General features: G+C 45.8%; 1 protein-coding gene and 2 non-coding genes across 3 annotated transcripts; all 3 read right to left on the reverse strand.

Moving 5' to 3' along the window:
* Positions 1–18245: 18245 nt before the first annotated feature.
* RPL3 (ribosomal protein L3) lies at positions 18246–35705 on the reverse strand. The gene is made up of 10 exons (XM_068252111.1): positions 35631–35705; positions 34603–34795; positions 32580–32748; positions 30306–30441; positions 25365–25551; positions 23776–23936; positions 21937–22038; positions 20173–20268; positions 18494–18613; positions 18246–18360 (listed from the first exon to the last, which is right to left on the reverse strand). Exons 1-10 carry the CDS (start codon positions 35631–35633, stop codon positions 18316–18318), a joined length of 1212 nt encoding a protein of 403 aa, XP_068108212.1. The 5' UTR covers positions 35634–35705; the 3' UTR covers positions 18246–18315.
* LOC137533747 (small nucleolar RNA U83B) lies at positions 20863–20955 on the reverse strand. Its single transcript, XR_011024211.1, has one exon. It is a non-coding gene; the product is annotated as a small nucleolar RNA U83B (small nucleolar RNA).
* LOC137533746 (small nucleolar RNA U83B) lies at positions 24007–24100 on the reverse strand. The gene has a single exon (XR_011024210.1). It is a non-coding gene; the product is annotated as a small nucleolar RNA U83B (small nucleolar RNA).
* Positions 35706–72089: the final 36384 nt, after the last annotated feature.

Raw genomic sequence — 72089 nt, forward strand, 5'->3', positions numbered from 1 at the left:
TGCAAATTTCATTGCGGTAATTCACTCTGCTTGCCAGTAATCGAGCACCTAAATGTTACTTTTAGGGTGTAGGGTTAGGTGCCATGGGGGGGGATCTTAGAGTTAGGCAACACCATGGACACTACAGCGAAAAACTGTACAATTTAAAATACATGTAAACACATACAAATAGGAAGTACATTTTTTCCAGAGTAAAATGAGCCATAAATGGGGGCGCATGCATGCCGCGATCCAAGATGGCTGCCTAGGCGGGGAGCTCCTCCAGATGGCTCGGATCGAATCGCCCTAATACTATTTAATTTTCCTTTTTGGCACCCTAAACACGCAGCATCAGCTGGGGGATCAAGCCCACTTCCGATTTATGGGCAAAAAGAGAGGAAGAAGAAGCAAAGGACGCAACACGCTCGATCGGTACCTGTTGAGGCCTGGTCCGCACGCCTCTCTCAAGATGGCGTCTAAAGAAGAGCAGCCGGATCTCGCTTCGGGCTATATTACCAAAGATGTCCTAGAAGGAAGCCTTGTAGATCTTTATGCAAAGGTCTCCCACATGATGAAGGACACGATAACGGCCGCGCTGCAGGAACTGAAGGCAGACGTATCTTCGGCCCTATCACGTACATCCAGCCTGGAGAAAGAGGTGACGTCGCTCCAACAACGCTGTGACTATCTAAAGGCGGAAAACTCCAGGTTAACGGACTGTTTCCACCTTTTACCGATCGATGGAGGACCAGGAGATTCGGGATAGGAGACAGAACTTGAGACTGAGGGGAGTACCTGATACGGTTCGCCCGCAAGACATCAAACAGTATGTAATAGATCTATGTGTCTCTCTGTCCCCTGAAACACCGAAGGAACTATGGAGGCTGGATAGAGCACATTGTGCACTAGGCCCGAGACCTCCGGGCGCTCCACAATTGAAAGATATAATAGTGCGCTTTCACTATTATGAAGCGAAGGAATTAATAACATTGGCAACCAGGAATATACAAACATATCTCTTTCTGGACTCAAAAATACAAATTTTGATTGACATCTCCCCTATTACTTTGGCGAAACGCCGTAAGCTTCGCCCGGTTACTACACTTCTCAAGGGAAAAAGGCATCTCATATAGGTGGGGATATCCCTTCAAGCTAATTGTCATGAAAGAAAGGGTATATCACGCAATATCTGATCCTGTGGATGCCGGCGATCTACTTAAAGGACTGGGGCTCACTCTCCCGAAAACTCCGGAAAAAGACTCCTCTCACGATTCCTAAAATCCTCCATTGCTCTCTCCTGTCTATTCTTCGCCTAAAGATTAAGAGCCTTAACTAGGGTGCCATATATTATATTATATATTTTAGTGTACCTTTTAAATGTTTTTCAAGTTCAGAAACAGAAATAATTACGGATTATGTTTTATTAAGATGGTTGACATTGTATTGGGCTGGACCGGGCCTGGGAGCAGCACGGCTCTGGGCATGACCAGGTTGGTGAGTGTTCCATGCTCCCTCATTACGGGTATGAAGCGGGTCATACCCGATGGGAAAATATAATATTTCCCATTAATAACAGATTTATGCACTATCTGTTCTGTTTAATGGTTCTTTTTGTAGGAATGTTATTGACACAGTTACAAGCAGCTGGTGCAGCCCGCCATTTTAAGGCGGTGTTCTCTGTTCATCTTTCCTTTTTCTTTTTCTTCTCTTTATTTTCTCTCTTTTTCTCTTTTCTTTCTTCTCCCTTCAGAGTGTCTGGGCTATCCATGTAGACATGGTTCAATGAAGCTATATTATAACGCTGGTTTCCTTCTGGGTCATTATCCACATTTTAGAAAATGGTTAAGATATTGACATTGAACGCAAAGGGTCTTAATTCAATTCGCAAACGTTATCTCGCGCTTAAAGACCTGGAGCGTTCCAAGGCGGATTTTGTACTTCTCCAGGAAACCAGATTTTCTACCAAAGGACCTGGTCAGCTTAAGAGCAAGAATTATCCGGTGTCGTTTTTGGCAAGTGCATCCACTAAAAAAAGCAGGTGTGGCGATCTTAATTCGACACAACTGTCCGTTCGTAGTATCTGATTCCTATAGTGACCCAGGAGGAAGATTTATTATCTTAAAAGGCTCCCTTCATGGAGTGACAATTGTCATTGCCTCAGTATATGCTCCAAACGATGGACAGATTTCCTTCATAGATAAAGCTCTAAAGAAAATAACGGCTTTTAACTGTCCTAACACTATAATAGGAGATTTTAATTTGTTTTTTTCCCCTACTAGAGATAGAAAATCATCTACTAAGCCGTTAAATTTCTCTGAAATCTGCAAAATCTCCCACAAATTCAGGGAGCTCTTAAAAGAATATGGGTTACTAGATGCCTGGAAAGTACTACATACTCTAGATAATGATTTCACATTCTATTCTCACAATCATGGAACTTTTTCCAGAATTGATTATATTTTTATATCCCCCGCCTTGCTCTCATCACTGAAAAACACCCATATTGGTCCTATATCTTGGTCGGACCATGCCCCAATGGATATTGATCTCTATTTAGCTTGGGCTGGTCAAACACCTACTGCCTGGATTTTTTAGAGGCTATTCAGGAATTCTTCACTCATAATGAGGGCTCAGTTAACTCGATAGCAATATTATGGGAAGCACATAAAGCTAACATAAGGGGAGAGATTATAGCAATGGCATCCAAACGTAAAAAAGAGGCCCAGTTACTTATAGATAAATTGTACTCTAAACTAATTTTGCTGGAAGAAAGTTTCAAGAAGAATCCTCGCCCTGAGACATATTCCCACTTACAGTCAGTGAGACAAGAACTTTTAGAAGTGGCGATGATGATGATATAGGTAAAATTGCCAGTATCTTTAAAAACCATTTCGCTTCCATCTATAATTTGCAGGATTCAGATCCCTCCCTAAATTCTTCTATTAATGAAATTCAAAATTATCTTAAGAGCTGTGGTCTCTCCAGGCTATCGGAATCCCAGGCTTCATCACTTTACAAACCCATTAGCAGGGAGGAGGTTATGGAAACTTTGAAAACATTAAAACCACACAAGTCGCCTGGTCCGGATGGATTTTCGGGGGCATATTATAAAAAATACGCAGATATTCTCATCCCAAAATTGGTCCATTTGTACAATGCGTTTTTATTAACAGAACATATTCCACCTTCTTTCCTGAACTCCCATATGGTCATCATTCCCAAGCCACAAAAGGACCCGCTAGATTATAGGAGCTATAGACCAATATCTCTTCTGAATGTGGATCTGAAGATATTCACTAAAATTCTTGCTAATCAGCTTTCACCACTTATGCCCTCGTTGGTCCATCCGGATCAGGTTGGATTTATTAGGGGGAGGTATGCTGGGGACAATGTTAGGAGAGCATTCAACATAGTTGACTTAATCATAAACAGATACCTTCGGTCATGCTTAGCCTTGATGCAGAGAAGGCTTTTGACTGTTTGAGTTGGCCTTTTCTGTATCAATGTCTTTCTCAAATGGGATTTTCTGGAATTTTTTTGAATGTGATATTCAAGCTGTACTCCTCCCCAAAAGTGGCCCTAAAAATACCCTACTCGAATCCACATGATTATTTTTCTATTTCAAATGGCACTCGTCAGGGTTGCCCCTTATCCCCTTTATTATTCGCATTATCTATTGAACCCTTGGCTGCCAGGATAAGGGGCAACCCTGATATAACGGGTATAGATCAGAATCAGAATTTATTTCGCCAAGTACAACGGTAAATTGTACCCGGAATTGGTTTTGGCGCATACAGGGTCGTTGGTGAAAAACAAGAAAATAGCACGGTTAAGCATGGTACATACGTAGACAATGTGACAAGCATACATAGGACAAAATTACAGTTTGTGCGTACATTTAAGCAGAGCGTCGTATACAGTTAAGCATGGTACATACGTATAAACAATAAAAGCAAAATCAAAAGCAAATACAGAGAGCATTACAGCATAAACGTACAGTTAACGTAATACAAACATAGCAAGACATACACTGATAGCAGGAACAGAAAAGCGTGGGACTGGAGGAGCAGCCTGAGAGCTGATATGAGCGTTGCCATTTTCGGCACTGGACGCTACACAGCGATGCGCTCCCAACTAGACAGGTGCTACCGATTGTCCTCGAAAAGTAGAGAGGAAGCTGGGGGGGATCCTGATGGAGGCGGACAGCAGGGATCACTTGAGCCAGGTTGCTCGAGGAGAAGCGCTTCTAATTTCAAAGTCTGCATGGCTGGGTGATAAGGGTGCAGATGCAGTGAGGGCCCTGTGGTGCCAGGGGGCACCTTTGCTGGGCAGCAGTGGTGGACGTGGGGCCTGGGGCCACCCGGGCTGGGCAGCAGTGGTGGAAATGAGGCCGGGGGCACCTCGCCTGGACAGCATTGGTGGACATAGGGCCGGGGGGGGGCACCCTGGCTGGGCAGCAGTGGTGGACGTGGGGCCTGGGGCCACCCGGGCTGGGCAGCAGTGGTGGAAATGAGGCCGGGGGCACCTCGCCTGGACAGCATTGGTGGACATAGGGCCGGGGGGGGGCACCCTGGCTGGGCAGCAGTGGTGGACGTGGGGCCTGGGACTACCCGGGCTGGGCAGCAGTGGTGAAAAGGCCTGGGACAGCATACCTACTCTGTGGCTGCGATGGAGCAGCAACAGGCCCTCCATTTACACGGTGGCAGCGTGGTCGTTCCCATGGTGACCGGGGGAGCCGCTGCAGTCAGGCCTCCTCTGCACGTGGAGGGTGTCCCATGTGCCTTTGCTGGTCCCTAGGCCCCTGGGAGACCCGTGGTGGAGGGGGTCCGGCAACCCCAGCAATCCTGACGTCGGGTCCCTGCCCGGTGATGTGGAGGTCTCTGGGGGAGGTCTCCGGCGGCGGCCCTGGGCTGCTGGTGATGGCGGCCTCTTCCCGGGCGGCAGCCCCAGACATTCAGGAGCGGCCGAGGGCATATTGTAGCCCAAGATGTTCTCTTTACTCAGGCAGAGCTGGGCAAAATGACCCTGTATTCCGCTCTGTGGACCGGTTGAATGGTGGGCAGCTGATCCTTAGGTGGTGGTCACGCTGGAGGACATGGGATGGCAGCTGGCAGATGAACGCGGAAGGTGGCCCGCAGAGCCGCTCATGCGGTGAGGAGCTCCTCCACGTGTAGGCCGAGCAGGAAGCGGCGGCGGGTGGGTCGGCTATAGGTGGCAATGCAGCGGGTGTTGGAGCAGCCAGCAGCGCCCGGAGGTCTCCCCGGGGCCTGATCAGCTGCAGCCAGCAGCGCCCGGAGGTCTCCCCGGGGCCTGATCAGCTGCAGCCCGCCGACGTGTGCAGCAGCAATGTGCTTCCCATCGGCGGCGGCGATGGAGTGGGCTGCGTGGTGGGAAAGCAGCAGCCCTGCGGCAAGCAGTGTGGTAGACCCGAAGAGCATCCCCGCACCCTCCATCCGTGGCGGCATCTCCCGCATCGCAGAACGCCTGGGCTCCAAACCTCAGACGCAGCTGTACCCCCTGGCTGGAGCAGGACAGAACCAGCACGCCCGCGGCAGGCAGGGCAGTGAGCGATGTTCGGCTGCCTGGCGCCATGTCCCCGCTCTCCCCAGCTTCAGTGGTGCATCCTCGCCGAAGCAGAGCACGTGGGCTGGAAAGCGCCTGCCCTCCCGATCCGCCAGCCGTTGCACGCCCGAGGCCCTCGCATCTTCCCAGGTGGGTTTAGGAGGTCGGGTGGGGGCAAGCGAGAGAGGTTTAGGCGGAAAAAGAAGAAAAAGGCCAGAGCCCTGTGGCCGAGGCGTCCGAGCACGGCGCCATCTTGATGTCTCTAGATCATGGGGACTCTACTTATAAACTATCATTGTTTGCAGACGATGTCCTCCTGACGTTGTCCAAGCCCTTACTTTCTTTACCAGTGATGCAGAAGGAATTACAGGAGTATGGTCACTACTCAAACTACAAAATCAATAACTCAAAATCAGAAATTTTACCTTTCTATTTGTCCTCTTTGGAAACCAGCTCATTAAAAGACAGATATGCTTATAGGATCCAATCAAATTCTCTCAAATATCTAGGGGTTCTTATTCCCCGAAACAATAAGGAGGCAGTACAGCTGAATATCACCCCAATAATTCAGAAAATCAGTAGGGATCTCTTGAATTGGGACTCATATCCCATTTCATGGGTAGGTCGAATGACATCATTCAAAATGAACTCTCTGCCTAAATTGGTTTACTTAATGTCTGTTATGCCCTTTTGGATCCCACGATCTTCTTTTCTACCTCTACAGAAGAAGCTTTTTCATTTTATTTGGAACCATAGACTACCGAGGATAGCTAGAGGCACTCTGAGGCCTGGTGCACACCAAAACCCGCTAGCAGATCCGCAAAATGCTAACAGATTTTGAAACGCTTTTTTTTATTTTTCTATGGCGTTTTGCGGATTGCTGCAGCGGATTTCAGTACAGTAGATTTCATATATTGTTACAGTAAAGCTGTTACTGAACAGCTTCTGTAACAAAAACGCCGGCAAAACCGCTCTGAACAGGCGTTTTTCAGAGCGGTTTGCGTTTTTCCTATACTTAACATTGAGGCAGAAACGCACCCGCAATCCAAAAAATGCCTCACCCCGGCATTTTTCATTTCTGCAAAACGCCTCCTGCTCTGGTGTGCACCAGCCCATTGAGATACATTGACCAAGCGGATCCGCAGCCGCAAGCGGCTGCAGAAACGCTGAAAGAGCCGCTCGGTGTGCACCAGCCCTTATGCTTCAAAGGCAGTTTGGAGGTCTGTCGGTTCCAAATATTTACAACTATTCTATAGCTTGTCAGCTTAGGCAGATGTTAGCTTGGGGATCTAAGGTTCCACATGCCCCTTGGGCCAAACTAGAATTTCAACAATTTCTACCCTGGCACCCTAGTTCGGCTCTATTAAATACAAACTGTAATGTACCTTCTGGCACTAAAATATTTACCTCAATTACTGTTAATTTAAAACTCTGGAGCCGTTTACATAGATCAGTAACTATTTCCTAAAGATACAAGTCTTCAACCACTGTTTGGCAAACCACAATTTTTACCCAGAATTCGAGAGTTCTCTTTCTCACATTGGAAAGCTAATCAAGTATTATGGATTGAGGACATTCTGGACCCTTTCACCAATCGCCTGGCTACATTTGAAGCTCTGAAAGAACAAATACATCTGACTGACTCAGACTTTTTGCAATATCTTCAAATCCGAAGCTTTCTTCACTCAATCTCTCCAACATTGACTTTTCCCACAAAATCGGATTTTGATCAAATTTGGGAGATGGGCCCTACTTCAAAAGGAATTATTTCACAGCTCTATACTTGGCTCAATAACCCTACTAAGGATTCTTCGGATTTTCAACTAAAATATATGAGATACTGGGACACTGTTTGCAACACAACCACCACTTTAAAACAGTGGGAAAAGATCTGGTCTAATATTGCTAAAACCTCGCTATATGTAACAACTAAAGAAAATATATATAAAATATTAATGCTATGGTACAGAACTCCTGAGCGTTTACACAAATGTTACCCTACAGTATCTCCACTATGTTGGCGTGGGTGTGGCCAAATTGGCACAATGTATCATTTATACTAGGATTGCCCAAAAATACAGGAGTACTGGTCTATGATTATTGATACTATTCATTCTCAGATTGACATTGAGATCCTTGGATATGTGCTTTGGGTAAACCACTTCCTAAAACTAGAGCACATATCCAAAGATTGATAAACCATCACTTGGCAGCCGCTAGATGTCTAATAGCTTTGCATTGGAAAAATTCCAGCTGTCCTACCAAACAGGAATTTTTGGCAAGAGTGTCCTATGTTTATAAAATGGAATATCTTTCAGCCCAACTATCGGACACCATTCATAGGTTTAATAAGATCTGGGAACGATCCCCATTATTTGTAGGTTGAGATTTAATTTTAGGCCTACTGGACCCCAGGTTTATTCGGTTTCTATAATCTCCTAAATTAGGATTCAGCCCAGACACTCGTCTCTTTCTATTCTTTTCCCTTCTCTTTTCTCTTTCCACCCTATGGGTATCTCTCAAATAATACAAAACTAGTTATCTGGTAATTTTTATACTCCAGGACTATTTATATGTGGTCTGGTTGTGTGTTTGGGAATTGGTGTATACCCACAACCATGCCTTTCTGATAATGCTATATAGATGCTGTGATATTGGATACCCTGGTATTCCCCTACATTATGTTTCATAATTGTTTTATCTGATAATGAGTATTTACATTATTTAATGGCTTTATTACTCTGCAGTACATTTTGTTACAAGCTTTTACTTCTCAATAAAAATTTGAATAAAAAAATGAGCCATAAAGACAACTTTACTTACGGTAACGTCTTTTCCAGTAGTCAGAAGGACAGCACCCCTGGATGAGACTTGTCTCCCTCCCAATCGTGGACAGGAACTGCAAAAGAAAGATTTGCATAACAAATAGGCAGCCATATATAAGCTACTAGCTTACCCTCAGTACTTCAGTTAATTCAAAAGATGACACGGACCGGTATAAATGCCTACTTACATAATTATTATTCCACCCAAAAATAGGGCGGGTTGCAGGGGTGCTGTCCTTCTGACTACTGGAAAAGACGTTACCGTAAGTAAAGTTGTCTTTCCCAGAACGTCATTGGACAGCACCCCTGGATGAGACGATGTACCAGATATGAGATCTAGGGCGGGACCACTGCCTGCAGTACTTTTCTTCCAAAAGATAAATCTGCTGCGGCTGAGATGTTTAGGCGATAATGCCTCACAAAGGTATTGTGACTTGACCAGGTAGCAGCTCTGCATATCTGTTCTATTGATGCCCCTGACCTCTCTGCCCAGGAAGTCGATATTCCTCTTGTAGAATGAGCTCTAATTGAAGACCCTAACTGCTTCCCTTGAGCTTGATATGCCAATGTAATAGCCTGTCTGATCCATCGTGCTAGAGTCGTTTTGGACGCCTTGTTGCCTCTTTGTTTCCCAGCAAATAGAATGAACATTGCGTCAGTTTTTCTCCATGGACCTGTTCTCTCCATATATTGTATAAGACATCTCCTCACATCCAGGCAATGAAGTCTCTTTTCCTTGTCATTGTTAGGATTCTCACAAAAGGAAGGAAGGAAGATTTCTTGATTCCTGTGAAATGAGGAAACAACCTTTGGTAGAAACGCTGCATCCGTGCGTAACGTAATTCTATCTTCAGAAATGACGCAGTAGGGCTCTTTAATAGACAATGCCTGTAATTCACCTATTCTTCTAGCTGAAGTAATAGCTAGCAGGAAAATGGTTTTTAGAGTAAGAAATTTATCCGAAATCTGTGATAATGGTTCAAAAGGGGCTTCACATAACCCCTGTAAGACAGTATTTAAATCCCATGAGGGTATTCTGGACCTGATTGCTGGTTTCAGTCTCTTTAAAGCTTGGAAGAATCTTAAAATTAGATTTTCTTCTGCCAGCCGTCTTTCTAGAAATACGCTTAGAGCAGATACCTGTACCTTCAGAGTGCTTATACTAAGCCCCTTCTTGTATCCACACTGAAGAAATTCTAATACGGATTTAAGTGATGTATTGTCACAAGATCTTTCCGAGCACCATTCGTTAAACACTCTCCAGGCCTTTTGGTATATTACTCGAGTCACCTTCTTCCTACTCTGTATCAAAGTTTCTGATAATTCGTCTGAAAAGCCTTTGGACTTCAGGATGCCCCATTCAGCTTCCAGGCTGAAAGGTGAAGGCTGTTTAAACTCGGATGCCACACTGGACCCTGGGACAACAAGTGAGGTATGGGAGGAAAGACTATCGGATCTGTAACCGCTAGTGTTCTTAGTGACGTGAACCATGGTCTCTTTGGCCATAGTGGAGCTATCAGGATTACTCGAGCCTTGTCCTGAATAATCTTTTTTATTACTCGTGGTAGCAATGGTATTGGAGGAAATGCATACATCAGTAACTCTCCCCAATTGATCGAGAAGGCGTCTACTTTCCAAGGTAGGTCCTCTGGAAACAGGGCACAAAATTGTTGACATTTCGCATTCGCTCTCCTTGCAAATAGGTCTACTTCTGGGCAACCCCATTGTAACGTCACTTGCTGAAAAACTTCCAGATCTAGTGACCACTCGTTCGAGTCTAACTTCCTCCTGCTGAGGTAGTCCGCCAAGTGGTTTGAGGTTCCCTTTAAATGTATCGCAGTTAATGATAAAAGATTTCTCTCCGACCAGAATAGGATCTTTGCCGTCTTTTCCCATAAGGATTGACTCCTCGTGCCCCCTTGCCTGTTCAGGAAAGCTACAACGCTCCTGTTGTCTGTTCTTATTCTGACATGAGAATTCTCTATTAGGGGGCCGAAATGTAGTAAGGCTTGCCATACTGCTTGCAACTCTCTGTTGTTCGATGACTGTGACCTTATTGTCATATTCCATGATCCTTGAGCCGGCAGAGAATTGAAGTGGGCTCCCCAACCCCACAAACTGGCATCGGTTGTGATTGTATTCTGTTGTGGATAATTCCATAGATGACCTGGAGATAGATGATCCAGACGTTGCCACCAGATAAGGGAAGTCTTTACACTTTGTGGAATGATGATCTTCTTGTCTAGAGTCACCAGAGACCTGTTCCAAGATTTCAAAATCCATATTTGTAGAAATCTCGCATGGAACTGTCCCCACTGGATCGCCGGAAAGGCAGAGGTTAGAAGTCCTAGAAGAGCCATGGCTTTTCTTAGCGATATGCTTCTTAATTTCTGAAATGAGAAAATACTATTAAAAATAGCAATGATCTTCCTATCAGGTAACAACAGTTTCTCTTCTCTGGTAGAAATATTGAAACCCAAAAATTCTAGACACTGGGAAGGAATCAGAGCAGACTTTTCCCAATTAATTAACCAACCTAACTCCTGGAGGACGCCCAGAGTTATAAAAAGCTGATCATTAACGGATTTTTCAGAAGAACCCCATAATAAAAAATCATCAAGGTAACCGACAATATTAACGTGTCTTAACCTGAGAAGAGCTAATACTTCAGACATAACCTTAGTAAATAGCCATGGGGCAGACGATAGTCCGAAAGGCAAGGCATTAAATTGAAAATGTCTTACCTCTCCTTCCATCCACACGGCAAACCTCAGGTATTGTTGGCAGGATAAATGGATTGGTAGATGTAGATACGCATCCTTCAGGTCTAGGGATGCCAAAAAATCGTCCTTCTGTAAAAGATGAACCACAGATCGAATATTGTCCATCCTGAACTTCCTGTATTTGACTTTTAGATTCAATTTCTTTAGGTTTAGAATCAATCGATAGGCTCCCTGAGGCTTTTTTACCAGGAAGATTGGGGAGTAGAATCCCTGTTCTCTTTGACATGCTGGAACCTGTCGAATTACTCCTTTCTGAAGAAGAGACTTTACTTCTGACTGGAGGGCTACTAATAAGGCTGGGTCTTTTGGACAAGGTGTTAAGACAAAGTTTTGAGGGGGGAGATGTTCGAACTCTATTCTGTAACCTTCTAATATTATGTTTAGTAACCATTGATTGGTGAATAGTTGTTGCCATATTTCGTAAAAGTTGGTGATTCTCCCCCCCACCGGAATGATGGCGTCATTGTTTGTTTGTCTTTTTAGTATTAGTAGCGGTATTGCGGGGTCCTTGTTGCCTGTAAGGAGCCCATCTTCTACCCCTGGAGGATTTACTATCCGTTTCATTTTTAGCGGGGGCCCGAAATGGCCGTTTATTCTGAAAGGGGCGCTTCTTTGGGAAATTTTTCTTATTATCTGCTGTACGATCTAGTGTATCGTCCAGCTTAGACCCAAACAGAAGATCTCCTTCACAGGGGATACCACAAAGCTTAGATCTGGATGAGTTATCCCCATTCCATGTCTTAACCCATACTCCCCTTCTAGCTGAGTTCACTAGTGCGGTGGTACGGGCTGTTAATTTAACCGTATCGTCTGCTGCATCAACCATAAAATCTGAGGCATTAGTGATTTTAGGAAAGTCATTAAGGATTTCTTCCCTAGACACCCCATTAGCTATTTTATACTGTAATTCTGCCAACCAAGACTTCAGAGATCGACTCACTGCTGTCGATGCTACTGCCGGTTTAAAAGTTAATGAAGCAGACTCCCAAGCCCTACGCAAAACATTATCCATTTTCTTGTCTATTGGGTCTTTAAGGTTTCCGAAATCCTCAAACATAAGGTCTGATTTTCTTGAAACCCTGGAAAAGGACGGATCTAGTTTTGGCGGAGGGCCCCAATAAGCCTGGTCATCAGGAGAAAAAGGATAACGCTTAGATAAAGATTTTGGCCAAAAGGCCCTTTTCTCAGGATTTTGCCACTCTTTCTTGATCAAAGTTTTAAGAGTAGAATGGACCGGGATGAACCTGGATTGGGGGTCCGCCAATCCCTCATACATTTGGTCAAGGGGTGACAAGGGTTTTTGCTCTGATTTAATACCCATTGTTTCATGCATGGATGTCAAAAGATCCTTCATTAATTCTGTAGAAAAAGCAAACTTTTGTGGTTTTTCAGTCTTATCCATCTCCTCCCCCTCAGATATTTCATCTAATGCAGAAATTTCTCCCTCAGAAAATTGAGAACCTTCTACCTCACTATCTCTGCTTCTCCTAGCCTGCACAGGAGTACGAGATAAAGGAATTGGAGATAAACCACTGACATTAAGGTTAACAGGAACCTCATTGCTAGGACCAGGCATTTCAGCAGGGCTGGGAGCTACAGTCTGAGAAGAAATGGCAGAATCTTTAATTTCCTTGATGGCTGAAGACATTTCTGACCGCATCCATCCCATCAGATCCTTAAAGATTACTGGTGATTCATCCTTAACCAGTTTGTTTGTACAATCCTGGCACAGCTTTTTTGAGGTAGAGGATGACAAGCGAGAGGAGCAAATGGCACATTTCTTCACAGATTTACTAGATCCACTAGACTGTGTGGAAGATTTGTCAGATTTGTCCTGTTTTCCAGGCTTTTCATGTTTTTCTGGCTAAAAAACATAATAACAAACCAACCATTAGTACCCTCTCTAGTATATATAAAAATACACATATATACACACTGTACAATTTGTACATAAGTACTTGCCAGAGAGGTATCTTGGGCTGGCCTGGCAGACTGCGCAGGAGCTGACCCAGAAGCGTCCTCCATGCTCACTTTAGACAACCAGAGTGAGTCAGGAAACAGATTTAAATAATCATCACATGACACAAAGAAATGCAAACAGCCACCTGAATACTCAGTTCATTAGCATGTTTCTCATTTGCATAAGCCTTTCAAAGGTTAGCCAGCCGCGGCACCTGCCGCTTAATTGCTTAAGCGTATTAGCATAATTATCCCCCTTCTGCGGCACCTGCCGCCTGTAAACCGTTACCTTAGCGGATCAGCTGATGCTGATCCGCAATGACCGCCGCGGCCGCCTGCCGCCTGATCTGAGTCACACTGGACGCTGCGCGTGACGACTTCCGGGAAGACCCGGAAGTACCTTGTCTCCCAAGCGCGCCTGCGCTATATCTCCGCTGCCTTGCACGGAGAAGCCTCCTCCACGCTGCAGGGCTCCCACTGTCACCTGAATCAGCCTAACTGGAGCCCTGAAAGACGTTGCCCCTGAACACCTGTCAAGGATAGCACTCTGGAGACCTCTCCTCTGCATTCCGTCCGGGACAGGAAACTGAACTGAAGTACTGAGGGTAAGCTAGTAGCTTATATATGGCTGCCTATTTGTTATGCAAATCTTTCTTTTGCAGTTCCTGTCCACGATTGGGAGGGAGACAAGTCTCATCCAGGGGTGCTGTCCAATGACGTTCTGGGAAATTACTTTTCTCCTATAATGCTGTCACAGTACGTAGTAATCTGACAGAAGTGACAGGTTTTGGACTAGTCCATCTCTTCATCGGGAGATTCTCAGGGTTTGTTAATTTTCAAAAGCACTTAGTGAATAGCAGTTGCTCTGTCCAACTGCCAAAAAACTGTAGGAAGCAGGGAAGCTGGCCAGCATCATTGTTTAAATCCTTTTTCAGGAATATTTTTTATAAAGAATAAGCCTTGCTGAGAATCCCCTATGAAGAGATGGACTAGTCCAAAACCTGTCGGCAATGTCAGATTTCTACTACCTACTGTAAGTGACAGCAACATAGGAGAAACGTAATTTATGGCTCATTTTACTCTGGAAAAAATGTACTTTGTAGGTTTGTATATATTTTAAATTTTAGTTTTTTTCTGTGGTGCCCCTTTAAGAATCGGTAGAGGGAGTGTTCCCGATATTTCACTATCACTAGAATATCACCAATTTTCTACTAGCGGCAATCCCTTTTTTCAAGGTGCCTTGATTTCATGCTAGTCCTCCATGGACAGAATTCAATTTTTTTCTCAAAATTCGGGATACTTTAACATGTAGGGATGGTCAGTGAGATGTTGATGCATGTGTGTATGCCAATGGCAAGCAAATGGAAGCAGCTTGTACATGGATACAATTCCACAGCAGCAGAATTTGATTGGTCTATTTTCTGCATACATTTATATATAAAAAAAAATGTGTATCTCTGATCAGTGATCTGCAAACTTGGCTCTCCAGCTGTTGAGTAACTACAAGTCCCACAATGCATTTGCCTTTATGAATCAGGACTGTGGCTGTCAGACTCCTGCAATGCATTGTGGGACTTCTAGTTGCTTAACAATTGGAGAGCCAAGTTTACAGATCACTGTCATAGAACAATGCTTTTAAAGATATTGGCTTCAATTAATCAAACATTACCGCATTCGGTAATGCTGAAAACAGAGAGGCCTAATGGGTAAGAGATACATCAGTATCCCTATACCCATTTCACCTGGGAAGGGGGTGGGCCTCCGGGGATCCACTTGTTAAAGTGGACCCCGGATGCCACCATTAACCCCTCCCTAGGGCATCAGTGGCTCCCAGCTCCTCCTATGGCATACGAGAGAACTCGCCGCCACAAGACTTGGACACAGGATACAGCCGGTATATGGCTTGTGCTGCTGCTGCACAAGGTCCTGGCGACGGTAATTACTATTCCCCCTCCAGGTCCACGTGGATGGTGGGGAATTATGTAATTCGGCTTCCAGCTATTGCTGGGGGCCGAATTACGGTGTTTTAAAAGAAACTTTAGCTCAGTCCTCTGACAGCGCCAAAGATACTCACTGTGCGCTGCTATAGCAGTAATTCCTTTTACGGTCTATGGTGGCGCCGGCTGCGCCCAAATCTCCTGCACTGGAATCGCTCCTAGGCACCAGAGGCGGAGAAGAGTCACCTTGTTCATGGATTGGACAAGGGCTCTGTGGGGGAGGCTTGCTGGTCCCTCTCCTCCATGCAGGCTGGTATAGCTCAGGGTGCAGAGCACTACGCCATCAGACAAGGGGTTAAAAACTTTCCTTTCAGCATAGCTAAAAATGTAGTAGGAATGTAAACAAAAGATAAGGCTGTCAACACTTCAGATGCGGATCACAAGTTGAAGAAGCTTTCCACTGAAGAACAAAGTGCTGTGTTTAACTGTTTGAATGCGGTTCTACTACAATTGTTTTGTGATACAGTAGTATGTTTAAAGCGGACCCAAACCACTTTTTTAAATTCAAAATATTTAGTTGCACCACCGACACATACAAAGATAAATAAACTCATTCGGGCCTATGAGCATTTCAGTGCATGCTTTTCACCCTTCTCTTCATTACTAGGGTTATCCAGAAGGCAGCCATTACTTCTGAGCCTAGTAGGTTTTAGATCATGGGTGTATCAGCTACCCCCTCACAGGGGCGTCTATGTGAAATCTCACACAAGCGGAGATCACCTCCCTGTGACATCAGTAGCAGCTTGTGTTTGTTTTTTTATCTCCTCCACCAGTCTGCCGGATTCTGTCTATTATAAGTTAGAAAATAGATTTTATTTCTGAAATCTTGTATTTTTAATTTGGGTCCACTTTAAGTACATAAGTAATTTTTTAGAGCAAAGAACAAAAAAGTTTCAGACCACTTTAAGATGTAGAGTACTACTGATATGGTACTTTAGACAGTGTTGAAATATCCTTCACAAAAGCAGTAGTGGCTGATTTATCCACTAATAGGTTTCCAAGTGATATACTTTCTATTGTACCTTGTTTTCACAACACAGCCAACTTGCTACTTTCAAGGTCAACATCCTCTTCAGTGGCATGACATTTCAGCAGAGGATCCACCACAGTTCTCTTGCTTCAATAATTGTCCTGTTGAGATTACAACTACAGGGTGGTGCACAAAAGACCGTCTGCCTGTCACCACAAGAATGCAGGCAGAGTATACGGTGCGCCTCTATTCCTGGCTGGGTGTCCTCCCCAGCTTTATTGTGGCCTGTGTCATCTGCAATATACTCATACAGCAGCAAATACAGACAAAAAGAAAGGACAGTAGGAGAGGAGCACTGTCTCATGTGCCACCCTGTACATTATCTAGAGCAGGGGTCTCAAACTCACGGCCCTTGATACAATATTTTGTGGCCCTCGCCGGCAAAAGCTTTCTTATAGTTCGCTTCAATGCTCCCAAGTAATCCGTCGCATCCCCTCCGCTAAACGAGGGCTACAGAGCCCCCAAATCGCCCGGGGGGCAATCCGCCGGCATTTCCTGGAAGGGGCAGAGCTTTCAGCTTCAGCTCTGCCCCTCCTGACGTCAATCGCCGCATGGATCGCCACCTCTCCCCGCCCCTCTCTGTGAAGGAAGAGTGAGAGGGGCGGGCAGAGGCGGCGATGCACCGCGATTGTGAAATTCCTTATGCAGCCCAGCCTCATCCTGACTTTGCCTCCTGCGGCCCCCAGGTAAATTGAGTTTGAGACCCCTGATCTAGAGTATACAGGGGCTTTAGTGGAGGATTTTTACACAGCTGTGTATTCATTGATACATCCACAATGGTTGGCCATCACCCAAGGTTCCTTCGTGCTGTTCCTGGTGGACAGTTTATGGTCTTCAATTTTTTTCTCCAAGATTTTACTTTGAAAACCACCGGGAGACATGGGGGCGCAGGATACAGCCGATATGGCTTAACCTGCTGCTGCACAAGTCCCAGCGGTGGTAAATCCTATTCCCCCTCCAGGTCCACGTGGATAGTGGGGAATAATGTAACTGCTTCCAGCTATTGCTGGCGGCCAAATTAGTGTATTAGAAGCAACTTCAGCTACGTCTTCTGATGGTGCCGAAGTTACTCCCTGAGCGCCGCTATAGCCGTGATACCTTTTACTGTCTATGGTGGAGCTGGCTGCACCCAAATCTCCTGCGCTGTAATTATAGAGCTCGATTCAGAGGGTCTAACAACCTTGCACTAGAGGAGATGGAGCGAGCACCAACTCCTACATGAGTTTCACCCCCACTGCATGTGCACCAGCATAAGTCCATAATTACATGGTTGCTGAAGGGGGTACAAAGTGTCAGTTTGTCCCAACACTGATTCACAGAGGGTGGCACCGTGCCAAACCAGATCTGGCAATGGTACCCCTAGTAACAAGGGCACCCAATGTAAAATCTGAATTATGTGGTGCAGAGGATGGGGGCGTTCCAAACGTCAGGCTTACCCCAACACTTTAAAGAGGCTTTGTCAGATTGTATCCAGCAACAGCGCCCCCTAGCTGCAGCCATTTTCCTTGGATGTTGGATGATGTCTGAGATTGAACCTATGCTGAAAATGTCTGACATCGGATTAAAAGGTTAAAACTCGTAATCAAAGATTTTTTTTTCTACAATTTAAAGCGGTATAAAACCCTGACATAATCAAAACAGGTTTTCCTACTTTTTATATGCCATACGGTTAGCATATTTGCTTTTGTGCATAAGTATTCATTTAGAATTTATACGTTTCTTAAATACACTTATTTTACTCTGAGAGCTGACTTTGCATTTTATTTATAACTGCTTTATTCATCCTCTAACTTATCAGAAAGCATTTATGCTTGTCTGACTTTGTTCAGGGGCCTCGGCAGTGCGAGAGAAGGCTTTGTTTACATTTCTCACTTGATACAATTAAACAAGATCACATTATGTAAAGTTCGGAAGCGGCCAGCTCTGAAGGCAGGGAAGCTTCTAATGCCTGTGTTAACCCTTTGAATGCTGTTCTAGTAAAAAAAAAATGGTAGTATATAATATGCTGTAAATCTATTAGAGCAAAGTTGAAATGCAGGGTTATATTCCGCTTTAAGGTTTGCAAAATGTTCCATGGTTGTGACACTAAAAACATGACAATGACATAAAAGTTGTTACATTTGTCTTTATTGAGACATGGAAAAGTGCCGGGTGGCAGATGGAACTGATCAATCTGTGACTTATGCAGTCTCCTCCTTTGCCAGACGGTCTTTCTTGAGTGGTCCCTGTTATAGATTGGAAGGGTGAACATTAGTGAGGTACATTAGATGCACAGATTCAATCTTACAATTAGAAGAACTTTACTGATATTGCACTAGAATATTGTATCTCAGTATTAAGCATCTAGGGGCTACATACCATAAAAGCCTTCTTTTCCTCCGCTGTCTGGAAACGTCCGTGGCCGAACTTTGAGGTGGTGTCGATGAATTTCAGATCGATCTTCTCCAAAGCACGCCGGCTGGTCTGCACAAGCAGGGACTGTGGGGAGAAAAGGGGTGTGAGAAACTGCAGCAAGCCCAGCACTACACGACTTCATCAAATGACCAGAGCGCTGCTTAGGACTGCATCCGGTTTATAGTTTTATTCTTTAAGGTACCTCAAACAGGACTTTCAGTAGAGAATGAAGCTTGGTATCAAAATCAGGTACTTCTCTAAAGAGGGAATCCTTAGGATCCTATTGAGGCTTCCCCCGCTACTCTGTTGACCCCCATTGCTGACTCCCTCCACATCGGGGTCATGCAGCTCCTCTTCCTGAAGCATGGCCGTGCAGTAGCCGCGCAAGCCAGCCGACACATGCACAGTAAAATGGAGCCCGCAGCTCGAGCTTACTGCCCGCACGGGTGGGCTTGGTCAGCTATTGTGCAGCCACGCTGAAGATACAGCTGCACGGCCAGATATGATTATGCCTTGCTGATAATCTTCAGTGGGCTGCACTCCGCAATAGGGGACATCAGAGAAGGAAGGGAAGACAATAGGTTCCTGAGGCTTCCCTCAGTTTAACCACTTCAGCCTTTAGTCGTTTTCACTGTATGCATCCAAGCAATGTTCACCTCCCATTCATTAGCCTATAACTATCACTACTTATCACAATGAACTGATCTATATCTTGTCTTTTCCACGACCAATTAGGCTTTCTTTGGGGGGGGGGGGGTACATTTTGCTAAGAGCCACTTTACTGTAAATGCATTTTAACAGGAAGTATAAAAAACGGAATTCATTTCTCAGTTTTCGGCCTTTACAGTTTTAAAATACATGCCTCCATAATTAAAACCCACAAATTGTATTTGCCTGTTTGTCTCGTTATTACACCGTTTAAATTCTGTCCCTATCACAATGTATGGTGACAATATTTTATTTGGAAATAAGTGCATTTTTTCCGTTTTGCATCCATCACTATTTACAAGCTTATAATAAAAAAAAATTTATATTTCATCTTTACAGATTTAAAAAATTTAGACCCTTCGGTAAATATATTTTTTTATTGTAATTTTTTTATATTAAACCTTTTATGTGGGTATTTTTGGGAGGGTTGGATGGAAATTTTTTTGTAAATATAGGTGTATTTTTATATAACATTTAGATGTAGTTTTACTTTTTGGCCACAGGATGGCAGCCATGAGTTTGTTTACAATGACGTCACTCTAAGCGTAACATGTACGCTTAGATGTAGGGGGATGAAGGAAGCAGAAAAAGTGAAGCTTCCTTAAGAAGCTGTCACTATTTCTGCAGGGGAGAGGAATCAGTGTTCGGGCACCGTAGCCTGATTCACTGATTCCCTGGCTAACGAACCGCGGGCCGGGAGCTCGCATGCACGCGATCGGCCGCGGGAGCGCACATGGCCTCCTGGACGAGGCGAAAGTAGTTAAGCATCTAATTTTGTACAGCAAAAACTGAACATTTTACAAATTGGCTCTCAACTTTTAAAACTCAACAAAATTACATTAATATGCCCCAAATTATACAGTATTTCTAAAAGTCAAAAGAAAGTGAGCACCACAACAGGAGGGTTGTCACAGGCATTCGCACATGTCACGTACCTTGCGCAGGGTGAGAACTCTCTTCTTGGTCCCAATAACACATCCTTTCAGCATGATGAAGTCATTCTTCACTTCCCCATAGTGCACAAAGCCACCCTACAGTGATAGAAGTAATGTTCAGTCTTCCTGCAAGTTTACATGCAAACAAGCAAATGCCAGTCAAACTAGGTACAGGAGGGATCAGATACAGTACTGAAGACCAGGGACACACTTGGAAAACAGGCGAGTACTTTAGTACGCCAGGCAGAAACATTACTATACAGCAGGAGGAGGTGGCAGCGCTTCCCAAGGCAGGCTGCATCTAATTGACCTACTGCATGGATGTGCAGAGCCTGAATATGGGCATACAAGGGGTGTATTTAGTCTCTAGGGGGCTCTGCACGCCTCTGTTGGTAGTCATTTCAGAAGCAGTCTTATTAGGAACGCTGCCAATTTCTCCCTGCAGGCAGAAACATTTTTCCACAGCAGTAGACAAAAAAAGAGCGCGTGCGGCGTCCAAAAACTGGCAACAAGTTTTTTTCCCCACATGCCAAAATTGAGTAGATGGGAATGAGCCCATTCAATTACATGGGCTATCAGTTCTGACGCGAATTCGCATTCAGTGCGACCCAAGCCTGAATCTTTCTATTAATCTCTTCACATCAAAAGATAATGTGAGGAGTGGCCAATGCTGGTGGAAGCTAGTAGCAGATTGTCCTCAGAAGGAAGGCAGCATGGAATAACTCCTCATGTGTTTCGGGAGCTGTGCCCAGCACTTATTCCATCTTATCATCACAGGACGCACTGCTACCTAATGCACACATTCGCCACACGCATTGGCCTTTTAAGGGATGATTTGCATATTCAGCAGTGATGCATTGTGAGATACCTCAGCTCACGCCAACCTGAATAATTACAAATGCCTTCTGTTCTAAGAAGGTAGATTTCTGTTTTGTATGCTTGTTCAGGGTCTATGGCTAAAAAGTATTAGAAGCAGAGGATCAGCACAACTGTCAGGCAACTGGTATTGTACAAAAGGAAATATGGCAGCCTCCATATCCCTCACTCTGGTTGTCCTTTTAAATAAAATAAAAAGCTGCAGCCTGGACTGCTCTGACGAAACAAAGGGAGACATTAATCAGGCCAGGCTGCGCTCTGGTTACACAAGTGAAAATAGCGCAGTCACTAGTCAAACGATTTACGACGGTTGTCCTCTGACTTTGCAACCCCTGAGCGCAATACATTGAGAACTGACTGAAAACTGATACTTGGGAACTGGACTTGCAGAGGCTTTTATTTTAGTTCAGTGCTATTCTCAGGGAAATTCATCAAGCTGCCCAGCTAAAATAATCTGCAGGGAATGCACAACAGATGCAGATTGCTTACAAAGTACTTGGATACTCTCTCCCCCCTACAAAGTACTTGGATACTCTCTCCCCCCTACAAAGTACTTGGATACTCTCTCCCCCCTACAAAGTACTTGGATACTCTCTCCCCCCTACAAAGTACTTGGATACTCTCCCCCCTACAAAGTACTTGGATACTCTCCCCCCTACAAAGTACTTGGATACTCTCTCCCCCCTACAAAGTACTTGGATACTCTCTCCCCCCTACAAAGTACTTGGATACTCTCTCCCCCCTACAAAGTACTTGGATACTCTCTCCCCCCTACAAAGTACTTGGATACTCTCTCCCCCCTACAAAGTACTTGGATACTCTCTCCCCCCTACAAAGTACTTGGATACTCTCTCCCCCCTACAAAGTACTCTGTGATACTGCACTTACCAGAGGGTTGATACTCTTGTCCGACAGATCGTAGTCTGTTGAAGCGTTATTTTTGACAAGTTTGCCGTCCTTTGAGTGATAACCTTGGCCAATTTTATAGATCTGTGGAGAGGAGCAGACGAGTAAAGCATTAGAATTGCCAAAAAACGATCTATTTTAGTTACAAACACATTCAAATATGACCCGGACCAAACGCCCAAATCAGAGGAAGACAGGTGAAAACAGGCCAACACTGTCATACACACATTTATAGGAATAACATCCAGTTTACTCCTGCATAAGTATAGAAGCCACCGTGAACCTTACATGAACTAACATTTAAAATTGCAATATTGACATTGGAATGCTATAGATTGTGAGCTGAGGGACAGTAAGACCAAACGTCCGAAACAGGCTGTCTGCATGTTGGGTTGGATGTGGCTGGTAAAATGTATAAGCTGTACACTTGCTATACAACGGTCGTGGATATAAGCTTGGAAATTGAGATTTGCATATTCAGTAGTGAAGCATTATGGGAAACCACAGTTGCTCACTTTAAGCTGAATCATCGCAAATACCTTCTGTTTTAAGAAGGCAAATTACACTGATCAGAAACCTACTACACGAGATTGTCATGTGATCTCGCATTTTTTTTACCCATCATACCCATGTCTATCTTTGCTGGCATTCTACAGCTAAGCCAGCAACAGGAATAAGGAAATAACAGCATTAGTTTGAATGTAGCCCCAATACTGAGAAAATGGGCTTAAAGGGACTCCGAGCAGTGCAGAAACTATGGAAAGATGCATATAATTTTAAAGCTCTCTTTCTCCTCTTTCCAATGATATATAAACCGCCGCCCTAAGCCTTTTAGTTGCCGCGGCTTCGATCGCGAAAATAAAGAAAACTAAAAGGCGTAGGGTGACGATTTAGGTGTCGTCAGAAAGAGAGCTTTAAAATGATACCCATCTTTCCATAGTTACATTGTATTAAACAGGGCGACTTTTTCTCAAAGTCAGCAGCTGCATTCAGCAGAAAAAGTCGCCCTGTGTAATACAGTGTAACTATGGAAAGATGGATATCATTTTAAAGCTCTTTCTCCTCTTTCTGGCGACACCTAAATCGTCACCCTACGCCTTTAGTTTTCTCTATTTTCGCGATTGAAATCGCGGCCATTTCAATTGCGAAAATAGCGAAAACTAAAAGGCGTAGGGCGGCGGTTTACATATCATTGGAAAGAGGAGAAAGAGAGCTTTAAAATGATATGCATCTTTCCATAGTTTCTGCACTGCTCGGAGTCCCTTTAAAGAGACTAACAAAATTTTCAGCCTTATTTCTTCTATCCTATAAATTCATATACCTGTTCTAATGTGGCGCGTGTTACTTCAGACTTTCCTAGTTGCACAGTGGCTGTATTATCTCAGTTATATAATCTAATCTCTCTTCTGTCTTTGTAGGACTCAGGCACTCAAGCTGGAATGTGCTGCTCTGTTTGTGATAGGATAGAAGTTATACACACACCCTCCACGCCCCCTGCAGGCTCTGTGTGAGTCAGCGTGAGCTCCTCTCAGCCTATCACAAGCTGGTAACAGCCATGTCTTGTTTGTAAACACTGCCTAAAACTGGCAATTACAAGCCAGGATTGCAGCAGGGAGTGGCAGAAACAGCACAGAGGGGCCCAGTAGAACATAATAGAGCGGTATGCTTTTTATTGTAAGAATTTTAGAGTACAGATTTTTTAACATTCTGAACTGCCAACACATCTATAGCATTGCTGAGTCTCGACACTTCATTTACATAATGTATTTAACTTCATATGTTTAGTCTCCATTGCCAAAGAGAACCGCAAGTTTGTCTTACCTTCTTGTTGATCTCAGTACGGTGGTGGTATCCTTTCTGTCCGGCACGTGCCACGGAGAATGCCACACGGGCAGGATGCCAGGCTCCAATACAAGCCACCTTACGCAGACCCCTGTGAGTCTTACGTGGCAGCTTCTTTGTGTGCCAACGGCTAGTCACACCTGGTGGGGGGACAAGACACTGCATCAGCATCAGAGTATGGAGGGACAAATGCATTGTTATTGAATAGAACATGTTCTCAGAAGGAAGGCAGCATGGAATTATTCCTCAGTTAGGATCAGGCACTGTGCCCAGTGCTTATTCCATGACCTCATCACCGAACAGGCAACGCAAGACATACAAGAGACTAGCCATACCCCCCCCCCCCCCCCCTTCTGCTTTTTATAAGTAGTGGCTTAACATTGAAGAGCGACTGTAGCAAAAATAATGCAATGAATAAAATTGGCCTTTTATAGTATTTATTTATAAATTAGAGTTCCTAAAGATTTACATTCTTTAGTGCATTCTACTATATGTCACTACAGTCCTAAAGAGGAACTGTGACCAAGGATAGAACTTCATCCCAATCATTAGCAGATATCCCCTTTCCCACAAGAAATCTTTACCTTTTCTCTAATACATCAGGGGGTCTGTATGGCTGATATTGTGGTGAAAACCCTCCCACAGTGAGTTTCCCAATTGTGAACCTCATTGCATTGTGGGAAATAACCGTTTCCATCTACCAAAGATCTTCCTCTGTTCATTTAATATACAGGTAGTCCTCGGTTAACGAACGAGATAGGGACTGTCGACTCGTTCTTAACCTGAATCTGTCCTTAAGTCTGGACAGCCCCCTTTGCCCCCGTTTTTAATGCAGAGCAAGTGCAGCGGAAGGTAGATAAGAGGACATCTCACCTGATCCTTCGGGGGTAGAAGGTCCCATCGTGCTGCCCGGAAGCTCCGCTGCCCGTCCTCTCGCTCCGCCCACTGTCCTCCCGGTGGCTTCACATGCGTCGCATAATGACGCAATCAGGAGAAGCCCCCTAGTCGCGGCGCCTGCTAATGCGTCATTATGCGACGCATTTGAAGCCGCCGGGGAACAGTGGACGGAGTGAGAGGATGGGCCGCGCAGCTTCCAGGCAGCACGATGGGATCATCTACCGCCAAGGATCATGTGAGATGTCCTCTACCTTCCGCTGCGCTTACTCTGCATTAAAAATGGCAGAGAAGAGGTAGTTCCCGGTGGCATGACGTCATCGCGGCGGGCGTTCGTAAGTCGGACGTTCGTAAACCGGGGACTACCTGTACATTAAAAAAACTCAACTTTTTATAGCCCAACGTATTGTGAGTGGTTTTATCGATAACGGCAATTCAAATATTTTGTGTATATCGATCATTTCTTGATTTTTTTTAAACTTCTCCCTTTGCAATATATTGATTTACTTTTCCCCTTACAATAATCTTTCTGTTAAGTTGTTCTTAAAGGTTGGCACTCTGACATGAGGCTCCACCCATGATTGGCCACACCGGTTTTTGAACATATGGAACATTTCTGAGGAGGAGGATGCCAGCGTTCTGAAAAAGCTATGCAATGATTGAAGTAGTCTCACCTTTGTAACCCTTTCCCTTTGTGACTCCAATGACATCAATCATCTCGTCCTGACCAAACACTCCGGTCACCTGGACCTGCTGCTCCAGCTTCTCGCGGGCCCAGTCCACCTTTTCAGCGATGGTACCTCCGTTAACTTGGATCTCCATCAGATGGGATTTCTTCTGTCTTAGAGGAAGTAGACGCATCTAGAACAGAGAACCCACAGTTGCAATTAAGTTTAAGGCAGCTCAGTCCAACATTCACAGCAAAACCGCTGGAGTGTTTTTAGGTCTTTTTTCCAGAGCAATGTCTCCCAAACCTGTTCTCCAAGCCCAACAGTGCATTTAGCATCTCAAACATTAATTCTAATTGTCAGCTGAAGAACAAAAATCAATCATAAAGCTGGCACTTCAAATATATCTTTATGCCAACAATCAAAAAAGCCATTGTTTCGGGACCACGGAAGGTGCCTTTATCAACGCAGAACTTGCTCAATAGGAACAATGTATGTCAGGTGCGGTGTGTGGAGATGCTAAGCAGAGCAGCGGTGGTGAGGATTTCCTACAAACATTGACATGCGCATTGATTTTAAATACATGTGAGTGCAATATGTGTCTTATGCTTACTAAACGGAATTACGCTATGGTAGCCTTGTCCTTTCAGTTTTTAGGCCATTTCCATAACTTCAAGTTGTAACCTTCTGGGAGTGGTGCACGCTGTGTGCCAGTTTGGTGGTGGAAAGTCATATCTGGAAGCAGGATTACGCTATGTCCTTATATGTTGAGTTGCATCTAGGAAGAAGGCGATTTGTTCACAAGGATTTTTTGCCTATTTGCTGATCTGTACTAAGTCAGCCATACGTGCTGGTAAGAGTATTTTAGATTACTACAAAACCCATGAGAAGATTGTGAAGTTGTGAGTAAGGATAAAAGCAGACTTTTTGGGACTTTTACTGTGATTTCATGTTTTTCTTTACATGATTATGTTTTATGTACATTAAGTATAGATGGATGCAGATGTGAGCGCTTTCCCAGTTTTGCATATATACAGTGGAGGAAATAATTATTTGACCCCTCACTGATTTTGTAAGTTTGTCCAATGACAAAGAAATGAAGTCTCAGAACAGTCATTTCAATGGTAGGTTTATTTTAACAGTGGCAAATAGCACATCAAAAGGAAAATCGAAAAAATAACCTTAAATAAAAGATAGCAACTGATTTGCATTTCATTGAGTGAAATAAGTTTTTGAACCCTCTAACAATAAAAGACTTAATACTTAGTGGAAAAACCCTCGTTTGCAAGCACAGAGGTCAAACGTTTCTTGTAATTGATGACCAAGTTTACACACATTTTAGGAGGAATGTTGGTCCACTCCTCTTTGCAGATCATCTCTAAATCCCTAAGGTTTCGAGGCTGTCTCTGTGCAACTCTGAGCTTGAGCTCCCTCCATAGGTTTTCTATTGGATTAAGGTCCGGAGACTGACTAGGCCACTCCATGACCTTAATGTGCTTCTTCTTGAGCCACTCCTTTGTTGCCTTTGCTGTATGTTTTCGGTCATTGTCGTGCTGGAACACCCATCCACGACCCATTTTCAGTTTCCTGGCAGAGGGAAGGAGGTTGTCGTTCAGGATGTCACGATACATGGCTCCGTCCATTTTCCCGTTAATATGATTAAGTTGTCCTGTGCCCTTAGCAGAAAAACACCCCCAAAGCAAAATGTTTCCACCCCATGCTTGATGGTGGGGACGGTGTTTTGGGGGTCATAGGCAGCATTTTTCTTCCTCCAAACACAGCGAGTTGAGTTAATGCCAAAGAGCTCTATTTTGGTCTCATCAGACCACAGCACCTTCTCCCAGTCACTCACAGAATCATTCAGGTGTTCATTGGCAAACTTCAGACGGGCCTGCACATGTGCCTTCTTGAGCAGGGGGACCTTGCGAGCCCTGCAGGATTTTAATCCATTGCGGTGTTGTGTTTCCAATGGTTTTCTTAGTGACTGTGGTCCCTGCTAATTTGAGGTCATTCACTAACTCCTCCCGTGTAGTTCTAGGATGCTTTTTCACCTTTCTCAGAACCATTGACACCCCACGAGGTGAGATCTTGCGTGGAGCCCCAGAGCGAGGTCCATTGATGGTCATTTTGTGCTCCTTCCATTTTCGAACAATCGCACCAACAGTTGTCACCTTCTCTCCCAGCTTCTTGCTAATGGTTTTGTAGCCCATTCCAGCCTTGTGCAGGTCTACAATTTTGTCTCTGACATCCTTGGACAGCTCTTTGGTCTTTCCCATATTGGAGAGTTTGGAGTCTGCTTGATTGATTGATTGATTCTGTGGACAGGTGTCTTATACAGGTGACTAGTTAAGACAGATGTCCTTAATGAGGGTGACTAATTGAGTAGAAGTGTCTAACCACTCTGTGGGAGCCAGAACTCAATGGTTGGTAGGGGTTCAAAAACTTATTTCACTCAATGAAATGCAAAACAGTTGCTATCTTTTATTTAGGGTTATTTTTTCGATTTTCCTTTTGATGTGCTATCTGCCACTGTTAAAATAAACCTACCATTGAAATGATACTGTTCTGAGACTTTATTTCTTTTGTCATTGGACAAACTTACAAAATCAGTGAGGGGTCAAATAATTATTTCCTCCACTGTATGTAATATAGGTCAGCCGCTCAAAAACATTATGGACAATTAGCTGTCCAGGTTGAGATGACCTCAATGCACTCACTAGTGTGATGTGCAGCTTGCGAGCAGCAGACATTGTTGCAATTAAGCAAGTTCTGCCTTGATAAAGGGACCGGGCGTGGTCCTGAAAGGCATTTTGGATGTTTTCTTCAAATAAAGTAATTTGAAGGAAGGGTCAGGGTTTATGACTGAGGTGGGATGCATCATCCTATATCCACTGAAGCACTCCGAGAGACCGAGGCTTAAAGACACTGAAGTGGAAAAAAAAATGATGATATGATTTGTATGTGTAGTACAGCTAAGAAATAGAACATTAAGATCAGATACATCAGTCTAATGGTTTCCAGCACAGGAAGAGTTAAGAAACTCCAGTTATCTCTATGCAAAAAAGCAATTAAGCTCTGGGAGGGCTGTTATCTGACTTTTATCTCAAGTGTTATTGAACTATTTACTTTTTCTCTGCCAGAGGAGAGGTCATTAGTTCACAGACTGCTCTGGAAGAATCATTTTGAATGCTGAGTGTTGTGTAATCTGCACATATTAGAGAATGATGCAATGTTAGAAAAAACACTATATACCTGAAAATAAAAATATGAGAATATTTTCTTTGCTGCTAAACTTCTAGTAATTATTCATAGTACACAACCAATTCATTATATCATTTTTTTTTCGCTTCAGTGTCTCTTTAAACCATTAGGGAGTGCAACATCTCACCACCGCGCCTTGAAACAAGGCTAGATAATCAACATCTAGTCTTGGCACACAGTGATGAGCAAAATATTCTGACAGGGATAAAAAGCCTATAACAGCCAGCTGCTTCTGATCAGTTGGCAGCTGGTTAATTCACTAGCATCCAGATGTTTCCCCAGGCCAGCCCGGTTCCCAGCTGGATGTCCCGGTAAACCGGCCAAGCCGCGCTTTGTCGTGCATACGCATCCCAGCCACCACCCGTCACGCTACCATGTACGGGAGCGTTCTGCACCTGCGTAGTAGTCACGCATGCACAACGAAGCGCAACTCAGCCGGAGTACTGGGCCGTCCAGCAGAGGACAGGAGCAGCCTCAAGGGGGCTGGAGGAAGCCCCAGGTAAGAATAAAACCTGAGACTGGCTCAGGTACACTTTAAAAATATTTGCGTTCACTACTGAAACATGGTATGGGAATTTAAAGTTGACCTATAATGCACAAGATCACAGAATCCCCCACTTCAATCACCCTCATTCAGTTCCATGTGAAGAAAATCAGTTGAATCCACTGTGAAGTCATCTGTCTTGTTTAAAGATAAAACACTAACACTGCAGGTTGAATGGTTACGATCAGAACTCGACACTCAGCAGAGGCAGCCATAGGCCGCCTATCAGTCCGCCCGTCGAGAATGTTTCATCATCTGTAACCACTGTCAGGTGATCTACCTAGATGGATTGTGACCCTAACCACCTACACCTACTGTAAGCTGACACTTTATTCCGTTATAATTGACAAGCTGTAAAAATAGTCAAATACAATGTTGCCTTTCTTAGAACAGGTATTGGAAAATATTCCGCTTTACAAGGAGGTACTCCCAAAATGCATCACTTCAGCTCTGACCGAATAAGGAAGCCACTTAATCACAATTGATGAAATGCATTCTGACGCCCTAAAAGTCAATACCTTGGGGAAAAGGCAAGTAGGATAACTATAAGGGATATAAGTAGTTGAGAAAATTTTTTAATTTACATTACATGCCAAATTCTGCTTTAAAGTAAACCCAAGGTGGATTTACAGAATAAAAAAACACTACCTGATACAGATCTCGCTCCGGATCACTATGTGCCCCTAAGCACTGATGTCCGCTGCGCCTTTCACAGTTGAGTTTGGAAATTTCTGTATAATGGCCGTGACCCCCAGAAGTACTTCCAGGTTACAGCATGCAAACACCCGCGCTCCGTACATACACAGTATGGCCTCTTGTGCACTTTTTGTGCTTGTAGACAGCTGTGCTTGTAAGCTCATCCAAGTAATACAAGATTACAGAGTATCATCTCCGGACTCCTGTAAACTACTGGAGGCTGGGAAGAAGCGATCCAGAGACTGGAATGGGCATACAGAGGGAGTGCCATTCCAGCTAAGGATGCCACTTCCTGTTACACAGATCTGACACTCAGCTTGTCAGTTATTTGTGTGAGCCGAAGTTGCCAAACGCAGAGCAGCAAGCAGCACATAGGTCGGAGATTATGGGAATGACTGGACAGTATTTTTACCCGCGTGTGCTCGATGACCGGACATTATTATTACCTGAGTGTGTGCGATGACTCGGACGACCTGGCAGTACTTCTTCATGCTGGCAAAGTCCTTCTCCAGCTGCTTCTTGCCTTCGTCATCTTGCCACTTCTTGCAGTACTTGGTGAAGGCCTTCTTCTTGGATTTATACCTTTAACGGCAGAGCAGGAGAGTTGGATTGACCCTTCATCAAGCCCCGGGAGGACTGAGCGGAAGGAGTCAGACCATGTCCAGAGTTTGGCTCATTGCGTGACTTCCAAGGAGGTTTTCAGCCAGCAAGCGGAGCCTGGAGCTCATCAGGCAGAGGCCGGGGCCCGAGCTGAGAGGAGCTGCCAATGTTCATTCCAGCCACATTTAATACAGATTCAGACAGAAGAAAATACAACTCATACGAAGCATGTACAATTCCTAGTAGGTGTGGCCAGGCACATGTTCGCATAAATAGTGCTTTATGTCAACATTTTAAAGCTGTGCTCCCAATGGAGCTAGCCCAATTGATGTTCTGACAGGGAAGGTAAAGTGTGAGAATGGTAATGTTATGGTAACACCCCTCTTTGCAGAGTGGTAAACTCCAGGGAGAAGCAGGGGGGAGCTAGAGAAGACCTAAGCGCTTATAAAACAGCAGCCAAGGGATGGGATTGCAAGTCTTAAGCCACATACACACGCTCAACTAAAGTCCTACTATAAACCACTTTACAAACTACGATTAACCTCCTTGCCGTTCTAAAAAATCCGGCAAGGAGGCAGCGCCGCACTTTTTTTAAAAAAAAAATTTTTAAATCATGTAGCGAGCCCAGGGCTCGCTACATGATAGCCGCTGAGCGGCGGCATCCCCGCACCCACTCCGATCGCCTTTGGCGATCAGAGTATGCAGGAAATCCCATTGAGAACGGGATTTCCTGCAGGGCTTCCCCGGGCGCCATCGGCCAGGCTGCGCAGGGGTCTGGGGCGGCTCGGCGGGTAGCGGCGAATCGGCGGCGAGCGCGTACTACACGCAGCTAGCAAAGTGCTAGCTGCGTGTAGGAAAAAAAAAATTATGCAAATCGGCCCAGCGGGGCCTGAGAAATCCTCCTGCGCAGGTTACCCCGAAATGTGTTCGGGATAACCGGCAAGGGGGTTAAAAAAGTTGGAAAGCTACATCTTGGTGGGCAAACAACTATTCTACACACAGAACGACTTGACAGACAAATTGACGAACAACTACATATTGTTACTCAACTGGTGAACAACTAATATGTTCTAGTTAGTAATTGAATTCATTGAAAAAACTAAAGTCATAGTAGACTTCTGTACACATTGCCATGTTGGACACAACTCAGGATTGACTTGAGCTGCGTCTTATCTGTTGGTAGCCTTTTATCTGTTATAACGCTTTGACATAATTTGTCAAACTTCAAGTTGTTTAATTGTGCATTGAATATACTTGTTGAGCGTGTGTATGAGCCTTTAGGGTGCAAAATAAACTGTATTTTAGCTGCGTAACAAGACAATTTGGTGCTGACACTACTACGCCCAATATTAAAGGGGATCGAGAGTGAAAAATGCAGAGCCTACAATGTAAGGGTCTGGCATACCACTGCCAGGGTTAATAACCCACCAGTAATCGATGTCAGAAATTCTGCCTGTCCTTGGCAAAACCACCACGGTTGATTTTTTTTCTTTAGAAAATCTGTGGCCACCACCTGTTGCGGACCACTCCCTGCTCAGCAGGGGGCGGGCCGTGACAACACGTGGGGGCGGGCCGTGACAACACGTGGGGGTGGCCACAGAGCTTCAGAACACTACAGGGAAAAATGGTTGTCTTGCAGAATGAGGTGCAGAGTTTCTGGCATGTAGTGAATTACAAACGAGCTGGCCAAGTATTAATCCTACCAACGCCAATCTGTAGCAGTGTGACAGAGGATCATATAACTGGCTCTGGCATATGAATGTTTTCACCGATGGTCCCCTTTAATGTCTTTCCCCTGTCCCCTTATTACACTCCATGCTGGCGCTCTAGACCACACCTCCGACCCTGTGACTTCCTGTGTGCCGGGGAGAGCTAACCAACTTCCTTCCTGTGTGCTGGGGAGAGCTCACTAACTTCCTTCCTGTGTGCTGGGGAGAGCGCACTATCAGTACAAAACCTGCTGATACTGCGTGTGCATGACGGACACATAGGAAATAATGACCAGTCATGTCTGCTGTTATAGTGTCACTATGACGCCTCTCCGAAATACTAATATGTAACTTGTAATAACTACTGTGTATTCTCCCTGTTTGTCTGGATACCCTCTGACTGCCACTTACCAGTTCTTGTAGAACCGCCTCTTGCATTCATCACTGATGTGTTCAGCAAAGATGGTCTTGAAGCTCCTAAGCCCCCGTGGAGTCTGGACGTAGCCCACAATACCAACAATGACCATGGGGGGCGTCTCCACAACGGTCACGGCCTCCACCACTTCCTTCTTATTCACCTCTGAGAAATAAGACCAGAAACATTAACTGTCTTACATGAACTAGCCTGGCATTCAACAAAGACATGAACTGCTCTTACACCTATCTTCTGATAAAAGGTTTATGGCACTGAAAGTGGACCTGAACTCCTGCACAGGACAGAAGGCAAACATAGAAATGCACCCTGTATAGATACAAAGTTTTGCCTGTCTAATTCACCCTCATCTGTGACTAAGTGCAATTTGATCTCTCAGCTGCCCGCCTCAGCAGAGCAGCTAACTGGGTACTTATCCGTTAGCCGGGCGCATCCTCTAGGTGGCGACAAAACTCCACCAGAGTTACATCTTTCCCAACTATCCATGTCGGCCTGGAGGGGGAATAGTAATTAGCGCCACCTGCCGGATGCGCCCGGCTAACGGATAAGTACCCCTAACTGTAAACACAGGATGTTATCCCTATGTCTGCTTCTACGAGATCAAGAAAACACTGCAGACTTATTGCAAGATTTTTAGAGCAGAGAGGAAGTTTTGAGTTCAGGCCTGCTTTAATGAAAAGTAAAATCTACAGCCAGAATTTTAATAGAAGTATCTGTTGGTGAGGTCAGCTAACTGATGCACATAAAAGCTCACCAATGTTACACTATACTTATAATGGTCACAGTCAGAACTCGACACTCAGCAGAGGCAGCCATAGGCCGTCTATCAGTCCGCCCGTCGAGAATGTTTCATCATTTGTAACCACTTTATGATGTACCCTATGCAGATTGACAGAGACCCTACCCATCTACAGTCTTACATGTGTAACAAGATATAATAGACTGCCAAGAAACTGGATCATCAACTTATTCGCTGCTTATTGATCATCCTAGCTTACAGAATTCCATTTATAATCTGGATAAACATTTAATTAGACCCATAAGAGGGAAAAGGATGGCGTGGAACAATACCGCTACAGGGGGCCGATAAAAGCCAAGTGTCGGATTTTGTCTTAACCCCTCCACAGAACTCCTTTAAAGTGGGATTGTCACCATAAAAATCAAATTTTAACAGCAACTGGTCTGAGTGTATGAAGTGATAAAGATGCTAATCCTGCATTCAAAACGTGCAAAACTTTCTGCGGTTATGGTTTTGAAGTTATCAGAATCAATTTTTATTTCGCCAAGAAAGTTTGCACCTACAAGGAATTTGTCTTTTATACTTTAGGAGCATTGGCCCTAGTGCCAAAAAGTTGAATGCTGGGAGTTCTTTTTATCTATATTTTCCTCTTCCATTTCCCTGCCTAGCTGCTTATCAGAAACACCCTCTGATCACTTGTGCTTACAAGCAAGGCTGAGGTGACTCAGTGATTGGAGGATAAGACAGTGCAGTTCCTAGTATACACCTCAGTGGGAGTGTGAAGACTGGGAGGAGGGCAGCTAATACACAATGAGCAAGAGAAGGGAGGGGAAAACAAGAGTCAGGGAGGATATGATGTCAGCATTATCTTGGCAAGATGGCCACTGCCTAGAATAGGATTTTCTGCTTTTCCTTTATAAAATTCACAGGAATCATGTGGATAACACAATACATCTGTTATGCAAGTAGAAGTAGTATTTATCTACTTATGTGTGTTTTATTTCTAGGTTAGCATGGGTGTCACTTGTTCTTTAAGTATCTAAGTCTTATCTTGGCAGTCAAAAGCTGCATTTTTGCGAGAGGACTTTGGCCTCCTGAGAAAGCACATCCCACATGGCAGTCCCTAGTAGGAAGAGGACTCAATGAAACGTATGGTAAGCCATATACTGCTGGAGAGCACTAAGATACAAGGGAATGGTACGGCTACATGCATAGCTGCACATACTTCCACTTTACAGATGTCACAGCAGTTATACACTTACTTGAGCCAGGCCTGTCGACGTCCCTCACGATGTGGGTCATGCCAGCTTTGTAGCCCAGGAAGGCTGTGAGATGGATGGGCTTGCTGGGGTCATCCTTGGGGAAGCTCTTGACCTTGCCCCTATGTCTCTTGCTTCGCTTGCGCGGGAGGAATCCCAAGGAGCCATGCCTGGGAGCTGAGAACTTTCGGTGAGACTGCAGGACAGAAACAAACACGGAAATTTTCCCCAATAATTGAACACAATAATGATACTAATGTTATTTTTAGCCAATATTTATACAGCACCAACATCTATAGCAGCACTGTACAGAGTATATTGTACTGACACTTAACACTGCTGGTGGTTATTATGAGGTTAATTTGCAGCATAGCTTTGCACATGCTCAGTAGCATTTATATGCTTTTTTTGACGGGTATAGTGAAATGGAACACCAGGAGGGCTCTATGGTATTGGGCTCTATTCACAATCACATGTGGTAAGAGATTTTTTACCACCATATTACCGCCAGAGATAATTTCCGCATTTTTTCCAGTCACTAAAATGTTCCGCATGTTTCCCGCATGCGGGAACAATGCGTAAAAAAAAATTGGGAAATATACATTACATAGTAAACATGCGGAAAAATAGTGGCATAAAAAACTTGTCCCCAAAAAAAAATTGAAGTTCAGCAAACAGTGTGAATAGAGCCCATTGTCTTTATGGCATGCCAGGCCTTGCCTCTCCATAGGGAAGTCAGTAAGCCGTGTCCTAACTTTAGGTTTGCGTTTAACTAATAGAAAAAAGTTTGCAGTCAGATCTATACTGTGGCAAGACTGACTACTGGCAGAGGCTGAGCAGCTTCCCCGCAGCCACTGCCCGGCCGCCACGTCCCGGACCTCAGCCCGGCCTCCCCTCATCCACAGCCGGGAAATACAGCGCGCATCCCCCCGGCACAGCCCTGCCCGAGCCCCGCACCGGAGACTGCGGCCACACGGGCGGGGATGGCGAGAATATCACACCGATTGTACCGGCCCCCCACCCTCACTCACCATGTCGCCTCCTGACCGGACTGAGAAAGAGGAAGAGGAAGCGACGTCACCGCTACTTATAGACTCCCCCTCACACTCCGCCCTCACGCTTTTTTTCAGCGGAATAACTTTATTTAGTAGAGCAGAGCAGAGCAGCAGTAGAGCTGTCCACATCCTGCAGTGCTGGGCTATAATGGAATGACAGTCATATAGAAGCAGCTAGATAGCAGCTGTCCTCCATTTACCAACACAACCTCCTGTCCTTCTGTTCTCCACCCTAACTTTCCTTGTGATTATCCTGCTGTACATACAAGACAGTGTCTTATATTAATTTTTGCTCTATAAGATGTGCTAGGGCTTATTTTCAGGGGATGGCTTCTATTTCTATTAGGAAGTGTCTCTCAGCAGAACATTTACTGTTCCTTTGTACTGTCATGTTCATGGATTTGCAAGTATGCTACTGTACTGATCAGGCACCTGCCCTGTCATCTCTGCACACAACTGATAACCTGCTCTGTGCTGGGATGACAGGATCGGTGCCCGATTGGCACTGCACCACTGTGTCCCCATTTACTGGCTGCCTCTTCCTCCTCTTTAACTTTCGCTAGGGCTTATTTTCGGGGTAGGGCTTATATTTCCAATATGCTCAAAATTCCAGCTAGGGCTTATTTTCAGGGTAGGTCTTATTTTCAGGGAAAGAGGGTATCTGTCATTATCCCTCCTTCAATCTACACTAGAGATGGGAAGTTCGGATCTTTTCAATGATCCGGATGATTCGAATCGGATCATTGAAGAGATCCGGATCTTTGATCCGAATCTCGGATCATTTTACTACGGAAGCATTCGGGGGGTGAAATGACTAGCAGGACAGGAGAAGGGGAGGGGGGTGGACACACAGAGAAGGGGAGATGGTGGACAGAGGGCAGGGAGTGGACAGAGAAGGGAGGAGGGACGAGCAGAGAGCAGAAATGCTTGTTTGCACACATTACCCACATGCTGCAATCATATGCTTTACATATATTTCACCTATATGTTCATCTGTATACTTTGAATGCAAACATAGCACAGTAAAAGAAAGCATTCCCCAAAGCATTCCCAGAAGTGAAGGGCAGCTGTTTAGAGCAGTGCAGGAGGATCATATTGTGCTGCAATCACAGTGCCTGCAAAGTTACTGAGCTGAGCCAAAAGTTTCCAATGTGTTCACTGTGCACAACTACGGAACAGGGAGCCTATAATGAGCAGCACATTACAGCCAGTATGTGTGCTCTACACATATCTGGCAGTGGCACCCATGTCCCCTCTCTCTCATCTACCTGTCCCTGCAAGGCTGGCTCCCCTCCAACAGAGCGATCCATATCTCTGCTCTGCTTCCAGGACCCCGCTGCCCGCTGAGAGGGGGCGTGTTGCTCCTGGCCCCGCCCCTTTTTCGATCCGAATCACTCATTTTAATTATTCGGATGATTAGACTCACAAAATAGATTCGGATAAAGATCCAAATCGTTCATGATCCGGACAACACTAATCTACACTCCTCACATGAAACCCTCCTTTCAGCAGCAAAAATTGCATTCGCCAAAAGTGCTGCGATTTTCTTCAATTATAGCAAGTGCATCTTTTGATTTTTGGCAGCTATTTAAAGGGAACCAGAGATGAACCTAGACGGGAAAATGAAAAAGCTTTTTTACATTTCTGGGGCTTCCTCCGGCCCAAATACGCTCTGATCGATCTCACGCCGCCGTCCTCCGCTGCCCGCAGCTATGAGACCCGGCACCCGCCACTGGCGTCATCGGAGCCGGGCTACGCAGAAGTGCGCCCTCTACGTATCTCTCCAGCGACTGCTGCAGAGATATGCAAACAGCGCACTTCCTTTACGCTTAGACTGGCTCCGACTGATGGAACAGCGGGGAGCCGGTTCTAGTAGCTGCGGGCAGAGGAGGATGGCGGCGTGGGATCGATAAGAACGTATGGGGCTGGAGGAACCCCCAGGTATGTATAACATCTTTTTGCTGTTCATCTATGGTTCCCTTTAAGAACAAGTGACACCCATGCTAACCTAGAAATAAAAAAAAACATATATACAGTGGTTTGCAAAAGTATTCGGCCCCCTTGAAGTTTTCCAAATTTTGTCACATTACTGCCACAAACATGAATCAATTTTATTGGAATTCCACATGAAAGACCAACACAAAGTGGTGTAAACGTGAGAAGTGGAACGAAAATCATACATGATTCCAAACATTTTTTTACAAATAAGTAACTGCAAAGTGGGGTGTGCATAATTATTCAGCCCCCTTTGGTCTGAGTGCAGTCAGTTGCCCATAGACATTGCCTGATGAGTGCTAATGACTACATAGAGGGTACCTGTGTGTAATATAATGTCAGTACAAATACAGCTGCTCTGTGACGGCCTCAGAGGTTGTCTAAGAAAATATTGGAAGCAAAAACACCATGAAGTCCAAAGATGTCAGATGAGACCAAAATGGAACTTTTTGGCCAAAATGCAAAATGCTATGTGTGGCGGAAAACTAACACTGCACATCACTCTGAACACACCATCCCCACTGTCAAATATGGTAGTGGCAGCATTATGCTCAGGGGGTGCTTCTCTTCAGCAGGAACAGGGAAGCTGGTCAGAGATGATGGGAAGATGGATGGAGCCAAATACAGGGCAATCTTGGAAGAAAACCTCTTGTAGTCTGCAAAAGACTTGAGACTGGGGCGGAGGTTCACCCTCCAGCGGGACAACGACCCTAAACATAAAGCCAGGGCAACAATGGAATGGTTTAAAACAAAACATATTCATGTGTTGGAATGGCCCAGTCAAAGTCCAGATCTAAATCCAATTGAGAATCTGTGGCAAGAACTGAAAACTGCTGTTCACAAACACTGTCCATCTATTCTGACTGAGCTGGAGCTGTTTTGCAAAGAAGAATGGGCAAGGATTTCAGTCTCTAGATGTGCAAAGCTGGTAGAGACGTACCCTAAAAGACTGGCAGCTCTAATTGCAGCAAAAGGTGGTTCTACAAAGTATTGACTCAGGGGGCTGAATACTTTTGCAAACCACTGTAAGTAGATAAATACTAGTTCTACTTACGTAACAGATGTATTGCACTGTCCACATTATGATTCCTGTGAATTTTATAAAGGAAAAGCAGAGAATCCTATTTTGAACAGTTTCCATTTTGGTTATCTTTGAATGAAGCTAATCCTGACATCATTTCCTCCCTCACTCTTTTTTTCTCCTCTTGCTAATTGTGTATTTGTTTCCCGCCCTCCTCCCTGAGTCTTCAGACACTCCCACTGAGAGATCTATACTAAGAAGTGCACTGTCTTATGCCATTAGAAGGAGGGGGAAATAAAGGGAAGAGGAGGAATATATTATAGATAAAAAGCCCCCCCAGCATGCAACTGTTTTGCCAGCCAATGGCAATGGCAATTAAAGGGCCAGTGCTCCTAAGGTATGTGATAACTCCAAACCATAACAGCAGAAAAAGTTTTGAAAGTTTTGAATGCAGGATTAGCATCTTCATCAATTAATATACTCAGACCCGTTGCTGTTGAAATTTGATTTTTGTGGTGACAATCCCGCTTTAAAAAACCAATAGAGGCAAATCTCAAGCGCACAAAAAAAATCGAGGCAGGTCATTTCGGCTCGCGCTTTTCCCCACACTGCGCTGACATGGGTGGCGTCATAGACATAATGTTATCATGTCTATGGCCACGCAGCAGTGTAATTCGGGTGCCAGACCCCAAATTACTTCTCCCTCCAAATTGCTATAAGTTGCGAGTTGCGAAAACGAATGTACACCAAATGCAGGCAGCTCTTTCTTGAATCATCGAGAGGGCTTCTTTAACGGACCTTTTCCACAACAAGCATTTGTGATTGCGCAGGCTGCTTTTCCCACTCACTGTATAGCCATCGGGAACGGAGTGCAATCGCAGCAAGAATCGCGCAAGCTGATGATTGCGTGCTGGAAAAAAACGGTGTGCACTAATGGGAAGTGAGCACCATAACTCATGGTGCTCAAGCAACCGGCAAAATGGCTTTCTCAAGTGGATCGCAACTAGTGGAAAAAGGGCCTTACATTGCAATTCGCAATTCCTGGATACTAGCAGCAACACAAGAGGAAAACACAGCATGCAGGACTTTTTTTTTAATCGCATCAAAAATTGAAATCGGAATCGTATGTAAAATCACAGCAAATTCGGAAGCTGTGAAGTGTAAAAGCCCTAATATGAATGGCACCGGTGGGAAAGGAGCACCGCGATTAACATGTTAAAGTCGATCCGAGATGAACTTTAACTCATTGCATAATTGTGTTCCTTTCCTATTGTTTATAGGGCATTCCTCAAGCCAAATACTTTTTTGTTTTGTTTTAATACCCTTAATTGCTTATGAACTAAACAAGCCACACCCACAGGTTTTCAGAGAGCCAAGGGACTTTCAGACAGTAGCAAGGGCTGATGGGAGCTCAGTCTGGGCAGGAGGAGGGGGAGGTGTTACTAGCCAGAGATTTCAGAGGCAGAGGGGAGGAGGGATTAGGTTTTTTTGCTGAAGATGCAGATAAGCCTGCCTCTGTGTAATGTTTACAAACAACATGGCTGCTGTCATTGTATCACAGGCAGAAATAATCATATTATATTAAAGCTGTTTTCAGCTAGATTTGCTGTATGAACTATCTAAACTTTAGATAAGATATATATATATACAAGTTAGTAAGAAGTCTGTGCAGGCGCTCAACATAAATGATATAAGTCCACAGTCCCAGACCAGTCTGTATTCAAATGGACCCAGACGATATCATGAATTCACAGAAATGTATCCACCAAGTACTCTCACCAGATCAGTTGGCTGACTCAATGACAAATCAGCAGACACAGTATGTACATATAATCCAATGGTCTCCCACTGTAATTGGCATCTGTAGATTCAAGCACAATATGCGGACATAGCGTAATACTGACGTAGATCACAGGATTAAAATGACTATATATTCACCCTGTGTAAGGTGATCAAAAATTGTGTTCCCACCACCGGCAATACAATAGTTAACTGCTCACCAGATTCCAATGCTGACCCCCAGATTCGATCAGCAATGTGCGCTTATGTTTAGTTCTTTTATATTCAGATGGGATGCAAGTTCCTTAAAGAAAACCTGAACTGAAAATTAAAAGTCAAAATAAGCATACACAAGTCATACTTTCCTTCCATGTAGTCTACTCCTGAGTGTCTTTCTCCTGTCCTGCATCCTGTTTGTTCACTGTGATCAAGGGAATTTTCCGGCCTCCATTTTGAAAATGGCCATTACCCATAACAGCTTTCTGGTCAGCACACAGTTAAACTGTAACATCGCCCACTTGAGCCATAGGGAAACATGGACATTACCTGGTACATCCGGTTTCCTCTCAGCTATAACTGACAGCAACTGATATTTTACTGACAGAAACTGATATATTTCAGATCTGACAAAATATTGTCAGAACTGGAAGGGATCATGGTCAGAAGAAAATGGTGAGCTTCTGAGAGGAACTGATGGCAAGGTAACTTTGCAATGTTCATTTGAAGTTACCTCATGTGTTTATTTTAAATATTTTTACTCAGTACAGGTTCTCTTTAAGGACTCATTAGTACCTCCCTGAACAGCATATGTAAATTTGCATGAGAAGTCTCCCTGCAATAGAGTGCAAGCCCCACTTATGGGATAAAATACACACTGAGCATACACATGACCTGTCTGACAGGTCATGTGTATGCTCAGTGTGTATTTTATCCCATAAGTGGGGCTTGCACTCTTTTGCAGGGAGACTTCTCATGCAAATTTACATATGCTGTTCAGGGAGGTACTAATGAGTCCTTAAAGGGGTTCTTTCGCGAAAAAAGTAGGCAGTTAAAAAATGTGACAGATGACAGGTTTTGGGCCAGTCCATCTTTTTAAGGGGGATTCTCAGGGCTTTCTTTGTTTTCAACAGCATTTTCTGAACAGCAGTTTAACTGCCAAAATAGCAAGATACCAGCCGGCCTCCCTAATCACTTGCACACTATTATGTCAGTTAGATTTGGAAACTGTTGTTCAGGAAATGCTGTTGAAAACAAAGAAAGCCCTGAGAATCCCCCTTAAAAAGATGGACTGGCCCAAAACCTGTCATCTGTCACATTTTTTAACTGCCTACTTTTTTCGCGAAAGAACCCCTTTAAAGGGAAGGTTCAGGGAGGGTGGGTAAAAAATAAAAATCAATTTCCACTTACCTGGGGCTTCCTCCAGTCCGTGGTAGGCAGGAGGTGCCCTCGCCGCCGCTCCGCAGGCTCCCGGTGGTCTCCGGTGGCCGACCCAACCTGGCCAGGCCGGCTGCCAGGTCGGGCTCTTCTGCGCTCCAAGGCCCGGAACTTCTGCGTCCCACGCCGGCGCGCTGACGTCATCGGACGTCCTCCGGGCTCTACTGCGCATGCACTGATTTTTATTTTTTACCCACCCTCCCTGAACCTTCCCTTTAAGGAACTTGCATCCCATCTGAATATAAAAGAACTAAACATAAGCGCACATTGCTGATCGAATCTGGGGGTCAGCATTGGAATCTGGTGAGCAGTTAACCATTGTATTGCCGGTGGTGGGAACACAATTTTTGATCACCTTACACAGGGTAAATATATAGTCACTTTAATCCTGTGATCTACGTCAGTATTACGCTATGTCCGCATATTGTGCTTGAATCTACAGATGCCAATTACAGTGGGAGACCATTGGATTATATGTACATGCTGTGTCTGCTGATTTGTCATTGAGTCAGCCAACTGATCTGGTGAGAGTACTTGGTGGATACATTTCTGTGAATTCATGATATCGTCTGGGTCCATTTGAATACAGACTGGTCTGGGACTGTGGACTTATATCATTTATGTTGAACGCCTGCACAGACTTCTTACTATTTATATAGGGAGGTAGATCCCATCCCACTGTGCAGCGACCCATACCTGTTTGCTCCATTATTTGTGAAACCATCGAGTTAATTGGAGGAGCGCCTATAACCACATTATCTATATATATACAAGTTACTTGTTATAGTTAGTTTTTCATCTCGGATCCGAGCAAAAAAAAGCTCTACTTACCCGGGGTTTCCTCCAGCCCCTGGCAGCCGATATGTCACTCCCTGCAGCTCCAGTGTCCCGGAGTCCCCTCCGTTGCAGATGCCGACCTTGCTAGGTCGGCATCTTCTGCGCCTGCACGAGCGCCTCTCGTGATCGCGCTGATGTGGTCTGAAGCGTTCTGTGCAGGCGCTGCGGACCTACACTCAGAACTTCCTCTCTGTTCTAAAAAGATAAGCAACAGCATAATAAACTTTAGGCAATCGTTTTGCGTTTTTGTGCGCTGTTTTTTTCCCCCTACCGGCGCTCCTCTGCGCACTGTTTTTTTGAAAAAGAGCCTTTCTAAGCGTTTTCCAGAGCGTTTTGAGATTCACTCCCTGACGCAAGTCAGGAAGTGAGCTCATTGACCCGGAAAAGAATAAATGCAATGTATTTATTCTAGAAAACGCAATCACCTCATAAAGCGGTTTAGTGAGCGTTTAGCGCTCTTCCTACACCTTCCATTATAGCAAAAACGCCCCAAAAATGGTCCAGGCACCGCTTTGCTGAACGCCCGGCGCACAAACCGCGCTGATATGAACCTTCTCATAGAGATTCCTTGCACAAGCGTTATGTGGGCGATTTTAAAAATCGCTTGCTCTTGAAAAAAGGCCAAAAACGCACCTAGTGTGAACAAGCCCTTCCAGAAAAACATTTATTTGTTGCAGCTCACAGAACTCCTGCAATAAATCGGCAGCGTGTTTACTTCCTGCTTTCATGGAAGCTGACAAAGGGTGTTTACAAATTAGCTGAGGCCGGTTCCACACCAGCAACTTGCACTTTGATTGCGATGCGATCAGATGATCGCACCGTAATGCTAAAAAGAAGCCTCATATACAGTGATGCGCAGTACTGTAATTTTTGTCAGAAAAACATAAGGTTCTCTAGCAGAGCTTTCAGCTGCAGCTCTGCCTCCATGCGCGTCAATCGCTGCTTGGAGCTCCGCCTCTCCCCCGCCCCTCTCTGTGAAGGAAGATTGAGAGGGGCGGGGAGAGGCGGGGATTGACGCACCAAGAGGCAGAGCTACAGCCTCATCAGGAAGCGCTCCCCGGAGGTAGGAGAGGGGATTTGGGGGGTTGGTGCAGGGATGCGGCGGTTTAGCATTACCTATAGTGCTTTACATAAATACTAGTTAAAAACGGGAATTTAGACTCACTTCAGAGTCTCTTTAAGCAGAATCCAGGTAAAATACAAGTTCCCCATCAGATAAACCAGTAGCAAGGTCAAGAAGAGAGAGGTCTATATGCTTAGCAGTATTTAAGACAAATTATCAAATAATCTGGCAAGGTCCAAGGCAGCAGGGGGGCACGCTTGGGAAATTTACATGGGTTTTCATGCAATGCAAAAATCGCACAAGAAAAAATGTGCATAGGGCCACTTTTTCTCTTGAATTTTTTCCTATGTTATATAGTACTAGCCGACCCGCGTCGTAGCATACGCCGCATCTTCTATCTATCTAATAGAGTACGTGCCTCAACTTTGAAGCAAGAAGATTAAAGGTAGGTACACACATCAGATAAAAGTCTTTGGAAAAGGAAAGATCACAGACCAATGTTACCCCCTTCCATGTAGTATGAGAGCCATACCTACACAGTCTATTCTATGGAGCTAAACTCCCCATCAGATAGAAATCTTTGCAAGATGCTGCACACAAAGATGCTGTACACATGCAACAGATCAGTGTCTGCAAAAGATCAGTTCCTGCAAAATGCATTCATAGGACTTGATTCACAAAAGAATTCACAAAAACTGTTAGCACGGCCATTTTCGCATTGCGCGCGATCGTTTTAGCGTGCAAACGCGAATTTTTGTGCGAAAACAATATCGATTTCACGCAAAAATTAGCGTTTGCGCTCAAACTTTATCGTTTCATGCGAAAATTCGCGATTGCGCGCAATGCGAAAATTTGCGCGAAAACGGCCGTGCTAACAATTAGCACTCTTTTGTGAATCAAGCCCATAGTCTATATCTGCAGATCTCATACACACTTTGTTTAACGGAGAATCATCTGCAGATCAGATCAACCAGGATGGATTTTTGGATCTGCAGATGATTGTGTGATCTGCAGATGAATGTCCGTCAAACAAGGTGTGTATTATGCTGGGCATACATGGTAGGTTTTCTACTGTGTAATCGAGCCGCTGGCTCGATTCCCGCTCGTCCCCGCGGGCGCCCGGATCGATTCCCGCTCGTCCCCGCGGGCGCCCGGATCGATTCCCGCTCGTCCCCGCGGGCGCCCGGATCGATTCCTGCTTGTCCCCGCGAGCGCTTTCTTATTTTCCCCTCGTTTCTTCTTTTGTCCTGCCCACCGGTATCGAGCGCAGAATCGATCCGGCGGGGTATCGGACACGTCGGAAATTATCAATCGAGCCATCAGCGACTCGATTACATGGTAGAAAACATACCGTGTATGCCCAGCATGAGATCTGCATATATCATAGACTATGAATGCATTTTGCAGGAACTGATCTTTTGCAATTACTGATCTGTTGCATGTGTACAGCATCTTTGTGTGCAGCATCTTGCAAAAAATGCAAAAAATTTTATCTGATGGGGAGTTCAGCTCAATAGAATAGACTGTGTACGTATGGTTCTCATACTACATGGAAGGGGGTAAAATTGGTCTGTGATCTTTCATTTCCAAAGACATTTATCTGATGTGTGTACCCACCTTTAGGCTTTCCATTAGAAAATGTATGTGTGCTCAAACACCAAGTTTAACCCTAGCAAGTCTGGCTTTCCAAATCTGGCCTAATTGGCTATTCATGAGGCAATGCTCATGCAAATATGCATTTGCTTTCGCATGCCAAACTATGCAGGGTCAAAAAACTATACAATGAATTTTCGATGCTGGTCGAAAATGCAAATATTTCTGAAGGTTTTCGTGAAAATTCGCCAAAAACGAAAACAGGATTTTCGATGCGAAAATGACTTAGGCGAAAATTCGCAAGCAACACTGCTACATGCTACATTAGCACTATCCAGGAGCGCCACGGGGAGGCTTCCCAATACCCCCTTTTTATACAACCCAGGGGGAACCACGGGGACCCAGGCTCTCTCACTGCCTGGGAACCACAGCGGCATCCCCCGCTGTTTGTATCCTTTGGAGGCAGGTGGTGGATAGCTTGCTCTGGTGGTGTAAGCCTTGGAGTTAGTTGTCTGCGCTTGTCCTTCAACCCCCCCCCCCCCTTGCAGTGTTTATGTGAGCTAGCCCTGAGCTCTAAAGTTCGGGGTGACCCATGCTTCACTCCTTTCTCATGTGGTGCCCCCAAATTAATGCGCATGTAGCAGAACGCAATGGACATTAAGGTAAGTGCCCGTTTTTAATATTGGGAGGTGGGTGCGGACGGCTCTCCCTGGCGCTGGCCACGCTTGGGGGGGGTGCCTGCGCCACCTAGCCTCCCCCTCCGGGGTGCCGCTGTGGTTCCCAGGCAGTGAGAGAGCCTGGGACCCCGCGGTCCACCCGGTTGTATAAAAAGGGGGCATTGGGAATCCTCCCTGTGGCGCTCCTAGATAGTGCTAATGTAGCATGTAGCAGTGTTGCTTGCGAATTTTCGCTTAAGTCATTTTCGCATCGAAAATCCCGTTTTCGTTTTTGGCGAATTTTCACGAAAATCTTCAGAAATATTTGCATTTTCGACCAGCATCGAAAATTCATTGTATGTGGATGCTTATGCCCGTATGCGGAAAAATGTCCACAATAATCCGCATGGAAATTCAGTTTATGCGGACGTTTATACGGAAAAATGTCCACAGTAATGCGCAAGAAACTTCTCTGAATGCGGACGCTAATGCCCTTATGCGGAAAATGTCTGCAATAATACGCAAGTAACGCCAAAATGACTGGCATTAGGCGAAAATTAACGCAAAAAAATTAAATGGAAAATTTGCCTGTCAAAACGAAATTAGGTGAAAATTCGGTAAAAATTTGTCGAAATAAATTTTTGCATTTTCGCTCATCACTGGCATGTAGCAGGGCGACCACTTTGCAGTATTGGTTTTTTGACCATGCCTAGTTTGGCATGCAAACGCAAATTTGCATGAGCATTGCCTCATGAATAGCCAATTAGGCCAGATTTGCAAAGCCAGACTTGCTAGGGTAGGCCTCTTTTCCACGGACAGTTGATAGGCAGTAAAATGCCTCTCAAACTCTTACAACTGCTTACTGCTGCCTGGTAACAGCTTGTTGCTGCCTGGTATCTGCTCACTGCTGCCTGGTAACTGCTTGTTGCTGCCTGGTAACTGCTTACTGCTGCCTGGTAACTGCTTGCTGAGCACACAGCTCAACAGTCCGTGGAAAAGAAGCCTTAAAGAGAACCCGAGGTGGCCTTGTATTACGTTAGTGGGGCACAGAGGCTGGTTGGGCACACTAACACCAGCCTCTGTTGCCCCATCGTGTGTCTCAAAGACCCCCCTGCTCGCCGCTATACTCCCCGCAGTGCTGGCGACACGCAGCGCGTCGCCAGCACAATGTTTACTCTAGCGCTGTCTGTCAGCGCCGCTCCCCCGCCTCCTCCGCATCGCCGCTACCCGCCCTCGTCCCTTCCCTCCAATCAGCGGGAGGGAAGGGACGAGGGCGGGTAGCGGCGATGCGGAGGAGGCGGCGGAGCGGCGCTGACAGACAGCGCTAGAGTAAACATTGTGCTGGTGTCGGCTCCACCCACTTTTTCTAACCCTAACAATTAATCAATTACCAAGTTTGTGAGCTTTGTGGTCTTTGGCATCAATAATTTGTATTGAAATGAAAAAATCTGATGGGTTGTTTGTGGCTCCATCCCCTTTTCTGAATTTGAACCCCAGTCACCCAATGACCAACTGTACCAGGTTCGAGGCCTCTGCCATTAACAGTGCAAGAATGGTAGCAATTAAATATTCCACTTGGAAAGCAATAGGTGAAGCTTTATACACTATTGTAGGCTCCACCCACTTTTCTGAATATTAATCCCATTCACTGAGTGAGCAACTGTGCAAAGTTTAAGAACCCTCCAATTAACAGTGTAAGAATGGCTGCAGTTTACATTTTCCCAGTGAAATTTGTATTTGTCTCCACCCACTGATGACCCGACGTTACCCGGGTATGTATTTGACAGGTGTTAGTTCCGCCCACTTCTTCTAACCCTAACGCACAAACACTCAATTACCAAGTTTGTGAGCTTTGGGGTGTTTAGCATCAATAATTTGTATATTCCCATAGAAATTAAACAAATCAGATTGGCTGTTTGTGGTTGCGCCCCTCTCCAGCATTTGAACCCCGGTCACCCAATGACCAACTGTAGCAGGTTTGAGGCATCTGCTATTACCAGTGTAAAAATGGCAGCAATTTAAATATTCCCCTTGAAAATCGACAGGTGAATTTTGATTGGCTATGATATGCTCCACCCACTTCCCTGAATATTAATCTCAGTCACCCAGTGACCATCTGGGCAACGTTTGGGAACCCTGCCATTAACAGTGTAAGAAGGGCTGCAGTCTACATTTTCCCAGTGAAATTTGGTTTTGGCTCTGCCTTCTTTTTCTCACCTGGACATACAGTCACTCAATGACCAAGTTTCTGAGCTTTGGGGTCCTTGGCATCAATAATTTGTATTTTCCAAGAAATGAAACTGTTTGTGGCTCTGTCCCCTTTTCTGAATTTGAACCCCAATGACTAACTGTAACAAGTTTGAGGCTTGTGCCGTTAACAGTGCAAGAATGGCAGCAATTTTAATATTCCCCTTGAAAATCAACAGGTGATTTTGATTGTCTTTCTTAGGCTCTATCCACTGTTATGAATATTAATCCCAGTCACCCAGTAACCAATTGTGCAAAGTTTGAGAACCCTGCCATTAACAGTGTAAGAAGGGCTGCAGTTTACAATTTCCCAGAAAATCTGTTTTTGACTCCACCTACTTTTTGTAACCTTGACACACAGTCGACCAAGTTTGTGAGCTTTTGGGTTCCAGGCATCAAAATTGTGTGAATGGAAGCAGTTTATCAAAAAAAAAAGCAGATCTGATTGGATTTTTGTGGCTCCACCCCTTTAGTGAATTTGAACCACAGTCACTTGATGATCGACTGTAGCAGGTTTGAGGCCTCTGCCATTAACAGTGTAAGAATGACAGCAGTTTCAATATTCCCCTTGAAAATCAATAGGTGAATTTTGATTGGCTCTTGTAGGCTCCACCTACTTTTCCATATATTAATCCTAGTCCCCCAGTGACCAACTGCGTCAAGTTTGAGATCCCTGCCATTAACAGTGTAAGAATCGCTGCAATTTATATTTTGCCATGTAAAAAGTTGTTTTTGGCTCTGCCCACTAACCTTGACATACAGTCACTCACTGACCAAGTTTATGAGCTTTGTGGTCTTTGGCATCAATAAGTTGTGAAGTGAAGAGAGTCGAGGCACTGCTGCAGTAAAAAAGAGGTACCTTTAATCCATGGTGTTCAGACACAGCGGGGTATACAGTGGGGGTGAGGGGATGCCTGACAGCTGTTTCGCTAAGAAAGCTTCTTCAGAGGCAAAGTGTAAGGAACCTTACACTTTGCCTCTGAAGAAGCTTTCTTAGCGAAACAGCTGTCAGGCATCCCCTCACCCCCACTGTATACCCCGCTGTGTCTGAACACCGTGGATTAAAGGTACCTCTTTTTTACTGCAGCAGTGCCTCGACTCTCTTCACTTCACATGATTACTGTTTGTCTCTGAGTGCACGCTGCAATATGGAGTACACAACCCGGTGAAACCCAGGACCTCTCTACCCGCATTTAGTGCCTGTCTTTCCTCCTCTCACTGCGGCATCAATAAGTTGCATGTTACCATTGAAATTAAACAAATCTGATTGGCTGTTTTTGGCCCACTCCCTTTTCAGAATTTAAACCCCAGTCTCCCAGTGACTGACTGTACCAGATTTGAGGCCTCTGCCATTAAGAGTGTATGAATAGCACCAATGTAATTATTCCCCTTGAAAATCAAAAGGTGAATTTTGATTGGCTGTTGTAGGCTACACCCACTTTCCTGAATATTAGTCCCAGTCACCCAGTGGCAAACTGTGTCAAGTTTGAGAACCCTGCCAATAACAGAATGGCTGAAATCAATTTAAAAAATCTGATTGGCTGTTTGTGGCTCCACCCACTTTAGTGAATTTGGACCCCAGTCACCCAATAACTGACTGTATCAGGTTTGAGACCTCTGCCATTAACCTGCTGGGCGGTCTGGACGAGCTCAGCTCGTCCAGTACCGCCGGAGCCTGCCGCTCAGGCCCTGCTGGGCCGATTTGGCTCAAATAAAAAGCAGCACACGCAGCCGGCACTTTGCCAGCCGCGTGTGCTGCCTGATCGCCGCCGCTCTGCGGCGATCCGACGCGAGCAGCGGCGAAAGAGGGTCCCCCCAGCCGCCTGAGCCCAGTGTAGCCGGAACAAAAAGTTCCGGCCAGCGCTAAGGGCTGGATCGGAGGCGGCTGACGTCGATGTAGTCACTCCGCTCGTCGCTATGGCGACGATGTAAGCAAAACAAGGAAGGCCGCTCATTGCGGCCTTCCTTGTTTATTCTGGGCGCCGGAGGCGATCGGAAGAATGCCTCCGGAGCGCCCTCTAGTGGGCTTTCATGCAGCCAACTTTCAGTTGGCTGCATGAAAGTTTTTTTTTTATTAAAAAAAAACCCTCCCGCAGCCTGCCTGGCGATCTTAATAGAACGCCAGGCAGGTTAAAGGATACCACAGCTGAATAAACAGATACCTCCAGTGTGTGGGGGGTCAAAAGTACATACTGTGACCTCCTCCTGCCCCCTCCGTCTGCCGCTGTTCGTGCACTATTCATGCCGGTGTCCCGGCGACTTGCTTGACCCTTGACCTGAACATATTTCTTCCCTCTTCACTTCTGGCCGGCACATAGCTTTCAGCTCAGAAGCACGCTGTCCTCTCCGTCTAATCTGGGCTGCGTGTGCGCTCCATTACACCAAGCGTCACATGATTAGCATGTGACGCTTGGTGTATTGGAACACACACGCAGCCCAGATTAGACGGAGTAAAATGTAATGTAGATGTTCCCCCTTGAAAATCAATAGGTACATTTTGATTGGCTGTTTTTAGGCTCCACACACATTTCTGAATATTAATCCCAGTCACCCAGTGGCCAATTGTGTCAAGTTTGGGAACCCTGCCATGTAAAAAATTAAGTTGTTGGCGCCGCACAATTTTTCTAACCTTGACATACAGTCACTCTATCAAGTTTATCAGCTTTGGGGTCCTTGGTATCAATACTTTGTATATTCCCATTGAAAAATAAACAAATCTGATTGTCTGTTTGTGGCTCCGCCCCTTTCTGAATTTGAACCCTAATCACCCAGTGACCGACTGTACCAGGTTTGAGGCATCTGCTATTAACAGTATAAGAATGGTAGCAGCTTAAATATTCCCTTTGAAAATCGAAAGGTGAATTTCTATTGGCTGTTGTAGGCTCCACCTACCTTCCAAATTCTTAATCTCATTCACCCAGTGACCAACTGTGCAAAGTTTGAGAACCCTGCCATTAACGGTGTAAGAATGCCTACAGTTTATATTTTCCCAGTGAAATTTGTTTTTGGCTCCGCCCACTTTTTGTAACCTGGACACACAGTTACTCAATGACCAAGTTTGTGAGCTTTCAGGTTCCTGGCATCAAAAATGTGTGAATGGAAGCAGTTTATCCACCAAGGAAATCTGATTGGCTATTTGTGGCCCCGCCCCTTTAGTGAATTTGGACCCCAGTTACCCAAAGACACACTGTAGGAAGTTTGAAGCCTCTGCCATTAACAGTGTAAGAATGACAGCAGTTTAAATATTCCCCTTGAAAATCAATAGGTGAATTTTGATTGGCTTTTTAAGGCTCCACCCACTTTCTTGAATCTTAATCGCATTCACCCAGTGACCAAGTGTGGCAAGTTTGAGAACCCTGCGATTAACAGTCTAAGAATGGCTGCAGTTTACATTTTTCCATTTAAAATGAATAGCTGCAATTTGATTGGCTGTTTTATGCTCCGCCCACTTTTCCTGGATTTGTAACCTCGGTCACCAAGTGACCAACTGTGCCAAGTGTGGGGACTCTGGCTTGATTACTGTGAGAATGGCAGCCTTTTACACTTTTCCCATTGACTTGAATGGGTGAAATCTGATTCGCTGTTTGTAGCTCCGCCCACATGTGCAGGGGGGACGCGAGACCCCCAGAACATATCATCCCAGGTAGTAAGGGATCTGTATACCAAGTTTCGTTCAAATCGGTCAAGCCGTTTTCGCGTGATCGCGGCACATACACACACACATACACACACACATACACACACACATACACACACACATACACACACACATACACACACACATACACACACACATACACACACACATACACACACACATACACACACACATACACACACACATACACACACACATACATACATACGATTATATATATATATATATATATATATATATATATATATATATATATATATATATATATATATATATACAGGATCTTCTAAAAAAATTAGCATATTGTGTTAAAGTTCATTATTTTCTGTAATGTACTGATAAACATTAGACTTTCATATATTTTAGATTCAAATACACACAACTGAAGTAGTTCAAGCCTTTTATTGTTTTAATATTGATGATTTTGGCATACAGCTCATGAAAACCCAAATTTCCTATCTCAAAAAATTAGCATATTTCATCCGACCAATAAAACAAAAGTGTTTTTAAAACCAAAAAAAGTCAACCTTCAAATAATTATGTTCAGTTATGCACTCAATACTTGGTCGGGAATCCTTTTGCAGAAATGACTGCTTCAATGCGGCATGGCATGGAGGCAATCAGCCTGTGGCACTGCTCAAGTGTTATGGAGGCCCAGGATGCTTCGATAGCGGCCTTAAGCTCATCCAGAGTGTTGGGTCTTGTGTCTCTCAACTTTCTCTTCACAATATCCCACAGATTCTCTATGGGGTTCAGGTCAGGAGAGTTGGCAGGCCAATTGAGCACAGTAATTCCATGGTCAGTAAACCATGTACCAGTGGTTTTGGCACTGTGAGCAGGTGCCAGGTCGTGCTGAAAAATGAAATCTTCATCTCCATAAAGCTTTTCAGCAGATGGAAGCATGAACCCACTTTTGAACCAGAAACAGCGGCAGAAGCGCCTGACCTGGGCTACAGAGAAGCAGCACTGGACTGTTGCTCAGTGGTCCAAAGTACTTTATTCGGGTGAAATCAACTTTTGCATGTTATTCGGAAATCAAGGTGCCAGTCTGGAGGAAGACTGGGGAGAGGGAAATGCCAAAATGCCTGAAGCCCAGTGTCAAGTACCCACAGTCAGTGATGGACTGGGGTGCCATGTCAGCTGCTGGTGTTGGTCCACTGTGTTTTATCAAGGGCAGGGTCAATGCAGCTAGCTATCAGGAGATTTTGGAGCATTTCATGCTTCCATCTGCTGAAAAGTTTTATGGAGATGAAGATTTCATTTTTCAGAATGACCTGGCACCTGCTCACAGTGCCAAAACCACTGGTACATGGTTTACTGACCATGGTATTACTGTGCTCAATTGGCCTGCCAACTCTCCTGACCTGAACCCCATAGAGAATCTGTGGGATATTGTGAAGAGAAAGTTGAGAGACGCAAGACCCAACACTCTGGATGAGCTTAAGGCCGCTATCAAAACATCCTGGGCCTCCATAACACCTGAGCAGTGCCACAGGCTGATTGCCTCCATGCCACGCCGCATTGAAGCAGTCATTTCTGCAAAAGGATTCCCGACCAAGTATTGAGTGCATAACTGAACATAATTATTTGAAGGTTGACTTTTTTTTGTTTTAAAAACACCTTCTTTTAATGGTCAGATGAAATATGCTAATTTTTTGAGATAGGAAATTTGGGTTTTCATGAGCTGTATGCCAAAATCATCAATATTAAAACAATAAAAGGCTTGAACTACTTCAGTTGTGTGTATTTGAATGTAAAATATATGAAAGTGTAATGTTTATCAGTACATTACAGAAAATAATGAACTTTAACACAATATGCTAATTTTTTGAGAAGATCCTGTAAATATATATATATTAAAGCAGGATTGTCAGCCACAAAATCAAATTCCATTTACCCACTCCTCTGTGTTTATTGTGCAGTCTACAACCTGACCCTGCATGATTTGCAAGCACTCCAATCTATTCAAAAAAGTTTCTGCTGTGATGAATCTTATCTCAGTCAGCCGGGCTCTATTCTGGTACATTGCCAGGGAGAGGGAAGCTTGTTATCTCCGCTCTCACATTCCTGCTCCTCACTGATTGGCTGAGGGCAGTTCAGTGTGACAGGCTGAGGCTGAGAAGGTAAATACACCTCACCCCTCTGCAGAAGCTGCTGAAATGTGATCTATGCTGTGCTCACATGTGTTTACAAAGCATGCTAGATATGACAGTGCAGTTTCTAGGAGAAAAAAGAGGGCTTGTTCACACTATAAGCAAATCATTTTTTTAAGCGCTGGCGATTTTGCAAATCGCCCTAAAAGCGATTGTGTAATGATTTCCTATGACAGTGTTCACATGAAGATATGGCTCGAACCTCCGATTTTCGGTTTGCGAACCTCGAACGCAAACTTCCACAAAAGTTCGGTTCGCGCGAACTTTCGCGAACCGCAATAGACTTCAATGGGGATGCAAACTTTGAAAACTACAAACATTAATTCTGGCCACAAATGTGATGGAAAAGATGTTTCAAGGGGTCTAACTTCTGAGTTTTTGCATGGCGGAGTGGGATAGATGCCAAAAGTCCCGGGGAAAAATCTGGATTTAAATCACAGCGGCATTTTAAGGGCAGAAATCACATTGAATGCTAAATTGCAGGCCTAACGTGCTTTTAAACATCTTGCATGTGTATACATTAATCAGGGAGTGTAATTAGTGTACTGCTTCACACTGACGCACCAAACTCACTGTGTAACGCACCGCAAGCAACTGTTTGCGTAGTGACGGCCGTGCTGGACTGGTGCGCACCATGGCGAGAGTGCAGGCCGTGGTTTTCAAGCCCATATGGTCGCCGGGCTGAGGTAGCTCAATGACAGAACAACAGTGACTGTCCAGCACTGTCTGATCGCATTTGGTCTGTCCACAATGAAGCAACGACCTTATTATCTCGGGTGTGCCCCCACCCCCCAGACACTCATATAGCTGGCGTTCATTGCTTCATTGTGATACGCAAGCCCCTTCACCGCCAGGGGCATAACAATAGACTCTGCAAGGGATGCCTCCGCAGGGGGGCCCAGAAGCCACAGGGGGCCCATGGGGGGAAAAGTTTGAGAGACTGACAGCTAAGGGCATGGAGATAAAAACACATATTCTGCTCTCACACCATTGTTATATTGACTGCATGTGTCCAGCACACAGATAAGGAATCACACACACTTTGGAATTTGTACACTGTCCCTGCTCCCTAGGGTTCGTAAAAAAACATCTGTCTCTCACTGCTGCAAAGTTCTGATGACTTCATGTACAACCTTACAAACAAAGGAGTCACAATTTAAAAAAAAGTTGTAGACTTTCCCTTTTCAGCAAAAGGATTCCTAGATTCTTTTCACACGTGCTAATGACTTTATGGCCTCTGAATACTTTTACAATGCAATGGAGTGGAGATTGATGTCTTACTGTTGCTGCTTCATTGAGAGCTTGTTGTCTCATACTGAGTCCAAGATCCCGTAATAACAGTATCAATCAGTGACATTCTGAATGTTTTGCCAAAGTTACATTGATACTATAGCTTACGTTCAGCATGTCATTGTTGTTCCTCCATATAGCATGTGCTCTCATGTAGTAAAATAATAAGGCTGTGTATGTATGTACTGGGAGCAGAGCTGCAACGAGGGATTTGCTGGCTGCAAGGGGCTGGAGGAAGCCCCGGGTAAGTAGATCTTGGGGTAGCATAGATTGCCTGACGTTTCCTTAAAGATAGTCTGATAGTCAGCAGGGGCATGTGTGCCCCTGCTAAAATGCCGCTATCCCGCGGCTAAACGGGAGTCCCTTACCCCCCGAAATCCCCTCCGAGCAGCGCATCCCCTCTTCCGGATAAAGGCAGGGCTAACCGCCGCAGCCCTGCCTCACGCGCGTCTGTCAGCGCGTATCTCCGCCTCTCCCCCGCCCCTCTCAGTCTTCCTTCGCTGAGAGGGGCAGGGGAGAGGCGGCGATGTGCCGCTGATAGACGGCGCTTAGAGGCAGGGCTGCAGCCGTTAGCCCTGCCTCAAGAGCAGCAAAATCTACGACCAAGTTGGTCGTTGATTTTGCACGGGGGGATTTGGGGGTGAAGGGACCCCCGTTCAGCCGCGGGATAGCAGAGTTTTAGCAGGGGCACACATGCCCCTGCTGAATATAAGCACTGAAGCGAGATTTATTCTCGCTTCAGTGTCTCTTTAAGTCTAAGTGTTTTTATCTGCATGGGGAAAACACATTAGCCCTCAGTTTTCCTGTACAGAAAGCGAGGGGGGTGGGGGGCCCCCATCCAAAGTACTCGCGGGGGGGGGCCCATCCAAAGTTTCTCAGGGGGCCCAGTGATGTCTAGTTACGCCCCTGTTCACCGCGGCAAGGTAACGATCACAAAGGGGAATTGACACATGTACATGCCTTTTGTTTTGTTGTTGCAGCTGCAGTGCTGTCAGAAAAATTAGGCAGGCATGTACACGCACCAGAAAAATTATTATAGCAGCCGCTGCAAGCACCGGCCTTAAACATTCAGGAATCCGCCTGGAGTCCTGGACCCTGTTGGTGGTGGCGGAGAAGGCAGTCAAGCGGCCTGCAGCCAGAGATGCTGTGTAGGGAGCGACTTAGTCTTGGGGCAGGCAGTCACATGGCGTGCAGGCAGAGATGCTGTGTGTGGGGACTGACTTAGTCTTCGGGCAGGCAGTAGCCCTCCGGGATCCATGCCTCATTCCTTTTGATAAAGGTGAGGTACTGAACACTTTTGTGACTTAGGCGACTTCTCTTCTCAGTGACGATGCCTCCAGCTGCGCTGAAGGTCCTTTCTGACAGGACGCTTGAGGCAGGGCAAGACAGAAGTTGGATGGCAAATTGGGACAGCTCTGGCCACAGGTCAACAAACCTGCACACCCAGTAGTCCAAGGGTTCATCGCTGCTCACAGTGTCTACATCCACACTTAAGGCCAGGTAGTCGGCTACCTGCCAGTCGAGGCGTTGGTGGAGGGTGGATCCGGAAGGGCTAAGGTGAGGTGTTGGACTAAAGAATGTCCGCATGTCCAACATCACCATGAGATTGCTGGAGCGTCCTGTCCTTGCCTACGTGGACATGGGAGAAGGATTACTGGCAGTGGTACCTTTATTCCATTGTGCTGTGACATCACCCTTAAATGCACTGTAAAGCATAGTTGCCAGCTTGTTGTGCAAGTGCTGCATCCTTTCTGCCTTCTGGTGAGTTGGAAATATCTCCGCCACATTGTGCCTATACCGAGGGTCTAGTAGCGTGGCCACCCAGTACAGCTCATTCCCCTAGAGTTTTTTTATACGGGGGTCCCTCAACAGGCTGGACAGCATGAAAGACGCCATCTGCACAAAGTTGGATCCAGACGTACTATCCATCTCCTCTTGCTCTTCCTCAGTGACGTCTGGTAAGTTCTCCTCCTCCCCCAGCCACGAACAATACCACGGGAACGTTGAGCAGCACAAGCCCCCTGCGATGCCTGATGCAGTTGTTCTTCTGCCGCCTCCTCCTCCACCAAAAAAACACCTTCCTCATCATCTGAGTCTGACTCCTCTTCCCCACACGACTCTTCCTCCTCCTCCCCCCTCTGTGCTGCCGCAGGTGTTGAGGAAACATCTTGTTCTGATGAGAATTGATCCCACAACTCTTCCTCCTGTTTCTTTTCACACTCGTCCACAGCTTGATCCACCACTCTACGCACGGCACACTCCAGGACGAAAGCGTACTGGATCAAGTCGCTGATGGCGCCATCACTGCGACTCACCATGTTTGTCACCTCCTCAAACAGCCGCATGAGCCTGCGGCCATTTCACATGAGTGTCCAGTTCTTCAGCCAGAACATCCCCATCTCCCCAGAATGTGTCCTTCTACTGCAGTTGTAGAGATACTGGGTGACGGCTTTCTCCTGTTGTAGCAGGCGGTCGAACATAACCAGGGTCGAATTCCAGCGAGTCGAGCTATCGCAAATGAAGCATCTCACCGGCAAATTGTTTCTACGCTGAATATCGGCAAAGCGTGCCATGGCCGTGTAAGACCGCCTGAAATGCCCACACAACTTCCTGGCCTGCTTCAGGACGTCCTGTAAGCCTAGGTACTTTGACACAAATCTCTGAATTATGAGATTCAGCACATGTGCCATGCAGGGTACATGTGTCAACTTTCCCAAATTCAAAGCGGAAATGAGATTGCTGCCGTTGTCACACACCACGTTGCCGATCTCCAGTTGGTGCGGGGTCAGCCACTGATCCACCTGTTTGTTAAGAGCAGCCAGGAGAGCTGCTCCAGTGTGACTCTCCGCTTTGAGGCAAGACATGTCTAAGATGACGTGACACTATCGTACCTGGCATGCAGCATAGGCCCTGGGGAGCTAGGGCTGTGTAACTGGAGAGGAGATCGCAGCACCAGTAGAGTTGAACTGCCACTCAGCCAAGGAGGAGGAGGATGATGACAGCAAAGAGGATGTAGCAGGAGGAGAGGAGGTGGTAGGAGGCCTGCCTGCAAGCCGTGGAGGTGTCACAAGTTGGTCCGCTGCACAGCCACGTACTCCCTGTTGCCATCGGTCACCAGGTTGACCCAATGGGCTGTGTAAGTAATGTACCTGCCCTGACCGTGCTTGGCAGACCAGGCATCCGTGATCAGATGGACCCTTGACCCAACGCTGTGTGCCAGAGATGACTTGCCTCTCAACATCACGGTACAGTTTGGGTATCGCCTTTTTAGAGAAATCATTGCGGCCTGGTATCTTCCATTGTGGTGTCACCATTCTGTTTGTGTTGCCTTGACAAAGGGGACCCCACGGGGCCCCGGAACGAATCGTTGGTGTTTGGAATGAAACGTTGTCACATTGTCTGAATAAACCTTGGAAGCAGAGGTGGCCTTAGAGTACGCGGGGCCTGGGGCGAGTGTCATATGCGGGGCCTAGAGATATATGCTGTGGATACACACGTTGTGGAAGCACACACTCTGTATAGGTTAGATAGGTAGGTGCCTCCAGTATAGGTTAGATAGGTAGGTGCCCTGCAGTATAGATTAGATAGGTGCCTGCAGTATTGATTAGACAGGTAGGTACCCTGCAGTATAGATTAGATAGGAAGGTGCCTGCCAGAGCAGGGACAAGGTCCTCCAGCACCCAAGGCTGAGACACCAAAGTGCGCCCCTCCATCCCTCCCACCCCAGCTGCCACACACTGATTGCTATTAGACTAAGAGGGCCACAGGGCCCACAACCTCCCCAACACCTTAATATCTAGTTATCTGACTTGCAGTCACTGCTATGTATCCCCTTTTCTTATTTCTTTTTGCTTCATACACAATTAGGAATGACAGCTGAATGAATTGTGTGCCCCCTCCTACACTGCGCCCTGAGGCTGGAGCCTCTCCAGCCCATGCCTCGGCCCAGCCCTGGTGCCTGCAGTATAGATTAGTTAGGTAGGTACCCCGCAGTATATATTAGATAGGTGCCTGCCATATAGATTAGATAGATAGGTGGCTGCAGTATAGATTAGACAGGTAGGTGCCCTGCAGTACAGATTAGATAGGAAGGTGCCTGCAGTATAGATTAGTTAGGTAGGTACCCCGCAGTATATATTAGATAGGTGCCTGCAGTATAGATTAGGTAGGGTGGTGCCCTGCAGTACAGATTAGATAGGCGCCTGCAGTATAGATTAGATAGATAGGTGCCACCCTGCAGTATAGATTAGATAGGTGCCAGCCTGCAGTATAGATTAGATAGGAAGGTGGCTGCAGTATAGATTAGATAGGTAGGTGCCTGCAGTATAGATTAGATAGGTAGGTGCCTGCAGTATAGATTAGATAGGTAGGTGCCTGCAGTATAGGTTAGATAGGAAGGTGGCTGCAGTATAGATTAGATAGGTGCCTGCAGTATAGGTTAGATAGGTGCCTGCAGTATAGGTTAGATAGGTGCCAGCCTGCAGTATAGATTAGATAGGTGCCAGCCTGCAGTATAGGTTAGATAGGTGTCTGCAGTATAGGTTAGATAGGTGCCTGCAGTATAGGTTAGATAGGTGCCTGCAGTATAGGTTAGATAGGTGCCAGCCTGCAGTATAGATTAGATAGGTGCCAGCCTGCAGTATAGGTTAGATAGGTGCCAGCCTGCAGTATAGGTTAGATAGGTGCCTGCAGTATAATTAGATAGGTGCCAGCCTGCAGTATAGGTTAGATAGGTGCCTGCAGTATAGGTTAGATAGGTGCCAGCCTGCAGTATAGGTTAGATAGGTGCCAGCCTGCAGTATAGGTTAGATAGGTGCCTGCAGTATAGGTTAGATAGGTGCCAGCCTGCAGTATAGGTTAGATAGGTGCCTGCAGTATAGGTTAGATAGGTGCCAGCCTGCAGTATAGGTTAGATAGGTGCCTGCAGTATAATTAGATAGGTGCCAGCCTGCAGTATAGATTAGATAGGTGCCAGCCTGCAGTATAGATTAGATAGGTGCCAGCCTGCAGTATAGGTTAGATAGGTGTCTGCAGTATAGGTTAGATAGGTGCCTGCAGTATAGGTTAGATAGGTGCCAGCCTGCAGTATAATTAGATAGGTTCCAGCCTGCAGTATAGATTAGATAGGTGCCAGCCTGCAGTATAGATTAGATAGGTGCCAGCCTGCAGTATAGGTTAGATAGGTGCCAGCCTGCAGTATAATTAGATAGGTGCCAGGCTGCAGTATAGGTTAGATAGGTGCCAGCCTGCAGTATAATTAGATAGGTGCCAGGCTGCAGTATAGGTTAGATAGGTGCCAGCCTGCTGTATAGGTTAGATAGGTAGATGCCCTGCAGTATAGATTAGATAGGTGCCAGCCTGCAGTATAGGTTAGATAGGTGCCAGCCTGCAGTATAGATTAGATAGGTGCCAGGCTGCAGTATAGGTTAGATAGGTGCCAGCCTGCAGTATAATTAGATAGGTGCCAGGCTGCAGTATAGGTTAGATAGGTGCCAGCCTGCTGTATAGGTTAGATAGGTGCCAGCCTGCAGTATAGGTTAGATAGGTGCCAGCCTGCAGTATAGATTAGATAGGTGCCTGCAGTATAGGTTAGATAGGTGCCAGCCTGCAGTATAGGTTAGATAGGTGCCAGCCTGCAGTATAGATTAGATAGGTGCCAGGCTGCAGTATAGGTTAGATAGGTGCCAGCCTGCAGTATAATTAGATAGGTGCCAGGCTGCAGTATAGGTTAGATAGGTAGATGCCCTGCAGTATAGATTAGATAGGTGCCAGCCTGCAGTATAGGTTAGATAGGTGGCCTGCAGTATAGGTTAGATAGGGGCCAGCCTGCAGTATAGGTTAGATAGGTGTCTGCAGTATAGGTTAGATAGGTGCCTGCAGTATAGGTTAGATAGGTGCCTGCAGTATAATTAGATAGGTGCCAGCCTGCAGTATAATTAGATAGGTGCCAGGCTGCAGTATAGGTTAGATAGGTGCCTGCAGTATAATTAGATAGGTGCCAGCCTGCAGTATAGGTTAGATAGGTGCCAGCCTGCAGTATAGGTTAGATAGGTGCCTGCAGTATAGGTTAGATAGGTGGCCTGCAGTATAGGTTAGATAGGGGCCAGCCTGCAGTATAGGTTAGATAGGTGTCTGCAGTATAGGTTAGATAGGTGCCTGCAGTATAGGTTAGATAGGTGCCTGCAGTATAATTAGATAGGTGCCAGCCTGCAGTATAATTAGATAGGTGCCAGGCTGCAGTATAGGTTAGATAGGTGCCTGCAGTATAATTAGATAGGTGCCAGCCTGCAGTATAATTAGATAGGTGCCAGGCTGCAGTATAGGTTAGATAGGTGCCAGCCTGCAGTATAGATTAGATAGGTGCCAGCCTGCAGTATAGATTAGATAGGTAGATGCCCTGCAGTATAGATTATATAGGTAGGTGCCCCGCAGTACAGGTTAGATAGGTAGGTGCCCCGCAGTACAGGTTAGATAAGGTGGCTGCAGTGCTGGGGAGAGCGGGCATAGTTGTTAAAACTCACGTGTCTCCGATGCTCTCTCACAGCTACCATCTATTTCCTCTCCCAGCATCTGTGTATTGGTAACAGTGCCCCCCTGTGGTGACATGCGGTCCCGTCATCATAGGGGGCGCTGTTATCAATACACAGATGCTGGGAGAGAAAATAGATAGCTGTGAGCATCGGAGACACGTGAGTTTTAACAACTATGCCCGCGCTCCCCAGCACTGCAGAGGGGCCTCCTCAGAGGCAGGGCCTGGGGCGATTGCCCCACTTGCCACCCCCAAAGGCCGGCTCTGCTTGGAAGTTTACTGCTTGAGTGTGCGGACCTTTTGGATCTTTTCGTTTGACTTATATGGGTCCTTGCACCTCAATTGTGGTGTGCAATCTTTCATTGATTTATAGGATTTACCAAGGTGCCAAGGTCCAGCAACTAAGACTGACTGACAGGGCTGTATATGCAACACAATGGTTTTTTTTTCCTGGGATATTAGGGCTGTTCCTGCTGCTTTAAATAGAAGATTAAAAATTATCTCCTAGAATATAAGTCAGGAGAAAGAAATAAGTCAGGAGAATTGGATATGGGCCGTAGTGTGTTCCTATGGGCCTACTGCAATTGTAGGCATCTGCAATCCACCAACCAGAATCCGGCACCACACCCTATAACATTTAATTTTATTCAATCAAAATATAAAATTCACATGACGAGTGAAAACTTTAGCAGAGCTGTGATGTGGCCGCATCAAAGCTTTGCTAATCACTCATCACAAGAATCTTATGTTTTGATTGAATAAAGTGAAGTTGTATATGGAATGGTGCCGGATTCTGGTTGGTGGATTGCTGGTTAAAGCACAACTGAACTGAGTATTATATGGATGTATTTCCTTTTACACAATGTAAATTGCCTGGCAGTCCTGTTGATCATCTGCCTTTACTATGTTATGACATTAGATTATAACTATGGTAGGATTAGACTGAGAGCTCCTCTGAGGACAGTCAGGGACATGACTATGCACTCTAAAGTGCTGCAGAAGATGTCAGTGCTATAAAAATACATATAATAATTTGGTAGTCCATTAGACCAGTGTTTCCCAACCAGTGTAGTGTGCCGCGGCATGTTGCCCGGTGTGCCGTACAGGTCTGGCCTCTCGCCAGACCTGTACCTACTTTAGGGTGCAGGAGGGGGGAAGTAGCGCTAGAAGGAGGGGCAGTGGAGGCAGCGGTGGGGAGGGGGGAAATATCCCCCCCCCCCTCCCTCACCTGGGACCCCTCCTTCTGCCTCTCTCCCCCTCCGTTTAGCGGTGGCAAGTGCGGCTCGGTGGCAGGGAGGCATACGGAGAATTACTCACCACTTCCGCGTTCCAAGCGCCGGCAGCGTCATGTCGTCACACATCTCCGCCTTCAATGCCGCCCACTGTTCTTCCTGATTAGCGGAAGCACAGTGGGCGGTATTGAAGGGGGAGATGTGTGACGACATGACGTTGCCGGCGCTTGGAACGCAGAAGTGGTGAGTAATTCTCCGTATGCCTCCCCGCCGCCGAGCCGCACTTGCCACCGCTAAACGGAGGGGGAGAGAGGCAGAAGGAGGGGTCCCAGGTGAGGGAGGGGGGGGGGATATTTCCCCCCTCCCCACCGCTGCCTCCACTGCCCCTCCTTCTAGCGCTGCTTCCCCCCCCTCCTGGGCATCTATACTGGGGGGAACTGTACTAGCTATACTGGGGGCAACTAAACTAGCTATACTGGGGGCAACGAAACTAGCTATACTGGGGGCAACGAAACTACCTACACTGGGGGCAACTAAACTAGCTATACTGGGGGCAACTATACTAGCTATACTGGGCACTACCTACCTATACTGGGCACTATGCTAGCTATACTGGGCACTATGCTAGCTATACTAGACACTATACTAGCTATCTGGGTACTATACTAGCTATACTGGGCACTTTACTGGCTATACTGGGGCACTACCTATCCATACTGGGACTATACTAGCTATACTGGGGCACTATACTAGCTATACTGGGGCACTACCTATCCATACTGGGACTATACTAGCTATACTGGGGCGCTATACTGGGGCACTATACTGGGGTAACTATACTAACCATACTGGGGCAACTAAACTCCCTATACTGGGGCAACTATGCTAGCTATGCAGCCGCCCCCCCCCCCCCCCCATAGCACGGCACTGTCCACTAGGTCGCACAAACACCCGCGCCGCCGCCCCCCCCCCCCCCCCGCCGCCGTTCCCCGGAGAAAAATATGGTCAGAAAGTGTTCCCCGGCCCGGAAAAGGTTGGGAACCACTGCATTAGACTATGACTATGGTAGGATTTGAGAGTGAGCTCAGAGCCGGGACAAGGTCCTCCAGCACCCAAGGTGCGTGTGTGTGTGTGTGTGTGTGTGTGTGTGTGTGTGTGTGTGTGTGTGTGTGTGTGTGTGTGTGTGTGTGTGTGTGTGTACATGTGTGTGCGTGTGTGTGTGTGTGTGTGTGTGTGTGTGCCGCGATCACTCGAAACCGGCTTGACCGATTTGAATGAAACTTGGTACACAGATCTCTTACTACCTGGGATGATATGTTCTGGGGGTCTCGCGGCCCCCCTGCACACGCGGGCGGAGCTACAAACAGCCAATCAGATTTCACCCATTCAAGTCAATGGAAAAAATGTAAAAGGCTGCCATTCTCACAGTAATCAAGCCAGAGTCCCCACACTTGGCACAGTTGGTCACTTGGTGACTGAGGTTACAAATCAAGAAAAAGTGGGCGGAGCATAAAACAGCCAATCAAATTTCAGCCATTAATTTCAAATGGGAAAATGTAAACTGCAGCCATTCTTAGACTGTTAATGGCAGGGTTCTCAAACTTGCCACAGTTGGTCTCTGGGTGAATGCGATTAAGATTCAAGAAAGTGGGTGGAGCCTACAACAGCCAATCAAAATTCACCTATTGATTTTCAAGGGGAATATTTAAACTGCTGCCATTCTTACACTGTTAATGGCAGAGGCTTCAAACTTGCTACAGTCGGTCATTGGGCGACTGGGGTCCAAATTCACTAAAGGGGTGGGGCCACATACAGCCAATCAGATTTCCTTGGTGGATCAACTGCTTCCATTCATACATTTTTGATGCCAGGAACCTGAAAGCTCACAAACTTGAAAGCTCACAAAGTTGGTCATTGAGTGACTGTGTGTCAATGTTACAAAAAGTGGGTGGAGCCAAAAACAAATTTCACTGGGAAAATATAAACTGCAGCCATTCTTACACTGTTAATAGCAGGGCTCTCAAACTTTGCACAGTTGGTCACTGGGTGGATGAGATTAAGATTTTGGAAGGTGGGTGGAGCCTACAACAGCCAATAAAAATTCACCTTTCAATTTTCAAAGGGAATATTTCAACTGCTAACATTCTTATACTGTTAATAGCAGATGCCTCAAACCTGATACAATCAGTCATTGGGTGATTAGGATTCAAATTCAGAAAGGGGGCAGAGTCACAAACAGCCAGATTTGTTTATTTTTCAATGGGAATATACAAATTATTGATACCAAGGACCCCAAAGCTGATAAACTTGATAATTGAGTGACTGTATGTCAAGGTTAGAAAAAGTGGGCGGTGCCAACAACTAAATTTTTAACATGGCAGGGTTCCCAAACTTTACACAATTATCCACTGGGTGACTGGGATGAATATTCAGAAATGTGGGTGGAGCCTACAACAGCCAATCAAAATTTACCTATTGATTTTCAAGGGGAATATTCACATTGCTACCATTCTTACACTGTTAATGGCAGAGGCCTCAAACCTGATACAGTCAGTCCATTGGGTGACTGGGGTCCAAATTAACTAAAGGGGTGGAGTCACAAACAGCCAATCAGATTTGTTAGATTGATTTCAGCCATTCTGTTATTGGCAGGGTTCTCAAACGTGACACAGTTGGCCACTGGGTGACTGGGACTAATATTCAGGAAAGTGGGTGGAGCCTACAGCAGCCAATCAAAATTCACCTTTTGATTTTCAAAGGGAATATTTACATTGCTGCCATCCATACACTCTTAATGACAGAGGCCTCAAATCTGGTACAGTCAGTCACTGGGAGACTGGGGTTCAAATTCTGAAGGGAGTGGGCCAAAAACAGCCAATCAGATTTGTTTAATTTCAATGGTAAAATGCAACTTATTGATGCCAAAGACCCCAAAGCTCATAAACTTGGTCATTGAGTGACTGTATGTCAAGGTTAGAAATAGTGGGCGGAGCCAAAAACAATTAACTTTTTACATTGGAAAATATAAACTGCAGCTTTTCTTACACTGTTAATGGCAGGGTTCTCAAACTTCACACAGTTGGTCACTGGGTGACTGGGATTAATATTCGGAAAAGTAGGTGGAGCCTACAAGAGCCAATCAAAATTCACCTATTGATTTTCAAGGGGAATATTGAAACTGCAGCCATTCTTACACTGTTAATGGCAGAGTGTAACGATCGGTGTCAGCACACAGAGAGAATCTGATTATTGGTGATCTGCAGTATCACCAAGAATACAGATATATACCTGATTATTAATGATCTGCAGAATCACCAATAATACAAGTATAGCTAACCTCTGGACACCTGACAAAGTGTAAGTGTTTGGTGTGACAGTATATGAGCCAGTGATTCCCTGATTGCTGGGAATCAGACTCTACTGCAGTCAAAGGACACCTAAGAGATGGGGTCCCTGACTGGGTTGCAGAGAGGTCCCTTTAAGAGCCAGGGAGTCTCTACAGTTACTGGACACCCCAGCGGGAAAGGGGGGGGGGGTATTCCAGATAGTACGAGGAACTGAACACCCAAGGAGTGAGTGACAGTTAGAGAGATCGGCCAGGTCGGGTTGGTAACACACAAGCAGATAAGGTACAGAGACAGAAGACTGATTCGGTAACCAGGGACAGGCAGGGTTGGCAACAGGTAATCAGATATGCGTAGGTACCGAATCAGAGAGCAGAAGGAGAGTCAGGAAAGCAATAGGTCATAACAGTTATCAAGCAAAGCCCTAGTCTTGGGTGTGAGGTCCATGGTCTCAACACCCTGGAACTAGTCTGAAGTATAACACAAGAATGACACAGTATCCCTAGTCTTGGGTGTGAGGTCCGTGGTCTCAACACCCTGGAACTAGTCTGAAGTATAACACAATAATAACACAGTATCCCTAGTCTTGGGTGTGAGGTCCGTGGTCTCAACACCCTGGAACTAGTCTGAAGTATAACACAATAATAGCACAGTAATAACACAGTAATCTGGCTAAGTGTGGATTCCCAGCTCCACCTGGTTCAACCACACTGAAGGATCTGACTATGGTCTGAGTGCTAACACATAAGCATTCGCAACGGCAGACAACCGACAACTGACAGGGAAGAAGTATATATAGCAGAGCACTCCCCAGCGCCGCCCAGTCCTATTCAGCCAATCACCTGCTGCGCTGGGATCAGCTGATTGTCCAGATCAGCTGATCCCTCTCCTATTGGCATAAAGGGCTTGCCTGTTAGCGCGCGCGTAGCTCTCCATCTGTGTGCACTACTAGGCTCAGACAAACCAGGCGCACGCTGCTGCTGCGGAGAAACCGCCGGTCTGAACGCGGCCTCAGCCGCCTCGCTGTCAGACCGCGCGGCGGTGTCTCCGCAATCCATTACAGTACCCCCCCCGAGGAGTGGACTCCGGACACTTCCCACCAGGCTTCCCAGGATGTAAGTCATGAAACTCCTTTTTTAACTCCTCCGCATGCATGCGGGAATCTGGCACCCAAGATCTTTCCTCTATGCCATATCCTTTCCAGTGGACCAGATACTGCACTGAGTTCTGCACTAAGCGAGAGTCCAGGATCTTTTCAATTTCATACTCTGGTTGGTCATCCACCAACACAGGGGGGGGGAGGAATCCACGTGTACTGCTGGCTTCAAAAGAGACACATGGAATGATTTCACACCTCTCATACCGGCTGGGAGATCAATCGCGTAAGTGACATTATTGATTTTCTTGGCCACTGGAAATGGTCCTATAAATCTAGGGCCCAGTTTGGGTGACGGTTGTTTCAAGGCCAAATGTCGAGTGGATACCCATACCAAATCTCCTGAAGAGAACTTCCACTCTACGGACCGTCTTTTATCTGTCTGTCTTTTCTGGGTTTGAAAAGCTTTCCCCAGATTCCTCTTAACCATTCCCCAAATCTCCTTTAGAGCCCTCTGCCAATCTTCCAGAGCTGGAATCGGTGTAGATGCGATCGGCAAAGGAGCAAACTTAGGTGATCTTCCCGACACTACCTGAAATGGGGAAAAACCAGAAAAGGAGCTTTTCAGGTTGTTGTGCGCAAATTCCGCAAATGGCAAAAATTGTACCCAATCGGATTGCGCATCCGCAACATAACATCTGAGGAATCGTTCCAGAGATTGGTTAACTCTCTCAGTCTGGCCGTTGGTCTGTGGGTGGTAGCCTGATGAAAATGCGAGATCCATGTCTAACTGATGGCAGAATGCTTTCCAAAACTTTGAAACAAATTGGACCCCCCGATCTGACACTACATTCTCCGGAATGCCATGCAGCCGGAAAATGTGCTGGATGAAGAGATCAGCCAATTCCTGGGCCGAGGGGAGTCCTTTCAAAGGGAAAAAAATGAGCCATCTTACTGAATCTGTCCACTACCACCCAAATGACCGTCTTGCCCTCAGGCCGAGGGAGCTCACCCACACAATCCATGGAGACATGGGTCCATGGTTCACTCGGAATTAGCAAAGGCTGTAAGGTGCCAACAGGGGCCTGATGAGAGGGTTTACTTCTTGCACACACTGCACACTCTCTTACAAATTCCTTACAATCTGTTGCTAGTGTAGGCCACCATGCACATCTGGCCAATAAATCCTGAGTTCTGGTGGCCCCGGGATGACCAGCATTTTTGTGAGAATGGAACAGCTGCAAGAGTTGTAACCGGAAAGGCAGTGGTACAAACATGACCCCATCAGGCTTCCACTCTGGAACATCCTGTTGGTGAGGACTCAGCGTGACTGTCCAATCCCTCCAGGTCTCAGTAGCTGCCAGAACTACCTTCTGAGGTAGGATGGTCTCAGGGGCTGAGGGCTGTACTGTCTCAGGTTCAAAACACCTGGATAAGGCATCGGCTTTAATGATTTTACTACCAGGGTGTGAGGATCCGCTGGGCTGCCTGCGCAGGCAGGCAGCCTTTTGACCACTGTTCAGGTTTGCATTCTGCAGGTCTCTGGAAGAGAGACCTTTTGTCAGTTGTGCAGCTTGCTGCTGAGGAATTTGCATACGTTTGTCATGCAGATTGCCTAGCCACATCCTTTGTAGGCTTGCTCTATAAATACTATGTGATATCACAGACCTGGGCTGGTCATAAGAGTTAGTTCCTGTGTAACACTCGCCTGGAGTGTCAGCCTTGCTCTTTGTGTAAAGATTAGCCTAGAGTAATTCCTGGGACTGCACTAGGCAGGTTTCCCTAGTGCAGTTAGGATTGCTTATCTGTTTTGTTTGTCTGTTGCGATTGTCCTGTCCAGGCGGTGGTCGACAGGAAATCGTTCTGTGTGTCTGGGTGCTAACCGGAATAGCGGTTGTTACTGGTAGCCCCTTCTGATCTGTCTTCCTGGATCGCATTAGCCACTTGCGCTAGTGCTGTGGATCCTTCTGGTTGGCTACTCTGTACTTGGATCGCACTAGCATCTTGCGCTAGCGCTGTGGATCCTTCTGTTCTGTCTTCCTGGATCGCACTAGCCACTTTCGCTAGTGCTGTGGATCCTATCGCTCGCTTATTCCTGTTTTCGTGTGTCTGTCGTGTCTGCTACGAACGCTTGCTGCAGGCTCGGTGAGGTAACCGTTAAGCAAGCGCTCACGCCCTCTGTTTCATGTTTGTTTGTCGGTGGTTAGTTAGGCGTGCTTGTCTCTATTGTGCTTATCACGTGGAGACCACGCATAAACGCGTGCACTGTTGCGAATGAGTGCGGTGTTCGCGTTTAGCTAGCGTTTGTTATTTTCCGTATCTCCTCATTGTATGATTTGCTGTGCCTTTGCTACTCTCTTGCTCTGCCTTGCTGTAGCCTTGTGTCACCTCTGGTAATCGCCTCTCTCGCGATTGCGTTCCTACTTCATATCTGCTGTTGTGTATGCACCGTCGCGGGTTGGCGACTAAGTTTGGTGCACACACATACAATCTGTCCCTGTGCTCATTCTCTTCCGCAATCACTTCTCTTGCGATTGCGTTCTTACATAGTTACATAGTTATTTTGGTTGAAAAAAGACATACGTCCATCGAGTTTCTTCTGTTGTGTGTCCACCGTCGCAGGTTGGCGGCTAGATTGGGGGACATACATACATTCCTCATCTGTGCTTATTCGGTCTTGTGTCTCTGTTGGCAATCGCCATCTCTGGCGATTACCTTCTCACTTTGTCTTCATGGTTGTGTGTTCATCGTCGCAGGGTGGCGACTAGTTTGGTGAACACACATACCCTCTGTCGCTTTGATCTCTCTCTTTCAGGGCTATCTTGCCCTGCGTTTCTGCCCTTCGTACAATTCCTGTCTGGCGTGTGTGGTAGGGCAGAGGAGCTGTTCCTCTGCACTCCACAGCTCCCCCTGTCGACAGGAATTTCCCTCTACAGGTGCATTGCACCTTTTGCTGGGTTTCCGCAAATTATACGCTTGTGGAGGATTTTCGCAGTGTCAGCGCACGTCTTGTGCGCTGATCACGGAGAAAATTCCACAATCGTTACACAGGGGTATACGTAATTACAAATCTGAATCTTGCAAAGAAGAGGGCCCACCTGGCCTGGCGGGGACTGAGTCTCTTAGCACCCTCTATGTACTCCAGATTCTTATGATCTGTACAAACTGTGATAGTGTGTTCTGCACCTTCTAACCAGTGTCGCCATTCCTCAAAGGCTAACTTGATGGCCAAAAGCTCCCGATTGCCTATGTCGTAGTTTTTCTCTGCGGGTGAAAATCTATGGGAAAAGTAGGCACATGGGTGGAGTTTGCCCTGCAAGCCCGACCTCTGAGACAATACAACTCCCACCCCCACCTCTGAAGCATCAACCTCCACAATAAAGGGAAAGTTGACATCAACATGTCTCAATATAGGTGCTGAGCAGAACAGTTTTTTTAGTGTGGAAAAAGCCATATGAGCCTCAGTTGACTAGTGATGAGTATCAGCCCCTTTCTTGGTGAGACTGGTGAGGGGCGAGATGATGGTAGAGTACCCCTTTATGAACCTTCTGTAGTAGTTGGTAAAACCCAGAAATCTCTGGAGTGCCTTCAGTCCAACAGGCTGAGGCCACTCCAGGACAGCGGAAACCTTCCCTGGATCCATTGAGAGACCAGAGGTGGCGATAATGTACCCCAAGAAGGCAACCGAGGTTACCTCGAAGAGACATTTCTCCAGTTTGGCGTAAAGCTGATTCTGTCTTAACTTTTCTAGAACAAACTTAACATGTCTGCGATGTTCAGAAAGACTGGATGAAAAGATCAGTATATCGTCCAGATAAACTAGGACAAACTTCCCCAACACTTCCCTGAATACCTCGTTAATTAACTCTTGGAAGAAAGCCGGAGCATTACACAATCTGAAGGGCATCACTAGGTACTCGTAATGCCGGTCGGGCGTGTTAAAGGCTGTCTTCCATTCGTCACCATCACTGATACGCACCAGATTGTATGCACCTCTCAAATCTAGCTTTGAGAAAATCTTGGCGTTGGTCACCTGGGTGAACAAATCGTCAATTGAAGGCAAAGGGTAGCGATTTTTCACCGTGATCTTGTTTAGGCCTCTATAATCAATGCAAGGACGAAGGCCTCCATCTTTTTTCTTTACGAAAAAGAATCCCGCCCCTGCTGGTGAACGGGAGGGGCGGATGAACCCTTTAGCCAAGTTTTCTCTGATGTATTCCTGCATAGCTAGTTTCTCAGGCCCAGACAGATTATAGAGGTGACCCCTGGGAGGCATACAACCAGATCTCAAATCAATGGGACAATCGAAGGTACGGTGGGGGGGAAGTTTATCTGCTGATTTGGGACAGAAAACGTCAGCAAATTCTGCGTATTGTTTTGGCACACCTTCAACCTGAATGCTGGTATTACCCATGGTTACTTTCGCTAAACAATGATGATAACAATGGGTCGACCAGTTCGTTAGCTGACCTGAAACCCAGTCTATCTGAGGGGAGTGAAGTTGTAAC

Source organism: Hyperolius riggenbachi, chromosome 9, assembly GCF_040937935.1.
Source record: "Hyperolius riggenbachi isolate aHypRig1 chromosome 9, aHypRig1.pri, whole genome shotgun sequence".
Lineage (NCBI taxonomy): Eukaryota > Metazoa > Chordata > Amphibia > Anura > Hyperoliidae > Hyperolius > Hyperolius riggenbachi.

Excerpts from the sequence above, each read along its gene's own strand:
- RPL3 (XM_068252111.1), bottom strand. Across the intron at positions 32,749-34,602 it reads CGTCGACAGGCCTGGCTCAA|AGGTGAATAAGAAGGAAGTG; the intron begins GTAAGTGTATAA and ends CTTATTTCTCAG. Across the intron at positions 25,552-30,305 it reads GAGTCATCGCACACACTCAG|ATGCGTCTACTTCCTCTAAG; the intron begins GTAATAATAATG and ends TCTCTGTTCTAG.